Raw genomic sequence first — 72,089 nt, 5'->3', positions numbered from 1 at the left:
TAAATTCATTTTATTGCTAGTTTATGTGAATTATAAGTGTTATAGTTAAATTATGTCTTTATTATACTTAAATGGCTTGGGAGAGTATGGTTGAATATTTAAGATAAGGTTATTATATTCAATCGTTTCTTAAATATTACAAAAGCGTCGTTATGTTGCCTAAATTTTATTAGGCATTTTACAATAGCATCGTTGTAATGCTCGAGTAATGTTAGAAGTTCTAGATAAATATTGTATTAATGCCGTAGTAATGCATGTATGAAAATATGTGATAATGTTACATAGCTGTCATAATGCCAAAATGGTATTATGATATTTTATATATGTCGTTATAATGCTCAATTGATATTATGACATTGAAAACATGTTGCTATGTTGCCAAAATATTTAGGATAAAGGCAAAGCATGAGAATAATGTTTCCCAATGTATTTTAAAGATCTTAACATTTGAATAAAGGCTTAGGAGTATAAAATAAAGAATACAAGCTAATGCATAGATACAATATTAATGCAGAAAGTGTACAGAGTTGGGAGTCTACCTGAACAGTTTACGAAGTTAGAAAGTATAAATTACTTACTAAGACTTGATACTTAATTTTAAAAGCATAATATTTGTTTTACAAATGAACCTGATTATTTTATGAATTAAAAATGGTTATATGCTTTCGATGAATTTCACATGTTTTAAGATAAATGATGTTTATTAACGATGATTTATGAAAAGAGATGTTCCGCTTTAAGAATAAGGCATGATATTACATAGTGCCATACTATGATTATTGCGGAGACAAAATGATAATAAAACACATTTATACATTGGGTGGAAGGACCCTAGGTTGGGTGCGGAAGGGCTCCAATGCAGATAACATAATAATAAATTGGGAGGATTGTCTTCGGTATATGGGTGCAGAAAGGCCTCAGTACTGTAAATAAAATAAGAAGATGTTAAGGTAATGACTTAAGGGAGGAAGGGCCCTTGGAAAGCTGCTACCATGGGAAGACAGACCATAACTAGCTGAGGAGTAATAACTCTTAATGAGATGAGAGAGAATTAAAGACATAAGATGATAACACTTCAGTGTATATGTATAAGATGAGATTAATATATTTTATTGATGTTTTATGAATTGCTTTCTTGCGTTAGATGTACACGTAAGTATATGTTTCGCGTATATGGCACGTAAAATCTATAGATATATACATGTGTGTGTGTGTAGCTGAGGTTATATATAGTAAAGACGATTCCAAAGAAAAGATAATGGAATTTTATGAAAAATGTTTCTTTTCGAGAAACCCTATATAGTTGTCACTATAAACACATATTATGGATATATTCTAAAATGAATGCTCATACTACCAAGGTCATTGTTTATTATACTTACTGAGACTATGGACTCACTTATACACTTGTGTAATCGTGGATTCAATTGAGATAATCCACCATTACATAGATCTTCCAAGTGTGGAGATTAGTATTGGCATGTATGTGAGTCTAGATGTCTACCATTGTGATGCGCTGACTTGAGATAAGTCAGTCTTAGATTTGTATAAATGTCGCATGTGGCATATTTTAATAATTTTGTATAAATAGAAAGGTTTAAGTTGTAAAGACTTTATATTATGAAATAGAAGCTATGTGTAGAGTCATAAAATACATCTTAAATTAAAATTTAAGACTTAATAATATTACAAAAAGAATATAAGGATGATATGAATATTTATAGGATTAAATATTCATTAGTATTTGAGGTAGTAGACTCCGTTTCCGGTATGCGTAAGGTTATATTTTATGTGCAGAACACATGGTTAATATTTGGAATTAATCGAGACACGTTAATGGTTCCAAATCAATTAGAAAAGTTTAAACTTTGGAATGGCGGAAATAGGATTAAACAAATTCCATTTTAGTTGATTCTAAAACTAGAAAACTCTACTCGAAGTTGTTTATCTACCCTCCAAATTTCATGATTTTTGGACTTCGTTAAGAATGCAAACATGTTCATGAAGCGTACCACCTCTGGGCAGGACAAAAATACTGCAAGGAGCAGTATTCACGTCCAGCATTATTAATTAATGATCATAAGGTTTTTATCAAAACTATGATTACCCAGTTGATGATTCTTAGTCCATGCACGAACCCCGTTTGTGGGTGTTTAGTTCCTAACTATGATGAAGACAATAAAGCAAAACTAAACTACAATCTTATATATATTTAGTTAGAAAGCTAACTTTCATTTAGTTGAAGATTAACTATTGGTTACTTGTAGATAATAGATATTAGGCAGATGATTATTCCTTTTCTTAGATGAGTCACACCCAAGTGCTGTGTTCTTAAGCCATTGATCAAATTCCACCCAAATGAATCTCAACCCTTCAAACCATTATATAAGGAAGGTACAGCTCCCTTCATTCACGCATAACTCTCTTCTCTCTTCTTCTTTGTTTTTCTCTTGCAGAGACCAAACCAACACCTTTCCTTTATGTGTAGAGCAGCAGCAAACCCTCCATAAACTCTCTGTATTTCTAGGCAAACATAAGTTCCAGCAGCTTATTCTTCATTCTTCTTTTCTCTCTCTGTTCTTTGTAAACACAACAAGCTCTTATCTCCCTCTCTATCTCGGCTTGCAACAAAAAAAATGTAAAGCCTCGCCTTTTACAAAAAGACGTAGGTGAAAATTTTAATTTTCACGTGACATTACGACATCATCAGAGTTAAAAAATTGGCAGCTAATTTTTTTTTTCTTTCTTAATAACATAAGAACGTAACACTTCATAACTGACTGAATTACCACGATATATTAATAATATAATTGAGCGTTCTCACTTAATAATTACACACAAGCATTTAACATATGTGCCACATGCGACACTTAATAATACTCAACCATAGTTTTATTCTAATACAAACCAACATATTTAAATAACACATATTAACTGAATTATTCTAGTAGTCATGATCTTCTTTCTATCCTGCATAAACTCGCATGAGATTGTGGTTATCACCACAATCCCATACTGTAAAAACAATGACTCAACTACATCCAATAATATAATGACATAATGATTCATTCGACAATACACAAAACTATAACATGATGTATGATGGATTCATATGCACAGTCTTATTAATAATTCTATATGCACAATTCCATTAATTTAGTAGAGATGGATAGATAGATGCCATGAGACTTTTACACATGATACGGTCTTATCATAGATAGATGAATAGATGACGTGAGTCTCTAACACATGATACAATCTTATCATCGATGTGGGTCCTTTACAATCTTCAGTCTTACTATAGATAGATGGATGAATAGATGCCATGAGACTTTAACACATGATACAGTCTTGTCATCGCCGTGGGTCATTTACCGTCTCCGGTCTTACCTTAGATAGATGGATAATTAGATGCCGTGAGACTTTGACATATGATACGGTCTTATCAATTAGATGCCATGAGTCTTTTACCATCTCCGGTCTTATCATGTACTGATACCATGTACTTTAACCACCATTTTTCCCTCATCAGTGTCGTGGATCTCTTACCAAACCGGTCTTATCATGAAACTTAAACCTTTGGTCTTTGCATCGGGACATTAACCTTCAGTCTTTCTTATTAACAGGTTCATATTTCATGACAGTCTAATATGCAATGCCATTTATATCGCATACCATTAAATATAGCAAGATCACAACATCATAGTAATCAATATCAACGTATGATCAAACAAATCAATATCACCATATAATCATACAAACCACACTCAGTAAGTATTCTAGTAATACTTACTTACACATACACCTAGACCTAAACAATTGCATATCATTAAATAAACCTATATATCACTACATTAAAGAACTCAGTATCATTCTCAGTGAGTGGAATACTTACAGTTATTTTCTTCAAATGGTGTTTACACACAAATGTTCACTGCAACATAATTTAGTACAAATAATAGTGAATTATACGAATTAGTAGTATAATTCACTAAAGATGCGTTTTAACTCTATTCTAATTTCTGACCTTAAAATCTTAATATATTTTCCTATTTAAATATTATCACAAGATATACAATTTGTCCAATTACATTTTATTACTAATCTTTTATGCGGATCTTATCACGACATTTATTAAAGTCCTTAAATATATTTTTACTATTAAAACAAATCTCGTAATAAGATAATATTCCTTTTTACCACTTTTAATCTCTAATTAATATAATGTTGTTTGGACATTATAATGGCATATAAAATGGATTAATTATAATGACACATATTTCATACGGGTATTATAATAGCATTTTTAACTAATGATCAAAATACCCTTTTATATAAAAAATAATTAAAACTCATGATTTTACAATAGAGTTTTGCAATTCAAAATAACTGAACTTTTATAATATCAAAGCAAACACTGTTTCAGTTATTCTAACTGAAACAGTGAGATACCAAAATAGATTTAAGTTAATATTTGACTTATTTTTATATCAAATAAACATAATTAATACATTAATATAATTAACGAGTTTTATACTATAAACACAAGTAAAATAAAATAACTTCGTGTTTATTTCTGATTTTAACATTTATAAAAACTGAGTAGAATAACAACATTAGTATTAATAATGCCTAAAAATACTTAAAAGAATTCGGGCAAGGCAACGACGCTTTTATAAAATAATGTATTTTTACTCGGGCATCACAACAACGTATTTATTAATTAAATACTCCACTTTGAAAAATCTTGTTTTAAAAACAACATCAAAGCATTAGATTTCTTTAACAACACTTATAAAACATTAAAACAAAACCTTATTTAAAACTTACCAAATATCATTTTCTTTATATTTTCCTTTTCTTTTCTTTATCCTCTTTCTTATTTCTTATTTTTCTTTTTCTTCTCTGTAGGTGAAAGCCGAGAGACAGAGAGATGGAGAATGAGAGATAGAGAGCTCGGGAGAAAGAGAGACTTACTGAAAGGGAGAGCCACGTACCTACAACGAAGCGGTTAATGATGTGGATGAAGACCACTGGGTCAAAGTTATGAAAAGTGAGTTGGAATTTAAGTATTCCAACAATGTCTAGTCTCTTGTAAAGGGGCCTAACGACATTATACATATTGGTTGTAAATGGGTTTACAAGAGAAAGAGGGGTGGATGGGAACGTTGAAGCCTTCAAGGCAAGATTGGTAGCTAAATGTTTCACTAAAAAAGAATGAATCGATTAGGAGGAAACCTTTTCGCCTGTTGCCATACCTAAATCCATCCAGATACTCTTTGCCATTGCTGCTCATTTTGACTATGGGATTTGACAGATGGACGTCAAGACTGCCTTTTTAAATGGGCATCTTGACGAGGACATCTATATGATGCAACGAGACGGGTTCATAGCTAATAACCAAGATGATATGGTGTGTAAGTTGCAAAGGTCTATTCATGGACTTGAGCAAGCATCCCGATCATGGAACATCAGGTTTGATGAGACAATCAAGTAGTTTGGTTTTGAACAAAACCTGGATGAACCATGTGTATACAAAAAGTGTCAAGATAAAACAATAATGTTTTTAGTGCTATATGTTGATGACATCTTGCTCATTGGAAACAATGTAGGGACATTATCAATAAGAACCTGGTTGTCTAATTAGTTTGACATGAAAGACTTGGGAGAAGCAATCTATATTCTAAGGATCAAGCTTTTGTGAGATCGCCGTAATAGAATGATAGGCTTATCTCAAACTGCATACATAGATAATGTATTAGCAAGGTTTAGCATGCTAAACTCCAAGAAAAGGGTTACTTCCCTTTAGACATGGAGTTCCTCTTACTAAGAAGCAGTATCTTGAGACACCTCAAGAGTAAGAGCAGATGAGGAATGTTCCTTACGCTTCGGCTGTAGGAAGCCTCATGTATTCTATGCTATGCACTAAACCTGATATATGTTTTGCAGTTGGGATGGTCAGCAGATATCTATCAAACCCTGGACCAACACATTGGGTAGCTGTAAAGCATAGACTCAAGCATCTTTGGAGAACAAAGGATTATATGTTTGTCTACTATTGTGAGGATTTGACAACAACTGGTTATATAGATCCTGATTTCTAGTTAGATCATGATTCTCATAAATCTACCTTAGGGTATGTCTATACCTTAGGTGGAGTAGCCATTATTTGGAGAAGTGTGAAGCAGTCTTGTATTACTGACTCCACTATGGAAGTTGAATATGTTGTGGCTTGTGAAGCTGTAAAAGAAGCAGTATGGCTCAGGAAGTTCCTAGCAGATCTTAGTGTTATGAGGATAGAGCAGTCTCCTATCACGTTGTTTTGCGACAATAGTGGAGTAGTTGCACAATCCAATGAACCATGGGAGAGGGAAACACATTGAACACAAATATCATCTCATCAGAGAGATAATGTCTTGAGGAGATGTGGTTGTGGCTAAGATTCCATCGACTAAGAATTTGGTAGACCTGTTCACAAAGACTTTACTTCAAAAGATTTTCGAATCTCACTTAGAGGGAATGAGAGTCAAATGTATGCCTAATTGGAATTTAGTGCAAGTGGGAGTTTGTTGGGGTTTATGCCCTAAATCCCAAAGTACTGTTGATATAAAATTTTATTATGAATAAAATTGTTATTCATTGATCTATTTTTTAGTAGATGGCATATGTTAATTTACATGCTTAATATTGTTCTATGTATATTTTGCATGTGAAATACCCTTAAATTACATTGAATATGGTTTATGATGTGAGTAAAGAGTTATCACACATGATCTTAGTCCATAATCCTTATAGTCTTAAACTTATGGATAGTTTGCAGTCGGTAATGGAATTGGGCATTCCATTTGCGGGACTGTTACACATCGAATCTTTGTGATTTATCTTCATTAGGTGAAGTTGAAGGCTTTGTGTTGATATGTAGGTGTTATGCACTGACAGGACCTTAAGAGTTGTTTTTCCATGAAAATACTATCAAAGGAAAAAACTCATACTCCCAATATTACTTATGATATTTGTTGGGAAAAATATTGGCCTTCTCGGGTGCCAGACCCAACCGGAACACCAGGCCCATTGGGTCCACCCGATAGGGTCCAAACATTAAAGAGAAGATAATCCACCCGAGCCCATCAAGATCATTTGGGCCCAATCTGTTCAACTGGTCCGATTACCCGACCCGGGTACCCTGTGGCACCCACAGCCGCATATATTTCGGGAGTACCTGAGGTATAAAGGACATGGCGCACGATACAAAGCTAGATCGTGCGCCCGGAGCTTGACCAATGAAATGTCACCCGTATAAGATCTGCGCCCGAGATAAGCGGTCATGGAACCCAAACCCGAAATATCCGTACACCCGAAGCCACGTCTTCTTCAACTGTCAAGTCCCGCGCATACAGGGAACAATCTCGACTGCCCTTCAGCCTCTATAAATACGAAGGTCCCATCTTATGATAAGGTACGCTAATTAATCCCTAGCATTACTCTGCACATTTACTCTCAGAACAATACACTTACTTAAGCATCGGAGCGGGATTGTCGGCACCCCCCCCCCCCCCCCGACGCAGCTTTTACTTGCAGGTTTAGAAGAATGAGCATACGGGCGAATTACTGATCGACACGTCACTTACCGGAATCTGTCTCAACAGATTGGCACCGTCTGTGGGAACGACTTGTGACGTTTCTCTACAAAAATCCGCTATGGTGAACACTAGATCAGAAGCAAACTGAGTGTCTCGGGATGCTCGAAATGCCCGAGAGGAAGGAAACTCAAACGATCCTCAAATCACTCGGCTAAATGAAAGGATAGAGCAGATGGCCAAAAGTATAGAGGATTTGGCTACTATGAATGCCATTCTCCAGGCTCGGGTTCCGGAACTCCACCGGACAGTCACAGATCCAGAAAACCAAGAGGTCTGCAATAGCCACATCGAAGAGCGACGGGAGGAGGAAAGACTTGGAGGCAGCCGAGTTGAGGGGTCCGGAGAAAGAAACAACCAAGAGGAAGAAATCCCCACGCATGTTCCCCCTCCTCAAACCGAGGCCGAAAGGGGGGTGCAAGGCATGATCGCCCGGTTAGAACAGAGATGCAATGTTCTGACCGCTGCTATCCAACAGAATGATAAGGGAAAAAGCGTCCTTGGTCGAAAATCTTTTGCAAAAGACTACCTCTCCATTTACCGAGGATGTGACCAACATTTGTCTTCCCGAGAAGTTCAAAATCCCAGAAATTCCATTCTATATAGGCCTTGAAGATCACGTGGAACACCTGGATAATTTCCGTGCTCACATGGACCTCCACCGAACACCTGAGATGGTAGCATGCCGAGCCTTTCCATTTACCCTCTCGGGTAACTCCCGCGACTGGTTTAGGAAACTTCCACCGAACTCTATCCGACACTTCGACGACCTCTGAAGGATGTTCTTCACGTAGTTCATGGCCGGGAGGGTCAGGAGAAAGCCATCCGGATCCTTGATGTCCCTGCATCAGGGACCCGAGGAGTCTCTAAAAGACTTTTTCATGAGGTTCAACCAGGCGCGGCTCGAAGCTGAGGCTGCAACTGATGACTTTATATACGGTACCCTTTTTCAGGGAATCCGAAAGGATGGAGCTCTCATGTCTGATATAGCTCGAAAGCCCCCTCAAAATCTGGACGGCTTCATGAGTAAAGCCGAGAAGTACATCAACTAGGAGGAAACGCTCCGAGCCCTACTGGGAACCGAGCAGACTCACCCGTCCACTTCCGAGCGTCAGAAGAAGAAAAAAGATCCTTAGAAAGAAGAACGCAGGCGTGTTCTGGAAGGAGAGGAGGCTAGACCAAAGCTAGACCGGGAGTCGCTCCGAGATCACAACTGGACCCCCCTCAACGTTCCCATCATGGATGTTCTCCTGGAAATAAAGCGAGACACAATGTACTGAAAGCCCCGGCCAGTACTCGTAAACCCAAATTCACCATATGCAGATCAGCATTGCGCTTTCCACGATACTACCGGGCACCGCACCGAAGCTTGCATTTCCTTGAGAATCTTGATAGAACGCTTCATAGAGAATGAGAAACTTGTCCGATTCCTTGCAAACCAAAGGATTCTACCAGACCCAGGGCACGACAACTGGCCCCGGGAAGATGACAATCGGTTCCACCAGAATCAAAACCATCGTCGGAATGACCGAGAAAGAGATCGGGAAAGAGCCAGAGAACCAGAGCGTAGACTAGACCCTCGGGTTGACCGAGAAGCAGGAGCCGAGCCCTGCCAGCACCACAGGAAAACCTCCTAGAAATACAGACAATTTCGGGGGGTTTTGGAGGAGGAGGAGAGTCTAGCTCGGCTCGGAAGGCATATGCAAGGCAGATAAGGGATTTCGAGGTATACTCGGTGCAGAAACCTCCAAAATCCCAGAAACGAGATGCTCAGGTGATCGGCTTCTTGGACGATGATTATGCAGGGGTATCTCTCCCGCATACTGACGCTTTGGTATTAAGCTTGGCTCTTGCCAACCACAAGATTCACTGCATTTTAATTGACACGGGGAGCTCAGCTGGGATCCTCTATAGTTCAGCCTTTGAGCTCATGAAAATCGATTGAAGGAAGGTGATCCCAGCTAGGCATTCGCTAGTCAAATTCGTAGGAGAACAGGTGCTCCCGCTCGGGTCGATCGAACTCCCAGTCATGGCTGGAGCATACCCAAGGCAAAGGACTATAATGGTCCAGTTCCTAATAATAGATCGACCTTCGGCTTATAATGCCATCCTCGGAAGAACAGCACTCAATGAGCTCCAAGCTGTAACCTCAACCCCCCACCTGAGCATGAAATTCCCCACCGAGGAAGGGATCAGCGTTGAAAAGGGAAATCAACGAATGGCCCGAGAATGCTACAATACCAGCCTGAAAAAGCTCCCTGAAGCTACGGGACTTGGAGAGAAGACCAAACACGATGGAAAGTAGCAATCATAGTTGGGGGAGCCGGTCTAGGAATTGGAGGATTTTGAGCTCGGTGACTCCAAGAAGAAGATCCGAGTAGGCTCGCAGCTTTGCCCAGAAATAAAGGAGGCCTTGGTGGAGTTCCTCAGACGAAACGAAGACGTTTTTGCATTGGTCCACGAGGATATGCCAGGGATACCTCCATCTGTGATTGTCCACAGGCCAATGGTCGATCCGAGTCATCGACCGGTCAAATAGTGAAGAAGAATTTTTGCTCCTGAGCGGAATCAGGCGGTAGCCGAGGAGGTGCAGAAGCTCCACAGGCCGGGTTTATCCGAGAAGTAGATTACCCAGAGTGGCTGGCCAACGTGGTTTTAGTAAAAAAAAACCACCGGGAAGTGGAGAATGTGTGTTGATTTCACCGATCTCAACAGCGCATGTCCCAAGGATAGTTTCCCATTGCCTCGGATCGATCTCCTAGTAGACTCTACATCCGGACATGAACTCCTAACGTTCATGGACGCCTTCTCAGGGTACAACCAGATTCACATGGATGAAGCCGATCAAGAAAAAACCTCATTTATTACCGACTGAGGTCTATATTGCTACAAGATGATGCCGTCGATTTAAAAAATGCCCGGGCCACGTGCTAGAGACTCGTCAATAAGAAGTTCCGAGATCAGATCAGACGAAACGTAGAAGTCTATGTTGACGACATGCTCGTTAAGAGCATCCGAGCCGTCGGCCACATAGCAGATCTGAGGGAGACCTTCGAGACACTGAGGAGTCACAAGATAAAGCTCAATTCGGCCAAATGCACTTTCGGCTTCTCCTCCGAGAAGTTCTTGGGATTTATGGTCTCGCAGAGAGGAATCGAGGCAAATCCCGAGAAGGTTAGTGCAGTCCTAGGAATGCAATCTCCTCAAACCACCAAGCAACAGCAGCAGCTGACCGGGAGAATAGCGGCTTTAAACCGGTTCATCTCCCGATCCACAGGTAAATGTCTCCCATTTTTCAAGATTTTAAAAAAAGCATTCGAATGGAATAACGAGTGCGAGGAAGCCTTCGAGAAGTTAAAAGAATATTTGACCAATCCGCCACTCTTGAGCCGCCCGGACGAAGGGGAAATACTTTATCTCTACCTAGCAGTATATCCCTCGGCAGTCAGCTCAGCTTTGGTCTGAGAAGACTCAGGTATCCTAAAATCGGTTTATTTTACCAGCAAAGCACTCCATGGAGCCGAAGAGAGGTACCCTCGGATTGAAAAGTTGGCCTTCGCCTTAATCGTCTCGGCGCGGAGACTAAGACCATATTTTCAAGCACATGCTATACGGGTATTGACCGAGTATCCGTTGAAGAAGATATTGTAAAAACTAGACCTTTCTGGCAGGTTGGTGAACTGGTCGGTAGAGCTAGGGCAATTCGACATGGAATTCCACCCTCGAACTTCTATCAAGGGTCAGGTCCTAGCTGACTTCCTCCTGGAATTCAGTAATACACCCGAGAGCGAAGAACTGCCCAAGAAGGAGACCTGGGTAACGTATGTAGATGGTTCCTCAGCTAACCGGAAGAGTGGAGTCAGTGTCACTCTTGCAAGCCCGGATGGAGAAAGTTTTCTGTACGCAATCAAGCTGGATTTCGTGACCACCAACAATGAAGCGGAGTATGAGGCAGTGTTGGCTGGGCTTTCCATAGCCCGGGAGATGGGAGCAAGGAACATAGAAGTCAGAAGCGATTCTCAGGTGGTAGTAAGCCATGTGCAGGGACTTGCCGAGGCCCAAGGTGAAAAGATGATCCAATATCTCAACAAGGTACGTGAATATCAGTCTAACTTTAACAGGTCGGCTATGACAAAAATCCCTATGGAGGAAAATGTCGAAGCTGATGCCCTCTCCAAAATGGGCTCTGGTACTGGCCCCGATGTCAAAACATCTACCAACGAAGTGGTGGTGCAAACCGAGCCTTCAATCAACCCGAAGTTAGAAATGATGGAAGTTGAAGAAAGATCAACCGTTCCCGAGTGGGCCACGGATGTTGTTCAGTACCTCCGTCACAGATCCTTACCTGAGGATAAGTTGTTGTCTCGTAAGGTAAAAAATGCACTCAGCTCGGTACGTGCTAATTGGAGGAGTACTCTACCGGAGAGGTTATATCAAGCCACTTCTCAAGTGTCTCAACAACTCGGAATCGGAATATGTGCTCAAAGAAATACACGAAGGGGTCTACGGGAACCATTCAGGCTCTCAGATGCTGGCACATAAGGCAACGAGAGCCGGGTATTACTGGCCAACAATGAACAAGGACTCGGTCAGGCTGGTTCAACAGTGAGACAAGTGTCAAAGGTTTGCTCGGGTGATGAGGAACCCCCCCGAAAAACTCAATCCGATCACCTCGCCCTGGCCATTCGCAAAGTGGGGAGTTGACATAGTCGGGCCCATGCCACCAGGAAAAGGAAGCCGGAAATTCCTTCTCGTCGCAGTAGACTATTTCACAAAATGGGCGGAAGCTAAGGCATTCTCTCAATCACCACCGGCAATGTGATAAAATTTCTTTGGAGCTCGGTCATATGCCGATTCGGCATCCCACATGCCTTTGTTATTGACAACGGAAAGCAATTTGACTGCGGACCGTTTCGTAAATGGTGTGCCGAACTTCGGATTCGAAATTATTATTCCACTCCGATTCACCCACCAACAAATGGGCAAGTAGAAGCCACAAACAAAGCACTCCTCAAAACGCTAAAGAATAAGCTCAACAGGAAGAAGGGAGCTTGGGCCGAGTATGTCCCGGAGGTACTTTGGGCCTATTGTACCACAACGCGCACTCCCACAGGTGCTACTCCATTCTCTTTAACATACGGTTCCGAGGCAGTCATCCCTGCAGAAGTCGGATCACTGAGCTTCCGGGTGTCGCACTACAATCCGGGACTCAATGACGAAGGAATCAAGCTCAATCTGGACTTGTTACAAGAAAGAAGAGATGAAGCACAGGTCACATGGGCAGCATACCAGGACCGAGCGGCCCGCTACTTCAATAAAACAGTGAATCCAGGGAAGTTCCAACTCGGAGATTGGGTCTTGAGGAAAGTAAGCCCGATTACTAAAGATCAAACTGAAGGAAAACTCGGACCCCAATGGGAAGGCCCATACAAAGTAATACGATGTCACAGCAAGGGGGCATATCATTTGATCGACACAACCGGCAGGGAACTACCGAGATCATGGAATGCCGAGCATTTGAAGAAGTACTTTATGTGAATCACATGTAACCAATTAGGCTTTTAGTAAATTCAATTGTTTGGGAGTTTGTACAGCTAAAATTTTATCCGGCTTATTCCTCGGTTCAAATCAAACCAAATCAAATCAAACCAGATCAAATCAAAGTGCTATTTCCACTCGGTTTGAAACACAACCGACTCGGAACACACGCACCAGTCATGTTCCTCGGAAATGACTCAGACAAATTCTCAAATTTGTCTAAGTCATTGGGGGGGTGACTCGGTTCAAATCAAACCAGATCAAATCAAAGTGCTATTTCCACTTGGTTTGAAACACAACCGGCTCGGAACACACGCACCAGTCATGTTCCTCGGTAATGACTCAGACAAATTCCCAAATTTGTCTAAGTCATTGGGGGGTGACTCGGTTCAAATCAAACCAGATCAAAATCAAAGTGCTATTTCCACTCAGTTTGAAACACAACCGACTTGGAACGCACGCCGGTCATGTTCCTCGGTAATGACTCGGACAAATCCAAAATTTATCTAAGCCATTGGGGGGTGACTTGGTTCAAATCAAACCAGCTCAAATCAAAAAGTGTTGTCTCCCTCGGTTTGAAACACAAACGACTCGGAACGCACGCTGGTCAGGTTCCTCGGTAATGACTCAGACAAATCCAAAATTTGTCTAAGTCATTGGGGGTATCAAACAAGATCAAATCAACTCAACCCGGCAGCACAAGCAGCTATTTAACATTTTGAAATTAAACAGTCATTTTAATTACAAAATAATAAATTCTGGTTACAAACCAACTCGGTTGTAAAACTCAAAATTTCAGTGCAAAATACAACCGGGTAAACAAAAAATAAATTTTACAAGTTTGGACTCCCTGCAGAGTCCCCATCATCACCAACTTCAACCTCCTCGGTTTCTTCATTTCCGGGAGTACAATCCGAAACAGAAGGCCCAAATGTCAAGTCATCACGATAGGTGTTAGTATTTTGGCCTCATTTTGTGTTTGGACAAAATCACTTAAGTGTAAAGATGCTGTAAACAGGGATTCCACTATTCAGAGTCTGCAAGTCAGAAGAATTCAAGTTCCCTGTCAGCCGTCCGAACGATCGAGCCATCCCGTCCGGACGCCCATCTGTCCACTGTTCCATCCGTCCGGATGACGTGTCATCCCGTCCGGACGCTAGACAGACCAGCATCATCCGTCCGGACGAAGTGTTCATTCCGTCCGGACCCCATACTGTATCGAGAAGTTTTTGTGCCAGCTTGCATCCGTCCGGACATTTTAGCAGCATGTCCGGACGCCTCCCAGTACTCGATCAGTTTCTGATTTCTTTCCAAGTTCCAAGAAAGGGAAGATCAATCAACCGTCCGGACGATGTGGTATCCTGTCCGGACACGCGTCTCCGTAAGGCAAGAATCGCAATTCAAATATGACTGTCCGGACGTCTGACAGCTGTGGTCCGGACGCGCGTGCATCAAAGAAGGAAATTACCGATTCAACTTCAACCGTCCGGACGACTGCCTATCATGGTCTGGACGCGCGCATTACTGATATGGAAATTGCGTGTTGAAGAATAGCCATCTGGACGCTCGAGAGCCTTATGAGGAAATTACTTGCAGAGGATGTGCGACCGTCCGGACGATGTGCCATCCCGTAAGGACGATGTCCTTAAACAGGAAAGATTTCTCCACGAATTTTTTAGAAAATCTTGTAGCACAGTTGTCCGTCCGGACGGCCCATGTCCACCATCCGGACGGTGCCCAGGTATATTTTTCCTGTCGCTCATTTGAGCCCCCAGCCTATAAATAGAGGCCCTTGGGCACTGAGAACTGTAAGAATTCGATGTGAATTCCATTAGAGTTCAGAGAAGTCATCAATCCCTCTGAAGCCGTTTTACAAGTGTGCTGTGCTGTAAACCGAAGTCTATCTTAGAGGTCGGCTCTAAGGTAAGGAGTTTCATTGAAGACCCCTTCAGGTAGGTGAACCTGGTTGGGAAGCGTTCGTGTTGGGTTACACGTCAGAGATCAAGGTACGACCACTGCATCGGTACATGTGAGTGTTACTGTCTTGTATCTAGCTATGTCTTCTGAATAGTGGAATTCTTGGGTTTCGCTGCTCCGGAGTGGTTTTTCTCTTAACTGAGTTTCCACTTCGTCGACAAAAATCTGTGTGTCATTTACTTTCCCCTGTGCTTTAATTTTTGTTGACACTTATGCACACACTTGTTATTTAAATTAGAAGTCATTTCAAATTTCAATTTTCAATTGGTATCAGAGCAGGTACACTCTGTTTAGGATTTATTTCCTAAGTGTGATCCTCATCTCTTGTGACTTCTATTTTTTTTATTACACCTTTTATCATGAATTCTTCTCAGTTTTCTAATGAAGATTCTGATATTAAGCTCTTTAAGGTTTTTAATAAATTGAAGAATGCTCAACATTCTAAAGAGCTTAAAAAGGTGAAACAAGAAAAAGAGTCTTTGATTGTTCAGTTATCTGAATCTCATGCTTTGATTGACTCTTTGAGATCTGAGAATAACATGTTGTTTGACATTATTGATACACTTGAGAATAAATTAAAAGAATCTGAAGATCTCTTGAAAAAATTCTCAAGTGATAATTTGAAAAGCATGTTGTGTATTCATTCAGATATTTCGAACAAGCCTGATTTGACTGCTGATTTAAATACTTCTACTTCACATGCTTCTGATTCTGAATTAGACTCTGTTGGTATTAAGCATGTGATAGTAGATGCAGCTTGTTCTAAAAATTCTTGCTTAGATAAATGTGTGATGCCTAACTCCAAGGATTCAGGAACCCAAGGTAAGTTTGTTTCTATTTGTCATGATTGTGGGAAAATTGGTTATATTAGACCAAATTGTGTTGTGTTAAAATCTCACAAACCTTGGAAGAAGCAGGAGGACTCCAAAAAGGGCATTATTGAGAAAACCTCTTCAGATAAATATGTCCCGCCCCATAGGAGGCATATATCTCAAAGAGGTAAGGATTTTGTTGTTTGTGAAAATGCTAATCTTAAATTTGCAGAGCCCTTCAAGAAGCATTTCAGCAAACGAAGTCAGCCTACCTGCTATCATTGTGGTGTCTCTAGACACATCAGGCCACACTATCCTCAAATCCGACATTAGCAGCCTCGGATCAGGAAAACAGAGCAAAAGATAGGTAAGTCTAGCACTAAACCTTCTAAGCCTCATCATGTTTTTCGGCAACAACGGCATTATCCTCAAAGGGATTCTCCCTCATGCTATCACTGTGGTAAGTATGGCCACATCAAAGCCGAATGCTTCAAAGTGAAGCCTCAAAAGCCCAAGAAGAATCAGACCAATGAAGGGCTTGTCAACATGATGAAGAATGTCCTAGTCAGACTGATCAATTGGGACATGGCTCACACCCCTGCCTCACAGGTAAAGAAGGTATGGGTAAGGAAGGATGAGACAATTCACCCCTTAAGGGGGAGTGGACTCACCTAGTAGGTGAGGTCTCCCATGCCCAGGATTTTGGTTCCTAAATCCTAGTGCATGTCAGGTATGTTTACATTGCATTGTTTATCTTGTCATATCGTACTCATGCCTTCCATTCTGTTTGAGGAACCGTTTATTTTATCCCCATATTTTCTCTTGTTGTCTTGAAAAACATATGCAGATATTTTCTTTTGGGGATTACAGTTGAAGCACGTCGGGCGGCTGCTTTTCTGTCTTGGTATTTCTTAAACCTCTCTCCATGAGGACAGGTTTAGTTTACCTTACATGCTGGGAATAGATGTCATTTCCTTTTCCATAAGCATGTCTTTGTTGTTTTTCTGTTTATTGTTTTTCAACAAAAAAAAATAAAAAAAATAAAAAATAAAAATTGGGGAGAAGATGCGAAACTTTATTTATTTCTTTTGATAGCTTTTCAGATTTTGCATGTGTTTTTGCCTGATATCTCAGTTCATTGTGCATTGATTAAATATGCTTATATATGATTGAGAGTTTGTGCATGATATCTGCTAAGTTTTCCTGTTGCATCTTAATGATAGATAGTTACTTTCCTCATGCGATGAAAATGTGCACTATCTAAGACTCCCCTAAGGTACATCTTTTCCTTCTCTGACTTTTTGCTTCTAGAAATTCTAGATAAGAGAAGAGGTCTTTGATTAAGATGGTCAAATTGACCATATGCTAATTGAACCTAGAGCCTAAAAATTCTAGCACTCTCTAGGATTGCAGCACCATAAGAATCAAGCAGTAAATCATATGCATTATGCGCTTTTAAATTGTATATTCACTGCTTATGTGCTGAGTTTGCTATATGTCTTGCCCTCTACTTGCAAGTAAAAATTTTACTTTGTCCTTCATGGTACAAGTAAAACAATTAGGTGCTGCATCTTAGGGGGAGTGTATCAGATGAGGGTGGCTAGGCCCTAGTAAGATAAGGTTTGACTTTTGGCTGATCTTTCATTGATTTTCTCTCTTGTTTGGAAAATCTGGTTGCTTTTTGTCATATCAGTGAATTTCATACCTTATTGAGAAAGTCTTCACACACACACACACGCATTGCATGAGTTGAGCAATCTATTTAAAATTTCTATCTGCAGGGAAATTTGTGCTTATTGAATACTAAACTCTCATTTATATCTTTGCATATTTCTGCAATGCTATTTGACTGTTTTATCAGTTGATTATACATACGTGTTTTGAAGCTAACTTTTGAGAAAAATATTTTTCTGCAAATTTTTCTCCAGTTTCAGATTTTCAGTGTGAAGCGTCCGGATGGACCTACTCTTACATCCGGACGAGCGCAGTCTTGCCATATGTTGATCTAGCAGTTGTCATCCGGATGGTTAAGTGACACATCCGGACAGGATCTCTACAGGTTTAAGACTAGCGTCTTTTTTTTTTTTTTTTTTTTTTCATACACACATCTATGCATTTTTTGATTTATCATGGCATGTTGTGTGTTTTTCTCGTGGATTTCTCCCAAGATTTTGGCATTTTGTGCACATCTCTTCTCATCACATAATCTTCATTGTGTCTTCCGTTATTCTTTTAAGTCTTTGTGCTTTTAGAATATTGGAATATTTGTTGGGATATTTTCTTGAGTATTGTGCATGAAAATCCTTTTCTGTCTGTTTTCTGGGATGATCTTTTATGCCTTATGAATAGTTGAATTGCTTATATTTCTCTTTGGCATCCATTTGACAGTCGTCTTAAATACCACAATATTTTTGGAACTAACAGGATCTAATGGTATTTTTGGAGATATTTCTGATTGGTTTTGACTCAGGAATACGACATCCAGCGGCTCCCAGCACAGTGATTGGCAGATGCATCCTTTGGAAAACTGATTATTGTTGAAGTTGGATGTTCAATTTCTAAAGGTCTTGGGGTTTGATACTTGGAGGATTTATGTTCCTCTCTTTTGGGCCACTTGCAGACTTTTCTCTAGTTTCCTATTGTTTTGGATTTTAGAAAGTTCTTTGTCTGTGGATATTATTACTCTATTTACCCTTGTACTTCTGAGACATTGAGGGGAGTAATTGTTGTGTGGTTTTTCTCATTACTCTTTTTTACCCTTTGTCCCTTTGTGACAAAAAGGGGGAGTAATTTTTGATTGAGACCAGGATTGTATTTTTAACCGGTCAAGTGATTTTTGTCCCAGAATGGCCAAAGGGGGAGTTTTTTAGTATTTTGGCCTCATTCTGTGTTTGGAAAAAATCACTTAAGTGTAAAGATGCTGTAAACAAGGATTCCACTATTCAGAGTCTGCAAGTCAGAAGAATTCAAGTTCCCTGTCAGCCGTCCGGACGATCGAGCCATCTCGTCTAGACGCCCATCTGTCCACTGTTCCATCCGTCCGGACGACGTGTCATCCCGTCCGGACGCTAGACAAACCAGCATCATCCGTCCGGACCCCATACTGTATCGAGAAGTTTCTGTGCCAGCTTGCATCCGTCCGGACTTTTCAGCAGCATGTCCGGACACCTCCTAGTACTCGATCAGTTTCTGATTTCTTTCCAAGTTCCAAGAAAGGGAAGATCAATCAACCTTCCGGACGATGTGGTATCTCGTCCGGACGCGCGTCTCCATAAGGCAAGAATCGCAATTCAAATATGACCATCCGGACGTCTGACAGCTGTGGTTCGGACGCGCGTGCATCAAAGAAGGAAATTGCCGATTCGACTTCAACCGTCCGAACGACTGCCTATCATGGTCCGGACGCGCGCATTACCGATATGGAAATTGCGTGTTGAAGAATAGCCGTCCGGAGGCTCATCCCCCATGGTCCGGACGCTCAAGAGCCTTATAAGGAAATTGCTTGCAGCGGACGTGCGACCGTCCGGACGATGTGCCATCCCGTCCGGACGATGTCCTTAAACAGGAAAGATTTCTCCGCGAATTTTTCAGAAAATCTTGTCGCACAGTAGTCCGTCCGGACGGCCCATGTCCACCGTCCGGACGGTGCCCAAGTATATTTTGGCTGACGCTCATTTGAGCCCCCAGCCTATAAATAGAGGCCCCTGGGCACTGAGAACTGTAAGAATTCGGTGTGAATTCCATTAGAGCTCAGAGAAGTCATCAATCCCTTTGAAGCCGTTTTACAAGTGTCCTGTGCTGTAAACCGAAGTCTATCTTAGAGGTCGGCTCTATGGTAAGGAGTTCCATTGAAGACCCCTTCAGGTAGGTGAACCTGGTTGGAAAGCGTTCGTGTTGGGTTACACGTCAGAGATTAAGGTACAACCACTGCATCGGTACATGTGAGTGTTACTGTGTTGTATCTAGCTATGTCTTCTGAATAGTGGAATTCCTGGGTTTGGCTGCCCCAGAGTGGTTTTTCTCTTAACTGAGTTTCCACTTCGTCAACAAAAATCTGTGTGTCATTTACTTTCCTCTGTGCTTTAATTTTTGTTGACACTTATGCACACACTTGTTTTTTAAATTAGAAGTCATTTCAAATTTCAATTTTCAATAGGGATTTGGAGCATCTTCGGTCCAGTCCTCAACATCCAGAAAGAACTCCACTCCCAAAGTCTAAAGCTCATCGGTGGCACTCTCTGGCATCCCAATGAGGTTGGGGGTCACAGTCTCTGGATCGACTTCAAAAACTTCCGGGTGGAGAAGCATAGTTCTCAAGCTCTCGAAACCCCAGTTTGATCCCCGACCCCAGCTAAGGCCTCGGAGCCAGGGGACCAAAGCAAGCTGCTTCTTCAAGCGCTTAGACTTAGACTTGTAATGGTGGCTCTTCTTTCGAAGCTTCTTGCACCGAGCATGAGCCTCCTTTTGCTTCTCGGCTACCAGCGAGTCCTTCTCCAACTCCATCTCGGCCACCCGGGCAGTCAGAGCAGCCTTGCTCTCGTTAGCCTCAGTAAGGTTGGTTAACACCCGGTCGAGGGTCTTCTCACTTTCAAGGGCCTGGTCACGAGCCTCTTCCACCTGCTTTCGAGCTAAAACTAGATCTTTGTCCCGAGCCTCAATGGTCCGATCTCGGAGCTGAATGTCATTTTTTAGGGCCTCGATCTGGGACTCCAAATCTTCGGTCCGAGACATGTCGAATTCCAGCTCCTGAATCCGGGACTGCATCTCAGTAACCTTGGCCGTCAGAGAGGGTTGACTCACGAAAGCTTCCCGGTGGTTTCGCCACAAGGCAACCGACCTTATTATACCCTACAAAAAAAAAAAAAAGGTAAGAAGGGGAAAATAATGGGTATGAGAAGTTGGGCATGCAACTTACTTGAAGTTGGGCGTGAAGTATAGCCTCTGCGAGTTCTCCCTGGGACCCAATCCCTAGCACAGATGAAGACCCCTCCGGGAGTATCTCCATCAAAGTCTCCAAGGGACAGGCCAGTAAGCCCTCCTTTAGGGAGTCTATTAATGCTCCCGGTCGGGAGGCGCTGGTTTCCCCAAGTCTTTCAGTCCCCAGGGAAACCACCACTCCAGTCGGATTTGATCCTTCTTGAATCAGCTCCATTAAATTCGTGGCCTCGGTTTCCAGATGATCCTGGGTCCCCAAGGCATTCCCGGGACTTAGCGATGCTTCGGGTTCCACTAGCAGTTGGTCCTCAAATATCAAGCCGGCACCAGACTCCGAGCGAGCCTAGGTCTCGACAACGGGTGATCGATCCACAGGCTCCCTGGTAAATGGCACGGCTAAAGTATTGGAGTCTGGAAGGGAAGGCTTTGCCAGGATCTCCTGAGTAACCGGCACTGTTGGCAAAACAAAGTGCGGGCGACCAAAGAGAAGCTCGGCTGCACTGGCCCGAGTCAGCGCGTACTCCAGAGGATCCAAGGCAAAGCGGGTCCTCTTCGTTGACCCTTGCACTTTCTCCTTTCCTTTACGTTTGGCCGCATTCTGAACCAAAGGAACCTCTCTCTCCGACTCTTCAGGTTCGTCTTCAATTTCAATCACATCGGAGCCGGGGGCAGGGTCGACTCCAGCCGGGCGATCCTCGGACGAAGCGGGTGTGGGACCTCTTTCCTGGACGCTTCCGCCGAATCCTTCGCGAGTGTAGCGGATTCTAGTGGGGCAGTCGGGGCAGAAGTGGTTAGGACCTCCTTTCCTGAACCTCCAATTGACTTGCTATGGGGAACGGTTACTTGGGCAAAGACGGTTGGGGTGCGATCACCTGCTCTCGGGGTAATGGTTTGCTTCGCGACCTTCTTCGATTGGGGAGCGTCTGTTTTCGGCTTAGCGCTCCTCTTTGGCTCGGGACCAGCCACTGAGACCTTGGCCCGGGGGGTAGGAGCAGCCTCGCTCTCGGATTTCTTCACCATTGTTTTCCCCTTCCGTTCGTACCAAACTTTGCTGGTGGGAATTTGATATTTGAGAACTTTTCGCATGTTCTCATCGGTAACGATGTTGTCATAGTCAATCTTCAAGACGTTGGTCGGCGTTTGGGAGAAGGTCAACATTGTGGCAACCCTTCTCCTCTCGGTCGCATTCAGGGCCGGAGGTTCCCTAAGGTCAATTTGGATTGGTCTCCACTCTCGGGGAATCCTTCGATCATCAGCCACAGGTACAACCGACTCCCACTCACCCGAGACTCTAAAAAACTTGGATCTCCACCCCCGGTTGTTAGAATAACTCTGGGAAAGGTAGATAAAAATCAGGTTTTCCCGGACGGTGAACTCTACAACGCCTTCCCTTTTATAGTTGACTCGGTACACGTTAAAGAACTCGGAAATCGTCATCCGGGCTTCCAGGACTGTGCGCCATAAGATAAAAGACACAAAGAGGTATCTCCACGCATTCGGCGCGATTTGACTTGGGGAAACACCGAGGTATAAAATTAGCTCCCGAGCAATTTCTGGAAACGGAAGCAGAAGTCCAGCCAGAAGCATCCCCTCGTAAATGACGATATCACCTCCACGAATCTCCAGAGTGACTGGATTCTAAAAGTGAAGAAGAACCGATGGAAGGATGTCGTAGTTGTTCCGGAGACGGAACTCATCCCCGATACGGATCTTCGAAGCCCCTTGACGATCGAGAGTCACAAGGGGCCGTATGGCCACCTCTCCTTAATTCGGGTCGTCAACCGGCTCGGGTATCACATCATCGTCGGACAGAGCTTCCTCTTCTTCAAGCTCAGGGACATCAACCGCTTGGAATTCTTCTACGTTAGACATTTTACAAGAGTGAATGAGAAAATGAAGTGCGGACAGCTTACGGAGGAAGTCGAGAGAGATCTGGTACAAAGAAAACTCGGGGTAAGAATGGTAAAAGTGTGGAAGGAGTATTTATACTTGTAAGTGACCTAGATTAACCGGTTATAAGCAACCGGGAGCTAGATGGACCTATACAAATTCCCTTCTTCCAAACCGGCAGCCGAAGAGTCGCCCGTCACGTGTCTGACAGCCGCAGCACGCCTCAAAAGATGAACTTGCGTCTGATCACATTTAATGAGCTGCCTGCGCACATCAACGAATCCTGAGGCTCGCGGTTTCCGATAAAAGAGAATTTGAAATTTAAATTTCAAATAAAAGGGAAAAAGAGCGGGATTTTCTTAAGTGTGACAAGCAGGGGTTCTCGGGCAGAATGAAGCAACCGATAGAGTCAAACCTTCCAGGTATGCCACCGAGTCAATCTAGAAATATGCAAAAGGTTGGTCAATTACTCTTGGCGGTATGCATCCGGCCCCGTTTCAAAGTATAAAGCAAGCTAAGATCGGTTGATTGTTCCTAAATTCTCTTAAGCACAAATTTTGCATAAGAGAATTGGGGGGTAGCTGTTGGGGAAAATATTGGACTTCTCGGGTGCTAGGCCCAACCCAAACACCAAGCCCATTGGGTCCACCTGATGGGATCCAAACATTAAAGAGAAGATAATCCACCCGAGCCCATCAAGATCATTTGGGCCCAATCTGTTCAGCTGGTCCGATTACCCGACCCGGTGGCACCCACGCCCGCATATATCTGGGGAGTACCCGAGGTATAAGGGACATGACGCACGATACAAAGCTAGATCTTGCGCTCGGAGCTTGACCAATGAAATGTCACCCGTATAAGATCGTGCGCCCGAGATAAGTGGTCATGGAACCCAAACTCGAAATATTCGTACGCTCGAAGCCACGTCTTCTTCAACTGTCAATTCCCGCGCATACAGGGAACAATCTCGACTGCCCTTCAGCCTCTATAAATACTAAGGTCCCATCTTATGATAAGGTACGCTAATTAATCCCTAGCATTACTCTGCACATTTACTCTCAGAACAATACACTTACTTAAGCATCAAAGCGGGATTGTCGGCACCCACCCACCCCCCCCCCCCCCCCGACGCAGCTTTTACTTGCAGGTTTAGAAGAAGGAGCATACGGGCGAATTACTGAACCACACGTCACCTACCAGAATCTGTCTCAACAATATTAATACTAAATCCTGAGAGGATTGTGTACTAAGATGTGAAGTGTAGATCACTTTGATGCATTTATGGGTGAGATCAAAATGATGGTCAACATACTCGGTGCATTGGGTGATCGCAATTAACATTGTGAGAAAGCTTTTCTCAATATGAAATCCAAGTTCTTTATTAAAAGGATAAAAAAATTTCCATTGAGATTGATTTTATGGATTGGATTATTCTAAGTCTTTCCCTTGTGAGAAAGCTTTTCTCAATATGGAATCCAAGTTCTTTATTAAAAGGATAAAAAAATTTCCCTTGAGATTGATTTTATGGATTGGATTATTCTAAGTCTTTGGCCGGAGCATTTGGTATGAGATATTGAAATACAAAGTACATGTGATAAATCTTTCACGAGTACAAGAATAATATATATAAAATCAGGAGACTCAAGGAAAAAGATGTAGAGAATTAAATGACAATAACTTGGCTTTAATTCTACAATGAAAGATTTAATGGAGGAATCAAAAGTCAAAATTAAGTAAATTTAAAGGATTAATTGTTTTAATAAAAAATATAAATTAGAGTACAATTACAATTGTTTAGTGGAATCAATTGTAATTAAATAATGACTAGAAGAGTCGGAACTATTTTGACTAGTTTTTATTTTTCCTTTAGGTCCCTCACTAAGTTGATTTAATTTAACTAGATCAGACTTTTTATTTATTGAGCTGGTTGTTTTTATTTAATTAAAAACATGGGCTAGATAGAAACTGTACATGAGAGATGTAAGAGGGGAGATTGGGCCTTGGGATAAAACCTAAGCCCAAACGAATAGTAGATGACACATGGGCCAAGATATAAATCACTTATTACAGCTTATCCCACACTCTCCTAGTATTCAGAGTCTATAAATAGATATGCCTGTAGCTCTTAAAAAATAAGCTATTTTGCTACAGTTCTTTAGTATTTACTAAGAACTAATATTTTTGAGTTAACTCTTGAGAAAAAGTTTAAATTTTGAAGAACAAGTTGAGAGTCCACTCTCTTGGTTATCATCAGTCATTGGTGGGAAGATATGGAGGTTTATAACAGGTTCTTCGTCGAGGAGTAAGGAGCTTAATCTTGCCCCCATATAACCAAGGAGTGGTCGTTTATTTTTAAACATGTTCAAGTAAGTGTTTCTGATTTGTAGCTTATTTTTAAAATAGCATTGTTTTTCGCCTATTCTTCATAAAGGTCGTTCCTGGATTTGAAAATTTTATTTTTCGCTGCCCAATATTGTTTTTGCAAACCAATTCCCAATAGATAGTACGTTAAAATTACTTTTTAGGCGATATCGAATGTTTGGTGTACTGGCTTGAACATTTGATGTACTGTTTTGAAAAAGAGAAGAGGTCCACATCGAATGTTTCAAAGGTTCTCCGAACGTCTGGTGGTCCTTGTTTGAAGTTTGGTGGTCTCTCTGACACAAGGCTGATGTGTGAACAGTGGCATACGTTTGGTCGTCGAACATTTGTGACGTAAGCATAAAAAAACATTTGGTTTACTGAAATGTCTAACGTGCGGTAACCCTAGTCAAATGTTCAGTTAAGGCAAAAATTTGGAATTATCTTTATATCCAACCTTAATCTTATATTAACACTAATCAACGCTTTACTTAGTCCTAATAAATGTTCGGAGTATTACAGTTATATACAAAAATCCTTAGTTTACAACACTTAAAGAAAATTTCGGGTTTGAATCTTATCTTGATTTTCGACTTATCTGAAGTTTTGCCACACAAAATCCTAACTTGTAGCTTGGCTATGGTTTAGAACTCTTCTAAGACAAGATCCCAAAATAAATTTGAGGGATTAAACATAAACTCCAAACATTAACTCAATCTATAAGAAAAACTAGGGTTTCTGGATTTACCTCAAATCAATCGGTGAAAACGACGATCTTGCATCAAGGATCATGTTTTCGGAGTTGGATTTGGCTCTACAAATCAATAAATAAGGTTTAGATGCTAACCCTAGGTGAGAGAAGAGAGAAAATCGTGAGAGAGGAGGAGAAAATGGGGAAAAATGACCTAAAACCGCGAGTTCCAACTATTTATACATCTGCCCGTCCGAATGGATTAGTAAGTCATATGGATGCTCCTGACGTGGAACATCTCGAGAATCCTTCAGAGGTATCTTGTCTGCACCCCGTTTGGGTGCGAAGGGAACACGAAACTTACTTTCTAACACTTCCGGACATCTAAATGCCCTGTCCGGACGCACACTCGGAACTGAACCTTCTGTCCAACCTGTCTAGACACATATTGAACTGGAAACTTTCTGTGCTACCCGTCTGAACACGGTGATGCCCTATCTAGATGCCAATCTGAAATTCATACTTAGCCAAATTTCTAAGTGTTCTCTCTCGTTCTTCATTGAATCACTTACCTAATTAGTCTAAATCACATGGAAATTCTTATTTAATATCTTGGGCATTACAACCACATTTTTTGTCTAAACTTATAGGTGTTTTATTATTCTAATTGGTATGGTTAATTAACTAGCAAACACCCAAACTATTTCTTGGGTGCTACATTGCCCCCGCTTAACCTTGGGTTTGCTTGTATTTTCTCCCACTTCCTAGCGTCGAGGTATTAAATGTATCACCCCCACTTAACCAGTGAATTTTTTAAGTGTATCAGCCTCACTTAATCACTGGGTTGCTAATTTTTTTTTGTCTCTGTTCCTAGCATAGAGGTGTTAAGTGTATCACCATCACTTAACCATTGACTTTGTTAAGCATATCATCCCCCCCCACTTAACCATTGACTTTTTTTTTTTTTGTCTCTGTTGCTAGTCTTTTCTCCCCCTTTTCTAACATAGGGGTGTTAAATGTACCACCCTCACTTAATCGTTGGGTTTATTAAAAATTCACATTCTCATAACCTCTTCTATAAAACCATATTTTTCCTTCCAAACCTTTTTTTAAAAAAACCTTTTCATTTCAAAAAGTCTTTTTCGTTCAAAGCGTGTAAATCTCATGGTAATATACATTGATATTCCTAAACATAATTAAACTTGCAAGGCTCATTATCACAATGAAATCATGCTTTAATCAACATATAATATCATGCACATGTAAAACAATTTAAGTATTGCTCAGTAAGTTTGTACTTATAACTTTCGCTTATTTTCCTTGATTAAAACCCCAATGGTTCAAGACTATATCTCCTTTGCATACACATGGTGTCAAATGGTTAGGTTCTAACCTTTCTTTAAACCTTAAGACCCCTATTGAACCTTTAGGACCCTTAAAAATCACAAAACCTCTTTGTGAAAAACCTATTTTTATAGCACCGAATCCATTTGGTCAATCGAGCTTCAACCGAGGTCTATTAGAACTTTCAGTCTGACATCTCGGTTGAGCGAGCATTAGCCGATGCTCTCGAAAAGTTGTTGTTCCAAGCTCAGTCGATCGAGCACAGTATTCGGTCAACCGAAAGGGTTCTAGTAGCATATCCAATTTTTGAAAACACCCTAAAACTCCACCTTTTTCACAACTTTTCACTCCAACTAGTATTAGACATCATATACTATGTGTATACTTTGAAAATAGGAAATGTCCAAAACTTCTAAACTTTTGGATATTGAATAAAACCTTATTTTTCACAAAAACCTCCATTTTTTGAATATATATTATTTTTATCTTAGTTTGGGTAGCACAATGACACATTTATCCATCTTTTACTATCACCATGCAAGTTCATACATATACTTTTATCATAATACCTTTGAAAACCCTAGTTTATCAACTTTAAATATAACCTCTATCATTATATAACAACTTTAATTATTATCAAAATATTGTCAGTGTGAGTGTGCGTGTATATATATATATATATATATACACACAAACTTGTTTGGACATCACAACAACACTATAACAATTTTCTATGAAAGAGAGAGAGTTAAATGCCTCTCAAGATTTGCTCCGCGAGCACTTTCTTCCTTCTGATGTCAGAATCTCACTCTCACCCTCACTTGTAGAGCTTCGCTACCTCAGAACTTGCTCTTTAAAGCCTCTCTTACATTCAAAGTAGAGAAGCAACGTTTTTGGCAATTTTTTACTTTGGTTTTCAGCCTTGAAATAGGCTTATTAAGTCGATTACATTGTAGCTTGTTTCATCAAGCTTATGGCTCAGTTGATCAAGCACATCCATTTCAGCCACGATTTGTTTGACACGTGGCTCAGTCGATTGAGCATGTTTCTCGGTCGACTAAGACATCATGACTTGTCAAATTAAGCCAGACTCAATCATTTTGGGCAGTGTTCGGTTGATCGAGTGCCACCTATCAACTTGGTTTTTGACACGTGTCCTTTCCTTGGTCGATTGAGCTTGGTGCAGTAAGCCCGAATTTTGTGTTTCTAAATTTGGTTTTTGATCTGTTTCATCCTATCACTTTCAGGTCCTTCTGTACTTCACACTATTGTGACCATTTGTGTGTATTCTATGCATTTTTAATTCCCCTAATATTTAAAGTTTGCATTTTAATTTATTTTGGGTGTTAACCACCCAAACTTATTTTATCAACAAATCCAACTACAAAACGAAAAAATTAACACCGACAATCACAAACGACAGTGATAACCACAAGTGCTATTGACTGCCACAGAAAATAGCGATAAATTTTTGAAGTTTGGGTATGGAGACATTGGAATGTTTCTCTGATTGTGTTGTTTACAACAGCAGAGAATAGGCCATTGAATAGAGATGGTTCTTCTCTTGCCTATGATACGAGGGCCTTCAATAGGAAGGAAATAGACAGAAAAAAAAAAGTTTAGGCACGAGTTTCGAAAGAAAGAGGGAGAAAAAAAAAGAAGAGAGAGAAGTGATAGGCTGTTAGGTTCAGTGTTTATTGTTACTTGAGTACAAGTACATGATGGTCATCCTATGAGTGAATGCGCTTCGGTCTAAGGTAAAAATTGCTTGAGCAAAGAAAGAATGAGAGGGAGAGAGAATATCATTAAAAAAAAAAAAAAAAACCTTATACATTTATCTACGGGGTTTCCCTACATTTAGGTGAGAACTGAATCCATTTTGCATTTGGTTTAGAGAACCGAATGCATATGTTTTCCTTTGATATAACCTTTGATTGTTCAAAAAATGAAACAATAATCTGGTATGATAGTAGGATCTCCATCAAACTGTTGTTACCAGGGCTAGTAATTCGTGTTAGCATGTTGGATCGACTCACGAGTCAACTTCATATTGGGTAAACCCAACCCCGACCAACTTAGTTAAACAAGTTAAAACTCTCAATCCTAACACGACTCATTTGAATTAGCGGATGACACAACATGCTAACCCATTTAGACCTGTATATGAATTTAAATGCAAATAATAATAAGCATAAACTTCACTTAACCCACCTGAGTTTTCATCACTTTTACAATCTTCACTCAAAGTTTAAAAACTCTCAATTTAGTGTATCAAACAATTTTTTTGCAATCTCACCCCTCCCGTTAAGATTTGAGATTAAATTAGACTGTTAAAAGGTAAATTGACCCTTATGCCCTTGTAAACTTTATAAAATTACAAAATTACCCTTAAATTACAATTAATATATTTTTTTTTTTATATAAAAAAAGAGGCTATTATGGAAATTTCTCATCCCTCTGTTAGGATTTTAATGGAAACTCTTAACAGATGGGTGAGATTGCAAATTTTTTAACATTCCATACACTAAATTGAGAGTTTTTCAACTTTGGAATGAATTGCAAAAGTGATGAAAGTTCAATGGGGTTAAGTGGAGTTTCCCCTATTAATAATAATAATATTAATAATTTATATGAATTTATTAATTTTAAAAATGAATTTTATATAAAATATATTTATATAAATTTTAACCTTTTAGGTTTTGTTTTTTAATTGAAAACAAAACTTAATTTAATTTATACGGGTTATGCAAGTCACTTATGGGTTAAGCAAGTTGATTAGAAATTGACACGTTTATTAATCAGGTTAATTCAGGTCAACCCGATTATAAAAAATCCTGACCCACTAATTTCGTGTTGGGTTTGCTGGCCGTGTAAAAAATTGCAACAGTAATTGTTATGACATAAGCTAAAGTCTGATAATTGATTTTTACTAATGGCAATACTAGTTTAACAAAATGAACAGATAATTAGATCAATGAATAGATTGTTAGAGTACATGATAAGAATAGAAATTCTTATCATAAATGATGATTGAATTACCGTAAATTTAGGGATTTGATGATGATTGAATTACTCTAAGTAAAAAGATTTGATAAGATTAGATTGGATTTGAATAAATTTCAGATAATTTGTAAGCTCTATAAATAGAGTCTCTTGTACACAATGATATCAAACAATAAGAGCAAATTGTAGCTCTTTGTGTTTTTTCTTAATGGTGAATATAGGAGTCTAACACCCGTAAAATCCCATCTCAATTTTCCTCTGTATTTCGTTTTATATTTAATTGTCCATAGTATTATAAATTTCTTCATGTTATCAAAGTCATTGGTAATGCCAGGATTGATTTCAAATAATCCTTTTGTGACTCAATCAATCAAGAGGCCGAACGCTTACTATCCTTTGATAAAAGGATTCATTCTCTTCATAAAAAATAGGAAGTAGAACCCATAAATATTTCTTTTTCGATTCATCCTTGGAGTTGAATACCTCATTCAAGAATTGTTTTTGATCCAATATGCAGAAATCAATAGAAAAGGTAAATTTCTTATGATACGCCAGATCCTGCTTGGTTATGATAGAGTGAATATATCCGCCATTTCTTGAAACCTCTCTTCTGATTCAAAATTATGATGTAACGTGTATCCCCTTGTTCTGGTCACGAAATAAATCAAAATTGGTTCACATCGTAGATCAGCGTTGAGTCCCTCACATGGCAACATCTTATTTTCTTCAGAAAACCTCGCGTGATACATTTCTACACCACAAATATCTTCATTTGCTTCAATTTCTTCTTGGGCCCAGATACCCATTTACTTTCTTCGGCTTGTATTTTTCTCATTTTCTCAAAAAGTGGACAAGGTTTCACCCAACCCATGACATATAGATCTCATGAGCATAAAAACAAATAAATAAAAATCACGCCAGTGGATTCTCTTAGCTAGTTAAGCATTTAAAACCTTGAAAATTACGCTAATGGAGTTTAACAACAATAAGCCAGCAACGTTGAACAAGGTTTAGGATCCGTTTGGATTAACGATTTCAAAAAGTGCGATTTAAAAATAGCAATTTTAAAATGTACGAATTAAAAAAAGTAATTTTTAAAAACGCAGTTAAACGTTTTGCAAAATCGCAGTTTGGCCTTTAAAATTGCAAAATAACATTTTAAAATACTGCATTTTCAAAAAAGCACCCTATTGCCTGCAATTTGAATAAGCATTTTTCTGCGTTTTCAAATCGCAATTTTTTAAAAACGCAATTTCCAAACGGTTCATTTTCTGTAATTTGGTTTAAAATCACACTTTTTCTCTACAAAATCGCAATCCCAAACGCACCCTTACTGTCGTTAACACATCTACGCCCACTTCGATTTTTCGTTGGTACACCCTAAACCAGAGCGCAAAAATGTTGGCTGGTCATGGTGTTGATTCTCAAATCCGAGATCTGTTTGCTAGCTCCTTAAAGAAAGTGACTACATGAAGTGGACTTCGAATTGTACGCCCCGTCTACAAAGGCATGCGCCCCGAGTTTTACCACGGCCAAGTCTGGAAAGTCAGCACCGTGGGCATCGAGATCAACGAGCAGAACCTCATATTTGGCCCTATTTTGACCCCTGTTTGGCCTATCTTCTTTATTTTGCTTTATATTTAATTGTCCATTGCAAAATGAATTTCTTCATGCCTAATGAAATTATTTTACAAATGCATTAACAAATTCTTGAACATGATATCCCCGAAAGCAAATGGAGTCCAAGAGTGCCATGCAATACACATCCCATCAACTCTTAAGGCATAAATCACTTCAACATTTAACCATTCCTCACTATTGTTCCGCATCCTCACCTCACAAATGGTATGAGCAAGTACTCAACATAAAAGAGCTGCAAAAAGAAACAAGATATCAGACAAACAGAAAAATATACAAGTTCGAATTTGTAATAGAGAGTGAAATTGAATCATTTCAAAGAAACACTATAAATCGATGACTAACATATGTAACTTAAAAATCAACGCATTTTACATTATTTATCAAGATGATCGATCAATAAATAGTTTATCAGATTTGCTTCCAGCAAATTATCATTCAATGATATTTATTTATAACTTAAAAATCAACATCTTTCACATTATGTCAAGATGATCAATCAATAAATAGTTCGGGTAGCATTAAGTTCTCTTACAGATCTGAAAACCAAACTCATTCAATTAACTCAAGCAGGTTCCAGTAACTTTGCCTACCTCTGCCAGCCCTATAAATAAGTTTCATGATTGAAAAATGAGGTATTATAGTCAACCAAGTGTCCCAAAATGGCGTTTTGAGTGACATTTCAAAGTGGCTGAATCTTTGACATAAAGAAAATAGCCTAACTTACCTTCCAAATAAACATGTAAAAAGATGTGATTGCAGCTTTGCTCTTCAGATCAACAGTTTTAGCACGATTCCAGAGTATTGCAGCCAATATCATATGTCCTGAAACCTAAACCAAGGCAAAAAGAGAAAATACCAACAACTTTAACTTTGGGATATAATTCAGTCAATTGACTGTTAAAACAACAAAAGTGAATATCCCTTAAAAACCTACCAATCTATGTAATGATAGAAGCCATTATTGGAAACACCAATGGATGTTTCTCAAAGAAATCCATTGAACCCTCATGTGATTTAGTATTATTATTCACTCTCAACCTAAAACCAATGTCAACAAATAGAGAAAACCATTCTACCCCTGAAAGAATCTGAGGAAAGGTTCTAACTCCGAATTAACAAAGCAAGCAACAATATTCACAAATTAAAAATATTTAATCAGAGAAAATATTCATCACAACCATATAATCAATCACACATTCACAACAGAAGGTTTTGTTGACGAAGTAGAAAACCTTTTGAACAAATCAAAGGAAAAAATAACTCCGGTGCAGCAAAACCTAAGAAATCACTATAATGAAGAAGACTCAAAATACATAGACACTTACAACCCCTTTGTAAATCTAAGACTCCATATGACAACAAGCTTCCTTCTTGCCTTCGAGCTAGCCAATCTTCTTTAGTGCCTTTCCTCACCGATCCATCGATAAGACTCTTTGGTGCATGACGGTTGTATATGATATGGTTTGAAGAACGAAATCAAAACATCAAGAGTGGGAAAGCTCAAAGCATTGTACACATCCTATCTTGGAATCAAGGTGAAATGAAGCAAGCTACCTCTAGAACCTTTTTCTAGGTGTTTCTTAATCTCCTTGCTTGCTTTCAACAATGGGCATCATATTCTATTTATATGAGCCCTAAAAAACACACAAAAATGGCCTTCAGCATAATGCAATTAGTGTCGCGATGTCATGACAACGGCAAAGACGTCATGACGGCAACTAAGGTTTCATCGCTAACTTTTTTACATTTGGTAGGTTTTCGCAGGTAACGTCATGACCGCATCCTGACGTTCTTCTGAAGAAGTCATCTAGAGGCTTTTTTAAACTTCAACGTCATGACAAGGTTCTAACGTTCTTCTGACGAAATAAGGTCATAGCCTTTATGAGCTTCATTGTCATGACGATCTTCTGACGTGATTCTGACGACATTAGGCAGTGGCCTTTCTGAGCTTTATCGTCATGACAGGCTTTTGATGAAAGCACACATAAACCTTTTTACTCTTCCAAATAAGGGACATCATGATGTTCTCCTGACATCTATTTGACGACGAGCAAAAACCCAATTTAAACCATCTTATTCACACCAAACATATGGGCGAGGAAAGATATACAAGTATGGTTTTGAACACCGAATAAGGCCAAATTCTAAAATATAACAATCTCCCCCTTTGGCCATTTGGTAGCAAAACCAACAACATCAAAGACACCAAATATACAAGGAAACCCAACAATTACAATCCCACCTCAGCCCAACAAACCATTACTAGACTAAGGAATATTGAATGTGTAGCGTACCCGTTCTCTAGAAACATCAATCAATTTATTACACGCATTGAGATTTGGCGAAATAAACAACATGAGTATTATTTCACAACATCCATACATGAGTTTGTATATCAAATAGCCATAAGAAATTCATTCAACATGACAACATCATATAAACCGAAAACAAACAACATACAATCTCCCCCTCAAATAGAAGCAACTCAGCTCCCCTCAAACAAAACACATTCTACCCCTTTTTGTCACAATGGACAAAGGAAGATACTCACAAAACGATGATTTAAAGAGATCACAATGAACACACACGAACAATCAATAGACGATAAACTCAACAAGATGAAGAGTGTACCCCAATAATCCCAAAATATACACAAACATGATGGTTTTGTAAACACAGACAGAGCATTTGAAGAAATGGTTGGGTTAGAGCATGTCAAGTGTTGTGTGCGATATATTCCAAAAGCGAAGACAAAACATACATGTGAGAGGAGAGACAACCTCACAAGAACGCTAGGCAATCCATGGTATACAAAAGTCAAACATTATGCACATATGGATTCTTTACATGCTACCAGGGCCAAAAAACACTTATACACCCATTCCTCTTCAATTGTCTAAGCATTCATCCACATTTTAAGTCCCCCATAGGCATTTCAAATTTTTTTCACAATGAATTGACACCGGCTCTTTCTATAAGGACCTAAGAAGCAAATTCTTGAAAGTTATGTTTATTTTAAATTTTAGACAAATTTGAATAAACATTTGATCTTTAATCACAATTTGCACAGTCATTGAAGGAGGTGATGCCATAAGTATCTTGCCTCAGGTTCAACTGGCAAGTAATCAATTTGATCTCAGGAAATACCACACCCACACACAAGATTGTTTACCAAGCCAAACACATGTAGCTTACCTCAAGCTTGTGAAGCAATGTGTAAGAAGACGAGAAACGACTTAAGCAAACCATTATGAACAAAGGCACATACATTAAAACATAGCCCATCATATATGTCAAATTCAATAAAATGAGGTACTCATCGTGACAAAATGAGTGAACCATCCAAGATAGACATGAGAAAATTGAAATACTCTAACAATAACCTAGGAGCAAGAATCTTCCTAAACCCCCAACAAGCAAACATGGATAACAAGTACCACTCACAAAATGAAAAACAACAAACATAAACGGATCTGGCTTGCATGCGGTAGTGAAAACTACCGCATGCATGCTGTAGTGGAAAACGGTACTATTTTCCACTTAAAAAAATTTGCTTTAAAAACTTAATGATAAAAAACTTATTAAAACTTAAAATTATAAATAAATAATAATTAAAAAGCAAAAAATATTAAAAACTAAAAGAAATTTGCTTTAAAAACTTAATAATAAAAAATTTATTAAAACTTAAAAATTATAAGCCAAAAATGGGGTGGCCAGCCAACCCCTTGGCCAACCAGCCACCCCTTTTGTTTTTGTTTTTTTTTTTTTTTTTTTTTTTTTTTTTTTTTTTTTAAGTTTTAATAAAATTTTTATTATTAAGTTTTTAATATTTTTGCTTTTTAATTATTATTATTATTATTTTAATTTTTAATAAATTTTTTATTATTAAGTTTTTAAAGCAAATTTTTTTAAGTTGTTTTCCACCACAGCTTGCATGCGGTAGTTTTCCAGATCCAACATAAACAGTAAACAAAAGAGACATGCCCTAGGATAAGTGTAGAGACAAAGAAAGCATCATAAGCATGTATTGTGACCTCCTAAGAGGGGTCACATACTCCAATGGCAGTACGGAGGAAATCAAATCGAAGGGCATCCAACGATTTGGTGAAAAGGTCAGCTAACTGATGATCAATGGTCAGAAAATCAAGAGAAACAATTTTAGATTCAACCAAGTCACAAATGAAATAATACTTGATACCAACATGCTTGATACGAGTTGATACGAGAGTGCTACACATGATTCTTGGTGATGCTAATAGCACTCTGATTGTCACAAAAGATGACCATGGTTTCTTAACCGAGTCCATAGTTGTCTAAGAGCTTTTTCGTCCGAAGCAATTGTGTACAGCAACAGCCAGCATCAATGTATTCAACTTTAGTTGTGGATAAGGATATCGAATTATGTTTCTTCAGCCATGCCACAAGGTTTGTTCCCACATAAAAACTGCCTCCCGAAGTACTCTTTTCTGTCATCAGCACTTCCTGCCCAATCAGAATTTGAGTAACTAGCTAGATTCAAGTCAGTGTCTCTTGAGCACCAAATACCATGATTCACAATAACATTCACATATCTTATGATTCGCTTTACTACAGTTAAGTGCAACTCCTTTGGGTTTGCCTGAAACCGAGCACATACTCCAACACTGAAGGAGATATCTGATCGACTAGCTGTAGGATACAATAGACTTATAATCATGTTGCGGTAAAGAGTTTGATCAGCACTCTTACCAGAAAGACCTACAGTAAATTTGACACTTACGCTCATAGGAGTACGAATATGATTCTTCCCATCTACCCCAAATTTCCTTACCAGGTCCTTAGCGTATTTTGCTTCAGAAATAATGATCCCGTCATTTGATTGTTTAACTTGGAAGACTTAAGAAATAAGTCAACTCACCAATCATGCTCATCTCAAAGACTTTCTTCATTTCCGAGGCAAAGGTGTGACCATGAGAATTTAACTGTAGCTCCAAAAACAATGTCATCAACATAAATCTGAGCAATTAAAATATGCGTACCCTTTTTGCAAATGAATAGGTGCGATCAGGTTATCCTCTTGTAAAGTCATGTTCTCAGAGATAAGCGGTGAGTCTCTCATACCATGCTATAGGAGTTTGCTTCAAACTATACAAAGCTTTTTTCAACTTGTACACATGCTCTAGATGATGAGGACCCTTGAACCCTTTTGGTTGCACCATATAAACTTCTTGAAGAACCCCATTCAGGTAAGCACTTTTAACATCCATTTGATATAGTTTGAAACCCAAGTTACATGCTATGCGCAACAATTTTCGAATAGACTCAAGTCTAGCAACCGAACTAAACGTCTCATCAAAGTCTATCCCTTCAACTTGGGTGTACCCTTGGGCCACCAACCTTGCCTTGTTCCTCACAACCATTACCATTCTCATAAGATTTATTCTTAAAGATCCATCTAGTCCCTATCACATTTTGGTCAACAGGTCTAGGGACTAGAGTCCATACATCACGTCGGGTGAATTGATGTAGTTCCTCATGCATAGCGTCTATCCAGCTTTCATCATTCTAAGCTTCCTCAACCTTCTGGGATTCAAACTTATACATATAGCAAACATAAGAGACTTGATTAACAACTCTACTTCTCAATCTCTTTCCTTCTTCCAAGCTTCCCAAAATGTTTTCTTGGGGATGATTTAGACTTAATCAAGAAGGAGGATCCTTTGACAACACTTTCGGCTCATGAATAGGTGATTCTTCACTATCTGATTTTTGCATCATATTCTACTTCCACAACTTCAACCACCTCTTCATAAATTTTCTCCATTTTGTTGTGTGCTTTTGTGGTATCATCATCAACAAAAACGTTCACAAGTTCTATCATAGTCTCAGTTCTTTTGTTGTAGACTCTAGAAGCACAACTAGACAAGGAATACCCCAAAAAAATTACTTCATCACTTTTAGTGTCAAACTTGTCTAGATTCTCCTTGTCTAGAAGAATATAGCATTTGCTTCCAAAAACATGTAAATGCTTGACTGTTGGCTTTTTGTTGGTCCATATTTCATATGGAGTCTTCTCTGTCCCTGGTCTAAGATACACCCTGTTAATGACGTAACAAGCAGTGTTAACAGCTTCATTCCAAAAATGTGTGGCCAGATCCTTACCATCTATCATATCTTGTACCACTCTATTCTTCCTTTCCATGACTCCATTTTGTTGAGGAGTAATCAGAGTAGATAACTCTTGCTTGATCCTAACCTCATCACAATATTCTTCAAAGGTAGAGTTTTTCAAACTCTTTTCCACGATCACTTCGTATACGTTTGATGAGACACCCCTACTCATTTTGTATTTTTCTTGTAAAAAACCTTAGCTTGATCACAAGACTCTGATTTCTCTCTAAACATCATCACCCAGGAGTATCTGAAGTAATCATCTACCACTACCATGATGTACCTTGTTCCTCCCATGCTTTCTGTTCTAGCGGGACCCATCAATCCATATGCATTAGTTTCAGAAGACTACGGTATGTATGGAACTTGTTTTCCTGTGCCGAGACTTGATTTGTCTTCCTAGCTGACATGGTCCGCAAATTGCTTTTTCAAGTTTGCCCAATTTGGGAAGTCTAAGGATGAGTTCCTTCTTGGATGCTCTGAAGAAATCCTTGAAATTTAAGTGACCCAACCCTTGATGTCATAGCTCAACTTCATTGAGTTTAGCTGTATTACAAGTCAAAGGAATGTTTTGTCCAATGCCATAGCAATTGTCAGAAGTTCTTTGACCACCCATAACCCAGTTTCCTCTTTCGTTGAAGATATTACAGAGAAAGTTGATTTCAGATCTTTGACATAAAGTACTTCACAAAGTCCTGAGAGACCTTTGATTTCAATAGAGCCATTTCCCTTGATCCGTGACCTTTTTCTATCTCCAAATGTGACACTGCCACCCCTGTACTCATTCAAACGTTTAAACAAAGATTTGTTCCCCGACGTGTCTAAAGGCATTGTTGAGGTACCAATGATTGGAATCAAGACATCTCAAAGAAGTGTGAGCAACAAAGACAGTATGGTAAGTCTTATCCTTCCAAAATTCCTTGAGCTTGGATAAAGACACATGAGAACTACACTCATCACTGGAGAAGACTCTTGAGTTCTCAGAAGATGAGCAAGATAACTCATCCAATCTCAAGTTGATGAGCCTCACCTGCTCAATCAAGGTACTCATCTAAGTGTCACACTCAAATTCCTTACCCTTAGGCCCAATCCTCCTAATTCTAGGTCTTGAGGATCTTAAGAGAGGACACTTTGGTCGAATGTGACCGCTCTCCTCACATTTTTTTTTGATAAGTAAGAGAACCGCTCTCCTTACATTGATAACATGTAGGTACAAACTTAATTGAAGTTTGTTTCCTAGAGGATGTTTTAGATTTGGGATTCACAAAATCATTCACAACAACAGATTTTCCCTTATCTAAACAGGATTCATTAGCCTTAACATCCTTACTATGACATGGTTGTGGATTTATGGAAATCCCCAATCTTTGTTCAAGGTCCACAATCTTGTTTCTTAACATGGTAATCTCGGAAATTAAAACATCAATAACAGTATTAACCCTAACTAAGGCATCCATTACAACATCATTTTCTTAATCTCCTTGCTTGCTTTCAACAATGGGCATCATATTCTATTTATATGAGCCTTCAAAAACACACAAAAAGGGCCTTCAGCATAGTGCAATTTGCAACGCGAAGTCATGATGACAACTAGGGTGGGCATCATATTCTATTTATGAGCCCTCAAAAACACACAAAAACAGCCTTCAGCATAGTGTAGTTTGCAGCACGACGTCATGACGGCAACTAGGGTTTCATTGAGTCTCTAACATTTGGCAAGTAACGTCATGACGGCATTCTGACGAAGACAGAAATAAGGTCGTAGCCTTTCTGAGCTTCATCATCATGACGATCTTCTGACAACATCAGGCAGTGGCCTTTTTGAGCTTTATCGTTTATCGTCATGACGAACTTCTAACGGGCTTCCGATGAAAGCACACAAAAACCTTTTTACTCTTCTAGATAAGGGATCTCTATATGAGGACAAGAGCAAAAACTCAACTTAAGCTATCTTATTCACACCACACACATGGGAAATGAAAAAAATATACAAGTATGGTTTTGAACACTGAATAAGGTCAATTTTTAAAACCTAACAAATTCTTATCCTACTGGAGTAAATAGTTTTTCTCAATGTTATGAAGTACATTTCCTATGACATTGAGCTAGAACTTTCAAAACAATCAATTTATGTACATATATATAAAAGTAGTTGGTACTTATTTTAATGTTTAACCAAGTATTATATAAACCGAGCTCTGTGTTTGTTAAGTCATCAATTGTCCTAAAAGCTTAGGCTAATAAACATTGGTGAATTTAGGGCTCATTTGGTAAAGCAGAATATACGCCTGGAATGGATTTGTTTGGTTGCTCACCATTTCTAAGAATAACTATTTCCATAAGAATAGCTATTCCCCTACGAAGTGGAATACATATTCCTCTTAAAAATGAGAGGAATAGACATTCCTTGAGGAATATAATAGATTTTTCAAAAACCCATTAATTCTTTTTTTTTTTCTACAAACCAAAATAATAATAAAATAAAAAAAAAACAGAAAACCAGGAAAAAATTCCTTTGGTGGCCAGCTAGACAGAACCACGGGGGTGGTCACACCACCCCTGGAGCCCATCCACGAGGGACTACAGAGGTGGTGCAACCACCCCCAGTGTCATTGTAAACGCCACACACAAGGCTAATAGGCCGAAAGTCGGTGAGATCAATCGCCCAAGGAGTCTTAGGGATTAAGGCAATGAAGGAGGCATTGACGCTTTTCACAAATTTGCTATGAGCATGAAAATAAGAAAAGACCCCCATGATATCAGTCTTGATCACATCCCAGCAATCTTGGAAGAAAGCCATGGGGACCTAGAGCCTTATCTCTATTCATATCTTTCACCACCTTTAGGACCTCCCTATCCTCAAATGGAAGCTCTAACCGAGAGGCCTCCTCCGCAACTAAGAGTTGAAAGCAAGGCCATCCAACCTAGGTCGCTAGTTGTATTGCTTTGAAAATAAGGTGTCATAAAATTGAACAATATGGTCTTTGATAGCCGGTTGATCTAAAGAAACTGAGCCGTTTACAAATAATGATTCTAAGGAGTTGGATCTCCTGTTTGAGTTTGCAATCCAATGAAAGAACTTTGTGCATTTGTCACCTTTTAGCCAAAGAACCCTTGATTTTTGTCTCCAACTAATTTCCTCTTGAAGAACAATTTTTTCCAGATCACTAACAATCAGGCTTTGCCTCAATTTCTCTTCATAATCTAACCCTCTCTCTTCCTCAAGCCTGTCAAGAGCACATAGTTCTTCAAGGCAAGCTTTTTTAAGGGAATCCACATTCCCAAATAAAGCTAGGAGAGGTTTGAAAGGTATAAGACGCCTACCAAAGCCTATCCCTATCCACAAACCTCTCTTCCCTCAGCCACATATTCTCAAACTTAAAAGGTATTTTCCCCCCTTGGATACCGCCAAAGACAAGGAGGATAGGAAAGTGGTTAGAGCACAAACGAAGAACCCTCTTCTGGAAGAGCCCAAGATATTTAGCTTCCCAATCCAGAGAAACAAGAAACCTATCAAGCCTTGACCAAGAGGAATTATTGGACCACATGAACAACCCCCCTGCGAGGGGGAAGGTCCATGAGACCTTGCTTTGATATAAAGTCAGAAAAAATCCGTCATCGCAGGAGAAAGATGAGCGACCCTTGATCTTTCACAGGGAAAGCGGGTGACATTGAAATCACCACCAATGCACCAAGGCAAGTCCCACCAACTAAGCAAGCCAACCAATTCATCTCATAGAGACCTTCTAAGAGTATCGATATTAGGACTGTAAACCACCGCAAAAGCCCAAGTTGAGTCATCTTCAACATTTCTAAAAGAGCAAGCCACAACATACTCTTTTGATAACTATTTTTTTTTTTTTATAAGTACAAGCCACAACATACTCCCCCCCACACACACCTCAATATTTTTCCATAACCCTCCAATCCCACATTAGCAGAATGCCATCGAACACCCCGCTAGAAAGAAGATAGCAGCAATCGAGAAACTGGCACCCCCATAAGCTTCTCACAAAACTGCTAGAAATAAGCTCCAATTTAGTTTCTTGCAAGCATATATTGTCTGCCTTCCATTGCCTTAAGAGATTTCTGACTTTCAACCACTTGCCACCTTGATTCAGCCCTCTAATGTTCCAAGAAATCAACTTGGGGTTCATATACAACCTCTTTGAATCCTTCCCTTGTTCCTACCACGAGAAGCACTGCCATTGTGAGCGTCCTAGTTGATGGAGTTGTTTGCGGAGGCAGAGCCCACCCCCTTGGCATGTTGTCCGCCAGCTAAGTTTAAGTGGAAGGTTGGGATGTGGTCTTCAGATTGGGTTATGCAATTATTAGAGGAATTTAGTCTCTTTGTGGACCTTTCTTGCGATGGTTTTGAAGGAAGATTATCGGCTTTATTTACAGATATAATAGCAAGTAATGATGCTTAGGGTGCGGGCTCCCGTTCAAAAGTGGGAAAAAAAGGTGTGAGAGAACTCACTGGTTTATCAATCTGATTAGTTACTAATGAGGTGGGGAAGGGCTTTGGGGGTTGTGCTACTACCCGTGGTTCTACCATGGTAGGGTGGTCAGCCACCAAAAAAAAAAATCAGATTTTTTTTAAAAAAAAAAGTATTCTATTTTTATTATATATATAGATATGGAGTATTTTGGTACAATTTCAATGAGAGCATGTGTTGTCACCAAACTAAAAAATAAGAATAGCTATTCAATTCCACATGCTCTCATTCCTCGTAATAGCTATTCTTTTTCCTAATAAAATAGTCATTCCGCATACCAAACGAGACCTTAATCATTTTTATTAATACTTTAATACTACCCCCCACGTGTGAGACCAGACAGTATGTTGATTATTTTAATTGAAATGTGAGATAAATGACAAAGATAAGGTTCGAACTTAGGACCTTTGCTCTGATATAATATTGAATCACTAGTTATCTCAAAAGCTTAAGCTAATTAGAAATTGTGAATTTAATTAGGGTTAAATTACACTCAAGGTAGTATTAGCACCAAAGAAAGCAACTCGTTCCTATGAACTACTATTTTGTTTCGAGTTGCATCCCCGGGTCAGAATGGGTCATTCAAGTTGACGGAATTCGTCACACGAGTCTCATGTGACACAAAGTCATATATACACAATACATATATTCACAATACATATATTCTAGGGTAAAATTAACACTTTGCCTCCCAAACTATCACCCCATTTGCATTCGCACCTCTAAACTTTGACTCACTGCAACTTGCCCCCACACACGTGACGTGTTTTCCATCAACATTTAACAACCCAATATGACCCAGGGTGAAACTCAAGACAAAATGGTAGTTCATAGGTGCGAGTTGCAATAAGTCGAAGTTTAAAGGTAATGAGATGGTAGTTTGGGGGGAGGAGGGGAGGCAAAATGTATTTTACGCTTTAATTAAATATTCTAAGAGAATTGTGGGCTAGTAACCAAGCAGCAAATTAAAATGTTTGTATGTTCACAATGAGTTTAGAAAGGAAAAAAAAAGAAGCAGCATACTCATTACCATTAATCTCTTCAATTACAAAGTATTTAAATGAGTATTGCAGTTTTAGCCACGTTTTTTAAAATTTGCACCCCTTTGATCTTTTAAAATCAAGGTAAAGTATATCACCACTCCCTTGTGCTTTCACCCAATTTCCAATTTGATGATTTTGAGATCCGAGTTTATAGTCACTTTAATCTTGAGATCTTCATCCACTTTTCCATCAAATAAATAACATAAATGGCATGAATATACAATGATGCCCCTCATATCAAAAAAATAAAGAAGAAAAAAAAAAAAAAAAAAAGAGAAAGAAACCGCAGTCTGCCATGGAGGTTGGACCTCCACGGCCATCATCCCCTTTTTTATTCTTTTTTTTTTCTTTTCTATTTTTTTTTTTCTAGGGGGCATAATTTTTTTTTTTTTCATGCTATTTCTGTTATTTATTTAATGGAAAAAACGAAGGAAGGTCTCTGATTTAATGTGACCCAAAACTTGGGTCTCAAAATCATCAAATTGGGAACCAGAGTCTTAATATAAAAAAGCGCAAAAGTATGAGAGGGGTGGTCATAATTTCCATAAAATCAAAGAGAGGAGAAACCAAGCCATGCAATAAACCCAAGAGGAATGAAGATTGTGCGTGCCCATTATGTATCCATAGGTTAAGAAACCTATCCAAAAAGAAAAAAGAAAAAAGAAATACTAAGAAACTGAGCAAATTACCGTGACGAGTTTGCTCCAGGAGCAGCAAGCTGCTAGACCCACTGAAAGGGCAACACCATAAGCCATTTCAAGTAGTGAAATACAAATCCAAAATACCTGACCAAAATAAATTAGGCACAAACAAACAATTATAAACTTGTACGAGATTTTGCACTTATGGAACATATTGATATTGAAAACTAACCCGCCTTTGACCCAACCGTACTGAAAAAGAGCGGATGCCAAATATTTTATCCCCATCAATATCAGGTATGTCCTACACAAAATCCAGTATAAGTTTAAAACTGAATATACTTCTTCAACTCTATCAAACTTTTTTAAAAAAAATACATAAACTCAACAGAAAACTATTTTTTACTAGTCCACCATTCTGAAAACAGAAAAGTAGCTTTTACCTTAAATAATGCAATTACAACCGAAAAAAAGCTCATGAATGCAGTTGCAAAAATCAGCGGCCACGAAAAGACGGCGGGTCTTTTGTACACGTGGGTCTGGAAATTGTAACATACATTAGTACTCAGACTGAAATTGAATCAGAATACATAGAAAAGATGATCCAAGTTTACCAATCTTTGCAAGTTGACAGGTACGTGTCAGATACCAATTTTTGCCCAGAAACCCATGTCAGAGACTTAAATTTCATTATGTTTGGGGTTACTGTTTGAGTATAAATCACATAAATCAAGAATGGAAATAGTGGAAAGATATATGCTGACTTGAAAGAATAATGAATAAACCTGCATGTGCAGAAAAAATGCAAGTTGAACAATCACCGCTCGCACAGTTAGGATGCACATTGCAGCAACCACTGCAAATCTCTTCCATCTCAATAGTGGCAACTAAAATGATACAAGGTATTACAAGAACATCAAGTTAGAAATCAAGTTTGTCCAATATATTACCATTAATGTCAAGTTCCCAAATATGCAACTACTAACTGAAAAAATTGCAGAAACAAAAAAATAATAATAATAATAAAAAAGATCGTCATCTCAGAAAACCAACTTTTTTTAATAGATCAGAGCATATGAAGCCTCATATTAAATTTCCCAAATACAACAACTAACAATAACTTAACCAGAACAGAACCTTTTCCCTTCTTGTTTTGGGCTTGTGTGATCTAAACATGCTAGCAAGTGTCACGTAGTGAGTAATTATAGAGTATAACAATAAAATGGAGGGTTTGTTTGGTGTAACTTAAAAGAGGCTCAAAGATACGAAAATTAGTCAAATTTGCTTTAGCATTTCTTGTACGTAGACAACATTGAATATGGTTCAGGAACAATAGTAGTCTAATGCACATAGCATCATGATAACACAAACTTAATTGTACCATACAGCTATATGAGGAGTCTGAATAGTAGTATATATGCAAGCAAAACCAACTCACATCGATTGAATAAGCAGTTCCAAGCACAAAACTGACGAAGAGAGCCCAAAATAATGGCCATGAACCAACAATCCATCCAAGCCAAAAACTCTGTCAAAAAAGAAAGGAATAAGCATACATTCACCCAAGAATCCAGATCAATGCTCAAATTTTCAAGATCATGGAAAATACATGCTCAATAATTGAATTATTAGAAGAAGCACAGAGCTTTACTTATAAAAAATGAAAAGAATAATTGAGAAAGTATTAGAGCATTCTAGCAAGCAATGCATTCCATATAAAAATATAAGGAAAACTTCACATACCACTCTTAATCTTTCATCACTTTTGCAATCATGCCCTTCAATTTTAAGAAGTGTCAATTTAGTGTATCCATCTTTCAATTGTTTTCAATTTCAACCATTCGTTAGGATTTTCTGTTAAATCTTGTAAAAATTTCCAAAATATATATATATTGATTTTCTGCTTTATATATATATATTGATTTTTTTTGTCAAAGATTTAAGCGTGGGTATTTTGCAAATTCCTTTAAATCCTGACTAACGCCTAAATATTTGCAATTTTTTTTCCTCTAAAAAAGATGGGTATTTTGAAAATTTTGACAACCCTCTGTTAAAATTTTAACAGAAAATCCTAACGGAAAATTGAAATTGAAAAAAATTAAAAGATGAATACACTAAATTAACACTTTTTAAATTTTAAGAGTATGATTGCAAAAGTGATGAAAGATCAAGGGTAGTAAGTGAAGTTTAAGGGAACTGCTTTAAAAAAATAAAAAATAAATAAATGTTAATTAGGATAACTAGATTCTAGATAATAGAAAGGGGTTAAAAAAAAAAAAAAAGCATAAAATTTCATATTTGGCATGTAAAATGCACAGAATCAAAGCTCTATATATATAAATTGAATTCAAGTACATGAAGGTGTCTGAAGATGCTAAGAGGAATGGTTCTATATTTTAATACCAGAATGGAGAAAGAGGCCACAATCATGACACCAGTTCCAATTGAATATTCCCCTGATGCTAATGGAAGATATGGCTTGTTAACCTGCAGTGAAACACAATAGTATAGAAATACAATTAGACAGCCACATACATTCCAAGTAAATACTTCTTTTGGTTACTAAATTCCAAGTACTCGAAGTATGAAGAGCTTGAGCGTAGAGAAGAGGTTGGATTTGAAAGAAGAACGTATAGGTGAGACAGCTAGACCATGTTAATTGGTTGGATCTATGGTCTATGGGGAAATCTCCATTTAAACCACTCCAAATGATCGACCCCAGCCAGTCGGTTCAGAGAAGAGTACCTTTATACGTCCTTAGGCAGCATAGAATTTGCATTTCTTTATTTTTGAAATTACAGCAATTGTACCAGTAAGATTCACACATAAAACTACCTTGTCTATGTCAATGTCAGACAACTGATTTAGACCAACAATGTAAATATTCATGAATAGGGCAGCAATCACAGCCTGAAAAGCAAAGCAAAGGTGTGAAATTATAAAATGTACCAATGGATTTTATAAGTAGATAAGGATATTTGAGGCATCACCTCCAACACCCCGGTGAAAAACAATGGAGATATATCTGACAGCTTTTCAACTGCAAGGAGAGAAACTGAGACAATGCTTAAAGCCTGGTTACAGGAAAGTGAGGTTAGGCTCTCCAGAAGTTGAAAAGAAAAATATGAAGAAAATAAAATAAAAAAATAAGAATGTATTAGTTTCACCATAGGATTCCAAGCATGGTTCATTCAAATTAATGCTATCAAGCTTAAACTTAACTGTTCCTATAACTGTGTGTGGCCGTGAAAACCTGTAGAAAGCATCTGAGGCATTTTTGAAAGAGTCCCAAATATTTTTCGGTTTATAAGCTCCAGGCTCAGATTCAAGAGGGTGTCCAGAGGATGCATTCACCAGGCACTTTCTATCAAATCTCTTATAAAAAGTAGTTCTTTCCTCAAAGCGTCTGATATGATGCCTCAGAAGACGCTGCTGAGGCCTGACATCTAAGTACATATCTAGGATGTTCCATGCTCCACATCCTGAAAGTTTGCCAGCTACATAAGAACCAACAAATACAGAAATTGGATAGGTAATACATTCTGGACAGGGACTGAAAAATAAAAATTATAAATTAATTCTAGATGAAAGAGACCACAAAAGAGAAACTACAAGTAGATATCCAAGCTTCTGAAATTCACAACATTTAACTACCCCACCTAAAGATTCCACAATTAAGGGTGCACAAGCGGTGCGGTTATTAACCGGCAACAACCGCTAACCGGAAACCGGAAAACCGAAAATAATCACAAGATAACTGGAAACCCGGTTGCGGTTACCGGTTATTGCAATTTAAAAAACCGGTTAATAACCGGGTAACCGCAACCGGTTTTTATTATTATATATAATTAAAGTTTTATATATATATATATATATATATACACCACCTCACGCTGTGAGGTGCTTTGAAACTAAAGAAGGAAACATGACCTTTCACAGTACGATAAAGACTAAACAAAAAGAGGGGGAAATGCTGATGCTCCTTATGTATAATACAAGAGAGAAGACGGTTATAGTGATTTTTTGTGCCTACAGGCTACAGGGGCTTTGGGTGGGCACTGATAGCACTTGGCAAAGAGGCCGAAAGTGTCAACTTGCTTGATGAAGTTGTTAATGCTCGCCCACACTCCAAATCCAAAGCCGACCACCAGCACCCATACCACTATAAATGTGTTCACTACGCACATGATCGTCCATCTGGGAAGGAAGAATGGAGGTTTCTCCGCCGCATTCTAGATACACACACAGTTAACACACCTCAATGTCAGAGACTAGGAAAACAAAGTGTGCAACAGAGATTTTTATATTGGATTTTTACTTATGTTACGTTACCCAGCCAAATATTGGATTTTTTTTAAAAAAAAAAAATTGAAAAAAAAAAAAAAAAACCCGGTTATAACCGGTTTAAACTAACCGGATAACCGGCGGTTGGTAAAAACCGCAACCGGTTGTGGTTGCGGTTGTTAAAATAAGAATAACCGGGGACCCCGGTTGCAGTAGCGGTTATGAGCAAATAACCGCTACCGCAACCGGTTGTACACCCCTGGACCACAATGCCATCTAAAACAAAAAAAAAATCAAATGATCAATCCTTTTATTTAAAGTAATTTCCTGAATATTTTTCCAGGATTATTCTTTAAAAAATGAAAAAATGTTAATATACATGAAAGGGTTTTTGATAATAATGGTTTGGAACATGGGTTACTATTACTACAGCAGGACAAATAAAAGAGAGAGCTCCAGTATCAGTTACTCTATAACAAGGTACCATTGAGTAAAGCTTCTAGGCCAACAACAGCAAAGGTGTGTCTAAGAGTTATCATCTCGTAACTTGGATTGGCCACTAATAAGAAAGAAATGTTATAGAATACATTGCTTATAAACCGAAAAATATTTTTCAGTTATAGAATGTAGTGAGAAGTGCAATTTGAACATTATGTGATACACAAATTACTGTCACATAAGGACAATTTTAGAACACCACCACCAGACCTGCTGTCCATAAGATGAAAATAGCTAATGTTCAGATAATCAGATGCATAAGTGACCACCTCAGAAATGAGAAGAAATAAATACATTCATGATGAGAAAAGATAGCCCCAACTGAGGATAGAATAAGAGTAAGTTGGCTAAGATGGCTAAGATGGCTTGGTAATGTGCAAAATAAATAAATAGATGATAAATGCAAAGGTTTAAGCTCAAAGTGCTACAAGAACACACCCCTAGAAAATTAATAATATATTATAAAACAAACCCCTAGGCTTTGCAGAATTATATCTTGTCAAAGACTATAACTCATCTTTCATGGGACGATATTTATCAGGTTTTGAACTTGGGGATTACGTGCTCAAGTCTAAGAATGTGAATACTTAGTGTTTTGTATCCGAAGTTCACAACTCATACTAAACTATAGTATTTGCAACTCCTCAAATCTTTCAGAACAGAGGCATGGCATGACATGATGGCAATTGTTGCCAATAGCCCATGGGAAACTTTTTGGGGCCTGGAATAGTCTTGTCTAGTCGATCTTGATTCTTAATTGTAATTGTCACAGCAGTAGCATGTATTAGTTTTCTTGCAGGGGTTCTTTAGTTTCAAGTTCTTCCGAATCAGGGCTCATCCCTCGGCAGGCAAGGGTTCTTCCGTCAGCTGGGGTGAGGTCGGGCGTTGAGGTTTTTCAGTTTGGGGAGATTGGTGACTCGTCTGTCGGTACTGGGCGTGATCTCGTCGGCGTTGCTCTTAGTGCGCCTTCTGGTAATTCTTTGTATCGAGCATCATCTCTCCGTCAGCAAGCAGGGATGCTTGCAGATGTCCCTGCCTTGGGAATGAGTTTTGGTGGGGTTAATCTCTTGGGTCTTCCTGGGGTTTCGGTTTCCTTTCCCTGTGGTCAGTGGGTTTTGTTTCCTCATTAGCCAAGACCGGTCCCCTTTGTGGTTGGGCACCCCCAGTTAACTGGTTTATCATCTAGGGTCGTTGAGGTGGGGGAATCTTCAAAGGGGGTTGATCTAAAAGGAAGTGTTGTTGGGTGCCCCCTGGTTCCTGGTTTGCCGTCTGGAATCGTTGAGGTGGGGGATTCTTCTAAAGGGGTTGTTCCAAAGGATAGTGTTGTTGTTTACTCCAGGGTTGTGGAAGAGAGCAAGTCGTGTTTTCGCACGATGGGGGTTTCGTTCGTGGGATCTGATCAGAAGAGATTTCTAGATTTTTTGGCTTTGATCGAGGATGAGCGCTTTGACTTTGAATCCCCTCCTAAGAAGGATAAGGAGATAAAAAGGAAAAAGGGGAAAAGAGAGGTCAAGAATCTAGAATGTTCTATCAATTTCGATGCTAGGGGAATGGGTTCTAGTCGGGACAGGGGCAAGAAGATGGGGGTTTGATGTAATTTTCTTTTTTTGGGTTTTTCGGATGTTTCCTTTTTTTTTTTTCTTTTTTTTTTTTTTTGTGTGTCCTTTTTGTATACTCCCTGTATGCTTAGGAGCGCCTTTTTCGCTTTTTAATAATATTCTGTTTATTACCTATCAAAAAAAAGTTTTCTTGCATATGAGTTCTGATCTGGGAATAGGAGTACTTTTAGTAATTCTGAGAACTTCTGAACTTGGCAATAGCAATAATCCAGGGCCACAAAGTGTGTTTCCTTATAAATGGGTTTAGTTATTTGAAGTGGGCATTTCTGTGTCGCCTTTTGTAGTCCAAGACATTTTCAGGATCTCATATAATTCAAAATCTGTTTCAATTTTTACAAGATTGAATTTATAAGATCTTTTGAAGATATGCTTATAACTTCTAACCACTTTCTCCAACCTGTTCACCCTAACTCATTTGTAAAACCTACGAACATGGTCCCGCAATTGACCTAAATTTAAAAAATATCCATGCCCTATTAATACAATAGATCATCAAACAAAGATTATGACATATTTAATCATCAATTATTCAGGAGTCTATTACAGTCAAACATTCATGTGCATATCAATAGTTAACAAGAAAAATCTTTTACTGCTCAAAGAAAGGCACAATCGCGTTTCGGGGAGAAAAAGTAGCAAAAAAAAAACAAACAAAAGATTAAACAAGGATGGCCCTTTTCGAATGGGAAATGATCAAAGGACAAAAATATATGAAAGATGTATAAAATAAAATCCTTGAGATTGGTGGTCATACTTAGAAAGCAAACCTTCTTGAACCTGTCACTGCTCCAGTCACTCCCACCTACCAATTATTACAATGCATCATATAGAACATACCAAGCAGAATCAGTAAGCAGATACTTAATTATGCAAAATACATATATATATTACCGAAATGCCTAAATTTCTAGGCATGGTACAGGTTAATAGAATCAAATCTTTCTTTTTATTGGTAAAAGTATAAAGAGAGAGGGTCCCTACCAAAAAAAAGAAAAAGAAAAAGGAAAATAAAAGATTCAACTCCTCTCAGTCAAAACTAGTGCTCTAAATGAACCAGGCTATTCATACATATTTTAACCTTGACTCATATGAACTCAGTTCAACTTACATAAGTTTGTATAACTTTATTTTTACTATTTTTTATGAAATTATTTTTTAATTTTGTAAAAGGAAATCTTATCTTAATTAATAGATATAACTTAAGCCCTAATGATTATGAGTTTTGATATAGATATGTGAATATTGATGAGTGCATGTCTATATATGTGTGTGAATGTACATAATAAAAATATAGTTATATAAACTCGAGATTTAATTGTTTAAAATTGTAATTAAGGTCATAAGGTATAATATAATATTCTATTTCACAAAAGAAAATCATATATAATTTGATACAAATACAAAGTTCATAATATGCTTATGTTATGAACTTTAAAAAATTAACTTTACCGACTTTTATTTATATTTATCTACAAATAAAAAGTCGGTAAAACTAATTTTTATAAGTTCATAATAACAAATTAGTTTATCTAATGAACTCGCAAAATATAATCTTAACAATAGTTAAGTAACTAACTATTTACAAGAAATTATAAGAAATGTAAATAGTGATTCTATTTAATTTATATGAGAAAGTAATAACTTTAATGAGCAGTTCATAAACTTTGGACTGATTTGAAAACTAAATGGCCAAATTTAAATATGTCTAATCTAATTTACTGATGTGTTTGGCTCTGCTCGAACTCGAAACAAAACTAAACAAACCGATGTTGGATTTTCAATTATTGGCTCGACTTGACTCAATAGCTCTACTCAAAATACAGAAAAAAAACAAATTATAAAATAATAAAATAAAATAAACTTATTTACAGAAGGTAAGAAACAGCCAGATAGTGAACAGAGTGACCATATAAAAACATTTCTTCAAGCAAAACCAAAACCAAGATGTGTGGAAGTGAGAGAACTCAATAAGGGAGAGAGAGATGCCAGCAATGGTAGAGTTCACTCAATCTGAAGCATCTAAAACCCAGAAACAAACATTAAAAGGAAAAAAAAAAAAATCAAGATGCAGGAATTTATCAGATATTTACTTGAGCGGAACTGAAATAAGTGCATATACCAATGGTAAGTGAGGAAGGTTTGGGGAAGGAGGCGGCAAGACGCATAGAATCCATTTTTGTTTATTCAATGAAGAAAGCAGAATGCAAGGCAGGAGGAAGAGCAGTAAGAACCCTTAAATCTCTCCCGAGCAGGATGAGAGATGATCAAATTAGGCGAACAGTACTGGGTTTGAGTGAGTAATTTTGGGAAGTATAGCACTTAGAACAAACAAACAAACAAATGGCAAACGACGGCTTACGTGTCCGTTTTGGAGTACACGGAACCCCTTTTGTCGGTACAAGTGTACACCTTCAGCCTAAAGTAAAATAGAAATGTCTGTGCAAGAGACGGGAGATATGGGTTATATCTGACGTGAGATCCATGCGGTGGTTCGTAAGACTCACCCATGTTTTTTATTATTGTTGTGCAGGAATGCACTTATTTGGTTTTCTTTTTTTGGTTTTCCCCGGGCGGTTCTCTCTTGTGGTAATGAAGGAAATTGAGAATATTCCATCAGGAGCCTTTCGTTGACTTCAAGTCTTTTTGAACGAGCATTTAATTCACTTGGCCCACCGCCGGCGAACGCAACAAATTGGATTTTGAAACCGAAAATCCACGGCAAGAAAATTATCAGTTTGGTGTTGGGTATCTTTCACTGAGGAGACGGGATGGAATGGGATGGGATGGGATGGGGACATGGGGTAAAAGAAATTGAATGCTATCTCTCTCGAATATTTATATAAAAATTTAAAATAAAAGGTATACATATTTTTTTCAAATTAACATTTAATATGAAATGTTCTTGCAAACTAATGTTCCCTTCAAATTATTAAAAATTTGTAATATCTCTAAAAAATAAACAAAATATTTTTAATAAAAAATAAACAAATAAAAGTGATGACCATTGCAATCATGGGTCACAAGACAAGACCACGTCAACCATGGGTCTTCCCAAGATTCACTAATTTTTTTTTTTTCCTTTACTTTGAATTTTTAGGTGTATTTTTGTTTGGTTAAAAAAATTTAAAAGTATTTTTATCTTTTTGTGAAAGAAAAATGATACATTGCAAATGTGTTGTAATTTTCATGAATATTGATACAATCTTTAATTTAAAAACACATTGTAAATTAAGTATTAATTTGAGAATACTCCTACTTTTTTCCAAAATAAGGATATCTTCTAACGAGGCAACAACCAACTACCCACTTTCCTTTCACCTTTTTATATTTCCTTTAACTTGTTGCTTCCCTTCCAGGTTGGTTTTGAATTTTTTGGAAAAATTGTATTTATTCTTCCTGATTTTTATCATTTTTACAACCATATATCTATAAACTTTTAAAAGTATTAATTTAATGTATTCTTTTTTCAATTTCACTTATCCGTTAAAATTTTTCGTTAAGCTTTTAGTAGTTTTGATTTAGTTGGTGATCATTACCAAAAATTAGATATAATAGCTCCCTCCTTGCCATAAAAAACACTTTTTGTTTGGATGCGGCCTACTTTTAACTCTTTTTAAGTTTTTCACAATTTTTTATTAACCCAATCCAACCCAATTAGTTATTTTATTCAAATTTTTCTACTCAACTCAAAAAAAAAAAAAGGAAAAAAAAAAACTCGATTGAATTTGTGGAGGGATTTTTCATGCTTGCGTCCCATTTGACCCATCCAACATGAAACATCATGTGCCCGATTTGTAAACAGTTTTGTCGTGTAATAAGAATAAAAAGTTATTGATGTGATATAAATATGAAATGAAATTTTTTTGAATTTTTTTTTAGAAAAAAAAATGAAGAAACTTGTTTGGTAATTAAAAAAAAAAAAAATTGAATTTTTTTTAGATTTTTTTTTTTTTTTAAAAAAAAAAAAAAGAAAGAAAGAAAGAAAAAAAGTGGAGGAGTGTTGCCCAACATGTCCATAAATCTTCCGGATAAGTTAACTGCACAATAATTTTGCATAACAATTACACAACAATATTGATGTGTCCAGCATTTTTATTTTTATTTTTTAAAAAAATGTTAGACACATCAAGATTGTTGTGCAATTGTTATATAAGAGTTGTGCAAATAACATATCTCAAAATCTTCAGCCCCTTTGATCTCTGCTGTTAGGGGTGTCAGATGAGTCCAGCTGCTCGTGAACTCGGCTCGCGAACTCGGCTCGCTCAAACTCGATTCAGTCTCGGTTCAAAAAATAAATGAGTCGTTCGTAAACACAATAATCTGCTCGTATATTAAATGAGACATACTCGTATAACTCACATCGACTTGGGCAAAGCTTATGAGCTTGGCTTGTATAAGTTCAACTTGATTCGTTAGCTCGCCACTACAAAAAAAAAAAAAAAAAAAATGCAATTTCTAGACGGTTTAAAACCGTCCAGAAATGCAGAAAAACCGTCTGGAATTCCAGACGGTTTTCTGGATGGTTTAAAACCGTCCACGAAAATGCGTCTCTAATTATGGTTGGAGACGGTTTGGGCAAAACCGTCCGGAATTGCAGACAGTTTTGTCCAAACCGTCGAGAACCATTTCCAGACGGTTTAGTTAAACCGTTTGTAAATAATTACTGACGGTTTAGACCAAAACCATCCGCAAATGGTTCTAGACGGTTTGAGCCCAAACCGTCTGTAATTTATTGTAGACGGTTTGGGCCCAAACCGTCTGGAAATTATCTGAAAAAATAAAATAAAATTTTCTGGACGGTTTGGGCCCAAACCGTCCAGAATTTCTTTTTTTTTAAAAAAAAAAAATATATGATTTTATTTAATAGAAAATTCCTTAATACAAAATCCTGCAACATCTAAATCCAAATTCATTTCCAAATCTAAATCCAACATCCAACATCCAACATCCAACATCATCCAAAACCAAAATCCAACATCATCCATATCCAATCCAACATCCAAATCCAAATTCAAATTTTCACAATAGTCTACTTACATATCATAAATTCAATTCAATTACAACGACAACAAAATTCAAGTCCAAACACCTAATTAAAACCCAAAAAAATTTGATACCTAAAATCTGGCAATGACAATTAGACATCACCTTCTTGGTTGTTTTCCGTTGACGATACTTTTCCTGCCATAAACATGGCTACTATACGTTTGACACTTTCCAACTCTTCCTGTTGCGCTGCATATTTGGTGTTTTGCTCTTCGCACAAATTCTTCAAGCGTTCCACCTCAGCAGCCATCTCTATTTCCCTAGGAGTAGGCGCACTAGATATTGATCCTTGTTCGAAGGAATAAAAGGTGGATTTACCGGGAGTCGGCCCTAGCCCCAACCTGCGTACACGTCCGGCATGTTCCCGTCCTAGCACTTGTGCACACGCATCGTTGTGCGACCAATATACCGACCCCTGTGAACTTGAGCGTTCTGAAGGCGACTGATGTTCGATAATTGTCCTTATCTTCGCCTACACAAAACATACAAATAAAAACATTTTCAATCTTTTCTCAAGTGGACAAAAGGTTAAAATATATATATATATATATATATATATATATATATATATATATATATATATATATATATATATATATATATATATATATATATAAAGAAAAAACATTCAACCGAAGAATAATTTATACGTATTTATCACGTACTTACCATAGCTTCCCCAGCTGTTGCATTCACAGGGTTCCCATCTTTCTTGGTATGGGAGGCAATGAACATATCGTCTCGGTTCGGGGTTTCACCCATGTCTTCCTCCTGCAATATCATTAACATACTCAATTATAACCTTATTATCTTACTATAGTGTTTACAAGCCGTGAGCGTTTTAAATTTGTTTTTACCATTTCTCGTGCAACCTGTGCGACGCTCTTTGATCCTAGAGTGTGAAGAAATGCATTGCAGCTACGGCTCATCTTGGCCTTCAATGAATTCGCCTATAAAAATTGTAATGTTAATATGTAGATTCTTAACAAAATAAATAAGGCAATATATAAAAATACCTTATCAGCCGAAGACAACCACCTATCAACTTGCATTTCAAAGTCTTCTGAATCAAAAATTTGTGCTGTCACCGCCCTACTGACCACAGATTCTACGGTATCTGTTTCTTGCAAATTCATACTTTTCTTGACCTCGTGCCTGAACTGCCTTCTTTTTGTTGCAAGGTCCATCAACGTTAGCCATTTTATGTTCGCAATGTCGTGAACAGGCTCCATATAGAATTTTTTCTAAACACAAATGAGAGGGTATAACTTAATTGGAAATGTAAGACTACAAAACTATAAATACATTTTCTAATTTTGAATCGTAATAAATATGGTTGATGATGACATAAATATTGTTTTGGTATGCATAGGTTAGAGTTCCATATAGAATTTTTTCATACCGTTAGGGCGAGCCACATCTCTTCCTTCCCTTCTGGTGGTAACTTCCTCCAGTTACCATGCAACTGGATAAAACGACCATTTCTTACGATCTTCCCACAGATTCTTCTAAATTTCTCGCTACCCGAGCCGGTTGGTTGGTATGAGGCATTGAATTGGATCACTATGCTTTCCCCATTAGGTATGTGCCATATTTCCTTAGGACTACCAACAGTCCTAACATTCCTTCTACCCTGCTCATCTACATCTCATAGAATGGATTACGTTACACTTGATTGTTACTAAATTAGTAGAAGATTAGCAAAGTAACTGACTATCATCAAACATAAAATAATCCATACCTATTGTGTGAACTTTTCCACCCCGTAACATACGCGGCACCCGAGAAGTTCCGCTATGATGTGAAGTCTCAGGCCCTGATTGTGCTGATGATCCAAAATCCATATCAGGGCCTACACATTGCTAAGGATCTACACCATCTTGTGTCTCGTTAGGGTCTTGTGTCGTATCGTCTGACCCTACAACCGGTGGCTTATGTAGTACATGCTGAGGATCTACGCCCCTTTGTGTCTCATTAGGGTCCTGTGTCGTATCGTCTGACCCTACAACCGGTGGCTCATGTAGTACATGATGAGAATCTATACCACCTTGTGTCTCGTTAGGGTCCTGTGTCGTATCGTCTGACCCTACAACCGGTCGCTCAACCGCTGTGCGGTCTACAGGCGTCCAAAAATCATTTACTAGTTGCGACGTCTTTCGTTTAGGGGCCATGTGAAACTGCAAACACATTGAAATTGGTCAGATTTAATTGTAAATTAAATATACTAGAGGCATTTACAGAAATGACAATTTTAAAAAATAAAAAGTGGGACGACTATAAGTAAATCATTCTAAACACCATATATTTGGATACTCTTTAATAATTTAACCATGTTTCTGCATACAATTATTATGTTGCTATGGTGGCTGGAACATCAGTACGTGCACAATCAATGTTATCAAAACCGACGTCTCCCGTCACGTTGATGTTGAAAGGCTCGTGCTCATGATAGCTGTCAGCGTCGGCATAATCCTTACTTTCACCACTGCCAACATCGTACACATTTCTTGGTTTTGTCCTTACGGCAACAACCCAATTTGGATTTTTGGGATCCTTGACATAATACACCTGCGATACTTGATTTGGTAGTACGAACGGATCATCGGTGATTCGCGCACCCGTGTGTATTAGGTTCTTAAAATTTACAAGATCGAATCCATATTCGTCCTTTTTGTATCCCTTATTCAGTTGAATGTCGGCTCAATCGCACTTGAAAAGCACATACTGCGTCAAGTCGTAGTATATAACCTCGATTATTCGAGTTAGCTTACCGTAGTAGGTGGGACCATCTTCAGTGGTGACACACACTCCACTGTTTTGACTTTTGTTTTCTTCATTGACATCCAAGGTGCAGTATAAAATGCCATTAACCACATACCGCTTATATTCTATAGCATCGAACATTGGGCCTTTGGCATGATTTACAAGTTTCTCTCCCAATTCCATTCTATCCGCCTTGTCCAACTTATCAACCTGTCATTTGGACACCTTATTTTAAAAAATAATTCCATGTGTCTTTTATAGGCAAATAAAAATTCAAACCAACATTTTTCTTACGTGTGACTTGTACCAGCTACAGAATTGGTCCCTGTGTTGCTTCACCAATTGTTGATGCGATGTATGTTCCCTATTATTTGATTCCATTAGCGACTCCATGTGCATCCTATACGTAAACAGAACATGTATTCGGTTACTTTTGAATGTATTTAGATGTGTAAAATACTTATTTAAAAATATAACTCACGTGCGAAATCGGAGGAAATCGTCAGAGTTGAATAAAATATATCGGTGTGCTTGCTCAAACGTGATCTTATCAAGTTTTATCCAACTGCTCGCCCCTCTCGATTCATCTTGGTGTCTTGGAGCCTTATTGTGGACTGTTGGCGCATTTACTAAATAGCGGGAGTAAAACATCAACAATTCGTCCGCAAAGTAACCCTCTGCAATAGACCCTTCTGATGCAGCCTTATTACGAATGGTACGTTTATATTTACCAAGGCACCTACATTCAAGCTAAATCGTGAGACCGTAACATAGATTTGATATATAGTAATAGGTCATTCGATTGAATATATATATATATATATAATAAGTGAACATAATTTTAACATTACCTCTCAACGGGATACATCCATCTGTAGTGTACCGGTCCGCCCAGTTTGCATTCACGTACTAAATGTATGATTACGTGCACCATGGATGTAAAAAAACCCAGATGGAATATTCGTTCCAATTTGCACAAGATTATGGGTATCTGATTCTCTAGACGATCCAAATCTTTCACCCGTAGTGTTTTTGAACAAATGTCCCTAAAGAAACCACATAGCTCGATTAAAGGCCTCACAACATCATCTGATAAGGTTCCTCGAAGTGCAATTGGCATGAGTTGTTGCATGATTATGTGATTGTCATGACTTTTCAAACCCCCAGTAGTACATTCCTTGAGCTTGATACAACGTGACACATTTGAAGAATATCCATCTGGCACTCTAACATCATGTAACACTTGCAGAAAGTCAGTCTTCTCTTTTTTTGTCAATGTGTAACAAGCGGCGGGTAAAAGTGTTTTGCCGTTTTCCGCGGTAAATGGATGAAGTTCTGGTCTCAAATTCATCTTACGCAAGTCTTGACGTGCTTCGAGGTTGTCTTTGGTTTTACCACTCATGTCCAATAGCGTGCCAAGTATGTTATCAACGACATTTTTTTCTGTGTGCATCACATCAATTTTATGGCGTAGTAATTGATCTTTCCAATAAGGCAAATCGTATAATACACTTCTCCTCTTCCAATCAACTTCCCCACGGGGCAACTTTTGTCCGGTCTTTGCCCGATTCACAACACCGTCTAATTGTCTCATGATCTCATCGCCATCTGGCACTTCGGGGGGACCACCCAGTTCCTGCGCACCGTTGAATCGTCTCTTGTTTCTTCTCCATGGATGATCCGGAGGCAACCATCGCCTATGTCCCATAAAGCAGAATTTTTTACCATAAGCTAGCCACGTTGATTGTGTTTCATGCCTACAACAAGGACATGGTTCCCGGCAATGTGTACTCCAACCTGACAAATCACCGTATGCCGGAAAATCATTTATCGTCCACATCAAGGCCGAATGCATTGTGAAATATTTTTTTCGATGTTACATCAAAAGTTTCTACCCCTACTTCCCATAGTTTTTTGAACTCACTTACAAGGGGCGCTAGATACACATCTATATTCTGTTTTGGTGCACTCGGACCAGGGATAATCAAGCTTAACATAAAATACAGTTGCTTCATGCACATTCGAGGCAAATTGTAGGGTACTAACATTACCGGCCAAGTACTGTGACTAGAGGACATGTTCCCAAAAGGATTGAAGCCATTTGACGCTAAACCTAGCCTCACATTTCGCGGGTCTGATGCGAATACTGGGTAACGTGAATCGAATGCCTTCCATGCTTCTCCATCGGCCGGATGCCTCAACACACCGTCTTTTGTACGGCCTTGAGCGTGCCACTTCATATGTGGCAATGTATGATGTGACATAAACAACCTTTGCAGCTTTGGTATTAGAGGAAACCAACGCAACACTTTGACCGACTTTTTTTTCAAACTTTTTGTCTACCCATCTTCATTAGTTAAGTCATCATTCCACCTGGACTCATTGTAGAATGTACATTTGTCCAACTTTTCATTTTCCCTCCAAAACAACATACAACCTTTGCGACAAGCCGACATCTTCTCATACTCAAGGCCCAAATCCTTCAAGTACTTTTTCGCCTCGTATGTGTCTTTAGGCAAACTTTCATCTGGATGCATCAGCTCATTGATGAATTCGAGCAACATGGAGAATGATGTATTGCTCCAACCGCCCATACACTTAATGCTATATAAACGCACAATAGCTCCCAATTTGCTATGTTTGGTATTTTCATGGAGTGGTGTATCAGCATCCTTTAGCAATTCTTCAAACTTATTTGCTCCCCTGTTAGAGTCTTCAATTTCAGCATCCACAATTCGGTTTCGGCTTCGGCTTCGGCTTCCACTTGAGACCCACCGACTTCTACACAAACATCGTGCATCGCAAAAACGTCATTAAGCATGTCTTGCATCCCACTGAACCCCCCATGTAGTGGAATGCTATCCACTTGAACCATCCTGGGAGCTTCATATGTTGTCTCGTTATCAACGGAAGGGACAAGTGATTCCCCATGCATTATCCACTCAGTGTAACCCTCAATAATCCCGGCGCCTGACGTTAAATGGGCAAATACGACTTCACTGGACCATGATTTGCCCAACAAACACTTCTTACAGGGACACACAATGACCCCTTTTCTATTCGAATGTTCACGTGCAAATTTCACAAACGCTATAACCCCGCGAATATACTCTCGCGAACTTCGCGGCAACTTCATCTAACTCTTGTCCATCTTTCTAACTACATCACAAAATAATCCAAATATTTCAGGTTAAGATAACTCAAGAGTACCTAAGTATTTGGCCTTATAAGGGATGTGCTTCTCAATGTTCTTACCTCTCAGCTTGTCCTACATGCAAAGAACTCTATTGTTTTAATAATACGTACATGCATATATTAACTTTTTTTGTTGGGAGATAACAAGTTAATAAAAATTACTCATTTCGCAAGCATTCTCATTCGGCTTATATAGTAATTAAAGATTATTTTTGTTAACTCTATAGTAAAAATTAGCATAATTTCTCTCAATCCGACTAATCAACTTAACCAAAAAGAAGGCTAATTGCTATAGTGCTACTCAATCAACAATACATAAATAAATAAATCAACAGTCCCCTTTTTCTCTTTTTCTCTTTTCCATTTTATTAAAAAAAAAATGTTAAAACAATGACAAACAAGTTTCAACACAACACCCAAACATTTACAACAAAATTTTGTCACATCGAATTTTTTTTTTTTTTTAAAAAGGACTCTTTGAAATAAAAAATGAGATACACTATACATCATCTTCTTGTCAATTTCTTATTCTTTCATTTTTTAAAATTTATATTTTTTCAAAATAAATAATTGACTTTAGTGGTGTTCTTTTTCTTTAATGAACATGTTAGGTGAATCCTAGCCTACATTGCCTTATCTTATTCTCTCTCTCTCTCTCTCTCCCTCTCTCTCAACAATAATAGAAAAGGACCGTCCTTATCATCCGCCATTAGCTTATCGTATAAATAAGCTAATAAAAAATTCTTATCATTTTTTATTTATCAAACAAGATGATGTGATTTTGAGATTTCTTTTATCATTTTTTTAAGGTCTAAATAAAAAATTCATTCTTACCGTATGGATTTTGTAAATTAGTAATTGATTAGAATGGTCGAGTCAGTTTAGGTGTGCACAAAATGAGGTATTGAAAGGAAAGCAAACACTTATGGTAACTGGTAAGAGAGAAGAGTAGTTTTATTGCAAGTAGTACATATCAAATATATAGGCGTGATAGTTTTATTGGTCGACTATTTAGAATTACTCATATATCATGTGTACATGTACATATGTACAACTTAAAGATAATATATAGTATAAAGAATTACCTATTGACCATTAGCTTTATCCATGCATTTGTTTTGAGTTTTTCATTATTATAAGAGAGAGAAAGTTCAAGGAAAAGCTTGACAAGTTGATTATTGATCATTAATTTGTTTAAAAATATAACAGAAGCTTTAATTTGTTTAAGCCTTAATTTAGGAATCGATTTACTTTAACTTTACCTAACTTCTTTACCACGTACTATTTTAATTGGTCCTCTGTTTGCTAGATACTTTATATTTTTTTTCAGATCTTCTTCTAATAAGGATGAAATTTTAAATACTAATCAAATACAGGCACTAGTTGTTATGGCAAACATATTTTAAGACTTGTTTAATTAAGTTGATGCAACCAGGCTGTATATATATTAGGGAGGACCCCCAAAAATTTTTAAGTTCTTTTTAAAATATGTAAATTTATAAATTTGTCCCCCAAAATAATTTTTTTTTTATCCCCCTAAATTTTTGTTTTATGTTTTGACCCTCTTTCATTTTGAAAGACCAAAAATATCCCTGATTTTAACTTGGTTTCTTCTCTCTCTCTCTCTCTGTTTTTTTTTTTTTTTTTTGCCTTGAGGTCACAAGCCTGAAGCCCACGTCTTGTGAAAGACCAAAAATTAAATGGATTTGATTATAATGAAGTTACAACAAAGTTTTCAATCCAAGTAACCACAATGAAACTGAAAGGCTACAATGAGCTGTTACAGAATCTAATGGATTTTAATGAACAAAATGAAACTGAAGTTGGAGAATCAGAGTTCAATTCAAAATATGTCAAACGACTCTGTACAATATAAATTCATGTAAACTTTAAAAGATGTAGCAAACTTAATAAGTACTAAAATCATGTACTCTAAAATTAAATACCAATTTAATAGACTAAATTAAAAAAATTCCATCCTTTTCCATTCTTATTTCTTAAGTCCAATCAATTGACGGGTTTATATACTTGCATGCAATTGATGGTTTTATAGTCCTTTTTTACAGCACGTAAACATTCAAGAAATATCCAAAAAGGGTCTAAAAAAAAAAAAAATACTAAATAGCATTTTTCATCAGATTTTTCCCCTATTTGCCTTTGATTTGGCTTTCATCCAGTTTTCTAAAATTTTATTACATATATTCGCACTAACAACAACATTAAAGACTAATGGTGAACCGAATTACAAATTTAAAAGGTTAAAAATAAAAATTGCAAAAACTGAGCAAAAAATTGAAAAAATACCTTTAAATCGGGTGGAAGAGGACCGGCGGCTAGGTTTGGCTCCCGGGCTAGCTGAGACGTTTGGGGGTGTCGCCGGAGAAGATGAGGAAGCTAGGCTGGCCGGGATCGACTTCCAGAGAGAGGGGCCGGATGGATCGACTACAAGCTAGCCGAGCTAGCAAGCGAGCTCGAGAGAGAGCCGGCGAAGGGAGAGAGCGCCGGACTGAGTGACAGATAGCACCGGAGAAGGTGGGAGGAAGAGGGCCGGCGGCTGGGTGTGAGAGACTCTGAGAGAGAGAGAGTGCCGGATTTGCTGAATTTTCTAGAGAGACTCTGAGAGAGAGAGACGCGCGTACTGCCCTAGCAAGATGATATTACGCGGGTTATTTGGTTTTTTCTAATTTTAGATCTAGGGTTTCGACGGTTTTGATAAAACCGTCTATAATATGTTTTAATAAAATCGTCCCTGTTTCTAAGGACGGTTTTACTAAACCGTCCATATTTTTTTTTTCCCGACGGTTTAACCAAAAAACGTCCACAATTTTTTTTTTATAGACGGTTTTAAAAACCTTCGATAATTCCCTTTTTTTTGGTAGTGCGCTCGTGTGTGTGTGTGTCCATTACACCAAAAAAAAAAAAAAAAAAAAAAAAAAAAAAAAAAAAAGGATTTCTAGACAGTTTTAAACAGTCCAGAAATCGAAAAAAAAAAAAAAAAAAAAAAAAAAAAAAAAAAAAAAAACCTTTTGGAAAAAGGCCCAGACGGTTTTTTCTGGACGATTTAAAACCGTCCAGGATAATGGGTCGGTATTTTGATTTGCGAACGGTTTCAGTAAAACCGTCCGCAATTGTGAACGGTTTTTTCCGAACCATCCATAAGCTGTTATGGACGATTTGGGCCCAAACCGTTCGGAATTTAGTATGTGGAATACCCGAATAATTATGGACGGTTTGGGCCCAAACCGTCCATAATAATTTTTTTTTTTTTTGAAATATATAATTAAAATCCCAAAAAAATCCTTAATACAAAATTCCCAATCCATTTCCAAAATCCCAAATTCAAATCTAAATTCAAATACAAATTCAAATTCAAATCCAAATCCAAATCCAAATCCAAATCCAAATCTATTTCCAAATTCAAACTATTCACAACAACAGTCTAATAGCTTACATATTTCAAAAATTGATGCATACCTATTACAAAATTCAAATATAAATACATAATTAAAATCCAAAAATATTAAAACCTATATTCCATGCACCATTATAATCATCAATGCATGCAAGTCGACCCAGAGGAGAATTAATCTGATTTACGACCTTGTGTGCATTGCTTGCTTCAACCATCTCGTTCATTTATCCTTCTAGTGTTTGCTGCAATAGGTATACAAATCCCAAATTGTTAGGTAAGAATCATCTTGATGAGGCTATGATTAACATGTTTTTAGGTGAAAACTAAACACAAATAATGATTATAATATAACTGCCTAGATACTCATACAAGCAACTTTATTTTTTCTTTTTCGCTTCAAATGATAGAATAGATTCTTTAACTAGTAGTAGCATTAGGAATTAAGTAGCTAACTTTTAACTGCCAATATCACACTGCTAAGCTAATGATAGAATAAAGAAAACAATGATGGTATTTTGCACTACAGAGCCATTTCAGCACCTACACTACCAAAGAGTACAAAGTTCTACAGGAGATCATTGATAAGTAGCTAAAATTGTAACTAATAGAAAATACGAGTTGACGATGTTTTCCCCTAATAATTAAAAAGACATGTTCACGAGGATTCCAAGATTCAACCTAAGCATATAATAGTTAACATTCCTCTTAACTATTAACATTCCTCTTCAACCATAAATTATTCTCGTGGAATTTGAAATAAAAATAAAACAAGCCCAATGAACAATAAGAGAGGGGACAATTAATGACTGATTAATCAAAAATTAAGTGTAAACCAAAACATCACCTTCTTCGTTGTTTCCCATTGATGGTTGTTTCTCTGCCATAATCAAGGCTACCATATGTTTGACAGCTGCAAGCTCTTCCTGTTGCGCTTTGTACAAAGTTTTCAAACGTTCTATATCAGCAGCCATCTCTAGCTCTATGCGAGTAGGCACACTAGAGATTGATCCTTGTTCGGAGGTATAAGAGGTGGATTTACCGGGAGTCGGCCCTAGCCCTACCCCGCGTACACGACCGGAATGTTCTCGTCCTAGCACTTGTGCACACGCATTGTTATGCGACCAATAGACTAACCCCTGTGGACACACTCGTTCTGTAGGCGACTGATTGTCGATAATTTCTCTCGTCTTCGCCTGCATAAAACATCCAAGGGTGAAAACTTGAACATAGAACTAATATTACGTATTTACCACTTACAATAACTTCCCCAGCCACTGCATTCACAGGGTTCCCATCTTTCTTGGTATGCGAGACAATGAACATATCATCTCGGTTCGGTGTTTCTCCTATGTCTTCCTCCTACAATATCATTAACATTATCAGTTATAAGCTTATTATCTTACTGCAGTACATACAAATCGTGAACGTTTATCTATTATACGTACCATTTCTCGTGCAACCTGTGCGATGCTCTTCGATCCCAAAGTGTGAAGAAGTGCATTTTGGCCACGGCTTGTCTTGGACTTCGACGCTCTCTCCTATAAATTTGATAATGTTAATATGTAGATTTCTTCAACAAAATAAATAAATAAATGAAAATACCTTATCAACCGAAGACAACCACGTATCAACTTGCATTTCGAAGTCTTCTACATCGAAGACTAGCGTTGTCGAAGCCCTACTGACCACAGACTCTACGGTATCACCTTCTTTCAATTTTAGACTCTTCTTTATCTCGTACCTGTGTTGCCTTCTTTTCTTTGCTAGGTTCATCAACGATAATCTTTTTATATGCGCGAGTAGGTGAACAGGCTCAAAATAAAACTTTTTCTACACAAAAAATGATATCCCATAGTTTAATTAATTGGAAATGTAAGCCTATAAAACTATAAATAAGAAGTGATTGACATGAAAATAAAAAGTTTCATACCGTTAGGGTGCGCCACATATCTTCCTTCCCTTCCAATGGTAATGTTCTCCAGTTACCATGCAGCTGTACAAATTTACCATTTCTTATGATCTTCCCACAAATCCTTCTAAATTTCTCGACCCCCGGGCCGATTGGTTGGTAGGATAGGTTGAATTCGATCACCACCCTTTCCCCATCAGGTATGTGCCATATGTCCTTACGACTACCAACAGTCCTAACATTCTTTCTACCCTGCTCATCTGCAACTCATAACAAAAATTTAAGTCAAACTTGATTATTACTATATTAGTAGAAGATTATCAAAGTGATTGACTATCATCAAATATAAAAATAATTCATACCTATTGTGTAAAATTTCCCATCCCGTAATATACGTGGCACCCGAGTAGTACCACTATGTTGTGAAGTCTCAGGTCCTGATTGTGCTGATGATCCAAACTCCATATCAGGTGCTTGTAATACCCGGGAAAGACACCCCACTTAAGTTATTAAAATATGTGCATAAGTATAAGGCTTAAGAATTACTCTTAGTCTAATTAAGTTATATAGTTATGCATGTAGAGAGTTGGATCAGTAAAGTTAAATCGATCGAGCGACTTTCTGGTCGATCGAGCGATTATGGGTCGAAGTCGATCGAGCGACTTTATTTTCGATCGAGCGACTTCGCCAAATGCGGTGCAGTTTCCGCTAAATACGAAAATTGATTTTTCCACCCAATAATTTGGGACCCACACGTGGTACTTGATGCCAAACGATCATGCCCATATTTAGTTAGCCTAGTTAGTCCATCTTGGTTGAAGCCCAACTAGATTTCCTTAGATATCATGCAATTATGAACTAAGATATGGAATAGTCACCTATGAGATTTGAGCTATGGATTTGAGGTGTTGGCTGGCTCAAATCCGGCCATTGAGGTGTTGATTTGTTGGTTAGATCTCAGCCCTTCAAGAGTGCTATATATAGGTTGCATGGGGAGTTGATTTTCATGAGGAAGAAACCAAACTCTAGCCAAAACTCTCTCTTGCTCTAGTGCTGTAGAAGTAGCACGAAAATCCTCCAATTTCACCTCACTTTCCAGCACCTAGCAAGCCAGATTAAGCTCCAAAACTACCCTCATTCTCCCACAAAATCAGTAGAGGAATGTGAGTGGAAACCACCTTTGTTTTGAGACCAAGAAACCAAGCTTTACAAGTGAAATTCTCTTGGACAGCAACTCTCCTCCACTCTTTAAGTTATTGGGGAACTTTGGGTGAGTATTTTCTCCCTTAAACTTCTCATAGATCAAGTAGTCCTATTGTTATTTGAAATTATGACTTGCTCTTGCTTTTAATTATGCATGTTGTATGAAAAGTTGGCTAACTTACATGTGAGTATATGTGTAAGCATGTGGATGAGTATTTACTACATGAGATTAGTAATTTAGAATGGGTAAATTGTGTTTTAAAATAGATCAAGAAATGTAAGTGTGAGAGTATATGTGTTGAGCTTTTGAGATATATATATATATATATATATATATATATATATATATATATATATATATATATAAATTAAGATAAAAGAGGTGAGCAATATTTAGGTATGTGTTATAAGGATGTGTGAATTAAAGAAAAGTAAAATCATATGTGTGCTTGATTATATGACAATGTATCCTTATTTTAAGGTATGTTATGTGATGGATAATTCTAGTGGTGCTAATATAAGAGTTGGTGAGTAAGCACTAAAATAGATAAATAAGAGATCATGTTTAAATCTGTAGCCGTTGCAATTTCTAGGAAGAGATATGGTAATAATAATGATTTCATAGAATGCTTTATTAATCCGTTATCATCATATGATGATTGTTATGCAGTTGTAAAGGAAAATATTTGGAGCAGAAACTAGTAAGTATCTCTATACTTACTGAGGACGAAGCTGGTTGACTTTTCTTATAATATTATGTTTACTGTTTTATTTACTTGTTTGTGCATGTGGCTTTGCATATTTTATTATTTTAATAATCTGTCTAATAACAAGCTGTTGGATCTAGATCCACAGTGGGTACGCGAGGCTTCACGTGAGTTCCTAGGTTCTCAGTGAATGAGGAGGTACCTGAAAAGAGAATAATAAATACAAAAACTAGTGTACCTAGGTCACCAGGGATTCCGAGGTTTCCAGGAGCCTAAGCTCCCAAAGAAAATAATTAAAAGTTAAAGGGAGGAAGCCTAGGCTTCAAATAACACGTTAACCGTGCCTAGGCCAACGGAGAAGTGGAAAAAGGGAAACACCTAAAACTATACACTTAAAACTGTCATTGCTTTATGATTATGTTTATGTTCATTTTATGTCTATGACTCGCGACCATAGATTATATTTTGTATATACATGTGATTATATGGCCATTGCATTGTGTTGCATTAATAAAATAAATCAGCACTCATATTATTATTGGAAACATCGGACTCACTTTAGTGTTTATGTTGTTTTCTTCTCTTTGTATGGTATTTGTAATGGTTCAGGCTATGAAGAAGAAGAGGATTATCAGGACTATCCCGACATATAGACGGTTCCTAGTTCAGTTTTTGTAGGCTGGATAGCCTATATTTTAGGACTACCCTGTTGTAGTTCATTAGCCTAACTTAAGACAATACTTATAATTCTCCAGTTATATGTAGATATTTGGCTTGTATAATTATCTAGCCCTGTGAGGCATGACTGGTATTGCTGTTTGTATAATTATGCTAACTGGCTTATTATATATTTTGAGGTATTTCAGTAGTAGCTCTAAGGTGTCAACTTATTCCCAATTTATATTACATTTATTCCGTTGCCAATAATTACCTCTGATAAGTTAGTAATGTCTCGTGAAAATTTGAAAATTTTCACTTACGCTTTTTGTAAAAGCGGGGCGTTACAGTGCTACACATTGTTCAGAATCTACAACCCCTTGTGTCTCGTTAGGGTCCTGTGTCGTATCGTCTAACCCTACAACCGGTTGCTCATGTAGTACATGCTGAGAATCTACACCCCCTTGTGTCTCATTAGGGTCCTGTGTCGTATCATTTGACCTTACAATCGATCGCTCATGTAGTACATACTGACAATCTATGCCCCCTTGTGGGTCTTGTGTCGTATCGTCTGACCCTACAACCGGTCGCTCAACCGGTGTGCGGTCTATAGGCGTCCAAAAATCTTTTCTTGGTTGCGGCGTCCTTTGTTTAAGGGCCATGTTTACCTGTAAACACATTAAAATGGGTCACATTTAATAGTAAATAAAATATACAGTATGCAGCAATAGAAACGACATGCTTAAAAAAATAAAAGTGAGAAGACTATAAGTAAGTCATTCTAGACACCATATATTTGGATTCTATTTAATAGTTTAACCATATTCATACATACAATTATTATGTTGCTTGGGTGGCTGGTACATTAGTACGTGCACAATCAATGTCATCAAAACCAACGTCTCTTGTCACATTGACGTTGAACGGCTCGTGCTCATGATAACTGTCAGACTTGGGATAATCATCACTTTCACCACTGCCAACATCGTACACATTTCTAGGTTTTGTCTTTACAGCAACAGCCCAATTTGGATTTTTAGGATCCTTGACATAATACACCTGCGATACTTGATTTGGTAGTATGAACGGATCATCGGTTAGTCGCGCACTCGTGTGTATTAGGTTCTTGAAATTTACAAGATCGAATCCATATTCGTCTTTTTTGTATCCCTTATTCGGTTGAATGTCGGCTCAATCGCACTTGAAAAGCACATACCGCGTCAAGTCGTAGTATGTAACCTCGATTATTCGAGTTAGCTTACCGTAGTAGGTGGGACCATCTTCAGTGGTGACATACACTCCACTGTTTTGACTTTTTTTTTCTTCATCGACATCCAGGGTGCGGTACAACATGCCATTAACCACATACCGCTTATATTGTACAACATCGAACATTGGGCCTTTGGCATGACTTACAAGTTTCTCTCCCAATGCCATTCTATCCACCTCGGCCAACTTATCAACCTGTGATTTAGACACCTTATTTAAAAAACGGGGTTTCATGATGCTTTTATAGGCAAATAATTATTCAAACCAACAATTTTCTTACGTATGACTTGTACTAGCTACAGAATTGGTCCTTCTGTTGCTTCACCAACTGTTGATGCGAGATACGTTCCCTATTATTTGGTTCCATTAATGACTCCATGTGCATCCTATACGTCAACAAAAGATGTATTTGATTACTTTTCATTGTATTTAGAGGCGTACAATAGGTATTTAATAATGTGACTCATGTGCGAAATTGGAGGAAATCGTCAGAGTTGAATAAAATATATTGGTGTGATTGCTCAAATGTGATCTTATCAAGTTTTATCCAATTGGTCACCCCTCTCGATTCATCTTGGTGTCTTGGGGCCTTATTGTGGACCATTGGTGCGTTGACTAAATATCGCGAGCAAAATGTCAACAATTCGTCTACAATGTAACCCTCTGCAATAGACCCTTCGGGTGTGGCCTTATTACGAATGGTACGTTTATATCTACCAAGACACCTACATTAAAGTTAGACCATGAGACCGTCACATAAGAAATATATATTGTAATAGGTCATTCGGTTGAACAAATGTCAAGTTAACAGAATTTTAACATTACCTCTCAACGGGATACATCTACCTGTAGTGTATCGGTCCGCCCAGTTTGCATTCCCGTACTAAATGTATGATTACGTGCACCATGGATGTAAAAAAACCCGGAGGGAATATTCGTTCCAATTTGCACAAGATTATGGGTATTTGATTCTCTAAATGATCCAGATCTTTCACCAGTAGTGTTTTTGAACAAATATCCATAAAGAACCCACATAGCTCGATTAAAGACCTCACAACATCATCCGATAAGGTTCCTCGAAGTGCAATTGGCATGAGTTGTTGCATGATTATGTGATTGTCATGACTCTCCAAACCCCCAACAGTACATTCCTTGAGCTTGACATAGCGTGACACATTTGAAGAATATCTATCTGGAACTCTAACATCATGTAACACTTGCAAGAAGTCAGTCTTCTCTTTTTTCGTCATTGTGAAGCAAGCTGCGGGAAAAAGTGTTTTGCCATTTTCCGTGGTAAATGGATGAAGTTCTGGTCTCAATTTCATCTTACGCAAGTCTTGACGTGCTTCGTGGTTGTCTTTGGTT

At 38.1% G+C, this 72,089-nt stretch overlaps 2 protein-coding genes across 4 annotated transcripts; both read right to left on the bottom strand.

The window, feature by feature from the left end:
* Nucleotides 1-31,839: 31,839 nt before the first annotated feature.
* On the bottom strand, nt 31,840-53,050 carry LOC133870730 (homogentisate phytyltransferase 1, chloroplastic). Of its 3 annotated transcripts, none has more exons than XM_062307932.1 (13): nt 52,923-53,050; nt 51,318-51,365; nt 47,385-47,644; nt 47,153-47,236; nt 46,998-47,072; nt 46,566-46,649; nt 45,601-45,690; nt 44,948-45,049; nt 44,606-44,701; nt 44,395-44,466; nt 44,211-44,306; nt 32,554-32,658; nt 31,840-32,061 (listed from the first exon to the last, which is right to left on the bottom strand). In XM_062307932.1, the coding sequence occupies exons 3-13, from the start codon at nt 47,616-47,618 to the stop codon at nt 32,020-32,022; spliced, it is 1,080 nt and encodes a 359-aa protein (XP_062163916.1). In that variant the 5' UTR covers nt 47,619-47,644; nt 51,318-51,365; nt 52,923-53,050; the 3' UTR covers nt 31,840-32,019. The 3 variants fall into 3 exon arrangements, with proteins under 3 accessions (XP_062163916.1, XP_062163914.1, XP_062163915.1); XM_062307930.1 differs by lacking the exon at nt 52,923-53,050 and adding an exon at nt 52,683-52,912 and having other exon boundaries at nt 47,385-47,659; XM_062307931.1 differs by lacking the exon at nt 52,923-53,050 and adding an exon at nt 52,683-52,911.
* Nucleotides 53,051-65,800: 12,750 nt separating this feature from the next.
* LOC133871575 (uncharacterized) lies at nt 65,801-67,353 on the bottom strand. The gene is made up of 6 exons (XM_062309004.1): nt 67,251-67,353; nt 66,910-67,148; nt 66,582-66,809; nt 66,425-66,517; nt 66,237-66,338; nt 65,801-66,172 (listed from the first exon to the last, which is right to left on the bottom strand). The coding sequence occupies exons 1-6, from the start codon at nt 67,351-67,353 to the stop codon at nt 65,801-65,803; spliced, it is 1,137 nt and encodes a 378-aa protein (XP_062164988.1).
* Nucleotides 67,354-72,089: the final 4,736 nt, after the last annotated feature.

The sequence above is a fragment of the Alnus glutinosa genome, chromosome 6 (assembly GCF_958979055.1).
Source record: "Alnus glutinosa chromosome 6, dhAlnGlut1.1, whole genome shotgun sequence".
In the NCBI taxonomy this organism is placed as follows: Eukaryota; Viridiplantae; Streptophyta; class Magnoliopsida; order Fagales; family Betulaceae; genus Alnus; species Alnus glutinosa.
This window is presented reverse-complemented; position numbering and strand designations above follow the sequence as displayed.

Bases quoted from the DNA above. Each gene is read 5' to 3' on its own strand.
- LOC133870730 (XM_062307930.1), bottom strand. From the start codon at position 52,737: ATGGATTCTATGCGTCTTGCCGCCTCCTTCCCCAAACCTTCCTCACTT. The intron at 44,467-44,605 runs GTAAAAGCTACT...GATTTTGTGTAG, and splicing joins TTGTAATTGCATTATTTAAG to GACATACCTGATATTGATGG. The intron at 44,307-44,394 runs GTTAGTTTTCAA...TATTTTGGTCAG, and splicing joins TACGGTTGGGTCAAAGGCGG to GTATTTTGGATTTGTATTTC.
- LOC133871575 (XM_062309004.1), bottom strand. From the start codon at position 67,353: ATGGAGTTTGGATCATCAGCACAATCAGGACCTGAGACTTCACAACAT. The intron at 66,810-66,909 runs GTATGAAACTTT...TTTTTTGTGTAG, and splicing joins ATATGTGGCGCACCCTAACG to AAAAAGTTTTATTTTGAGCC. The intron at 66,173-66,236 runs GTAAGTGGTAAA...TGTTTTATGCAG, and splicing joins CAGTGGCTGGGGAAGTTATT to GCGAAGACGAGAGAAATTAT.